Raw genomic sequence first — 64,126 nt, forward strand, 5'->3', positions numbered from 1 at the left:
GAGAATAATGGTTGTTCTATTTATATGAGTAATATCTTTTATGGTCATGCACCCTTGAAGAGTGGTCTATTTGTGTTGAATCTCGATAGTAGTGATACACATATTCATAATGTTGAAGCCAAAAGATGCAGAGTTGATAATGATAGTGCAACTTATTTGTGGCACTGCCGTTTGGGTCATATTGGTGTAAAGCGCATGAAGAAACTCCATACCGATGGACTTCTGGAATCACTTGATTATGAATCACTTGGTACTTGCGAACCATGCCTCATGGGCAAGATGACTAAAATGCCATTCTCCGGAACAATGGAGCGAGCAACAGACTTGTTGGAAATCATACATACTGATGTATGTGGTCCGATGAATGTTGAGGCTCGTGGCGGGTATCGTTATTTTCTCACCTTCATAGATGATTTGAGCAGATATGGGTATATCTACTTAATGAAACATAAGTCTGAAACATTTGAGAAGTTCAAAGAATTTTAGAGTGAAGTAGAAAATCATCATAACAAGAAAATAAAGTTTCTACGATCTGATCATGGAGGAGAATATTTGAGTTACGAGTTTGGTTTACATTTGAAACAATGTGGAATAGTTTCGCAACTCACGCCACCCGGAACACCACAGCGTAATGGTGTGTCCGAACGTCGTAATCGTACTTTACTAGATATGGTGCGATCTATGATGTCTCTTACTGTTTTACCGCTATCGTTTTGGGGTTATGCTTTAGAGACAGCTGCATTCACGTTAAATAGGGCACCATCAAAATCCGTTGAGACGACGCCTTATGAACTGTGGTTTGGCAAGAAACCGAAGTTGTCGTTTCTTAAAGTTTGGGGCTGCGATGCTTATGTGAAAAAGCTTCAACCTGATAAGCTCGAACCCAAATCGGAGAAATGTGTCTTCATAGGATACCCAAAGGAAACTGTTGGGTACACCTTCTATCACTGATCCGAAGGCAAAACATTCGTTGCTAAGAATGGATCCTTTCTAGAGAAGGAGTTTCTCTCGAAAGAAGTGAGTGGGAGGAAAGTAGAACTAGATGAGGTAACTGTACCTGCTCCCTTATTGGAAAGTAGTTCATCACATAAACCGGTTCATGTGACACCTACACCAATTAGTGAGGAAGCTAATGATGATGATCATGAAACTTCAGATCAAGTCACTACCGAATCTCGTAGGTCAACCGGAGCAAGATCCACACCAGAGTGGTACGGCAATCCTGTTCTGGAGGTCATGTTACTTGACCATGATGAACCTATGAACTATGAGGAAGCGATGATGAGCCCAGATTCCACAAAATGGCTTGAGGCCATGAAATCTGAGATGGGATCCATGTATGAGAACAAAGTCTGGACTTTGGTTGACTTGCCCGATGATCGGCAAGCCATCAATAATAAATGGATCTTCAAGAAGAAGACTGACGCTGACGGTAATGTTACTGTCTACAAAGCTTGACTTGTTGCGAAAGGTTTTTGACAAGTTCAAGGAGTTGACTACGATGAGACCTTTTCACCCATAGCGATGCTTAAGTCCGTCCGAATCATGTTAGCAATTCTCGCATTTTATGATTATGAAATTTGGCAAATGGATGTAAAAATGGCATTCCTGAATGGTTTTCTGGAAGAAGAGTTGTATATGATGCAACCTGAAGGTTTTATTGATCCAAAGGGTACTAACAAATTGTGCAAGCTCCAGCGATCCATTTATGGACTGGTGCAAGCTTCTCGGAGTTGGAATAAACGTATTGATAGTGTGATCAAAGCATATGGTTTTATACAGACTTTTGGAGAAGCCTGTATTTACAAGAAAGTGAGTGGGAGCTCTGTAGCATTTCTAATATTATATGTAGATGACATATTGTTGATTGGAAATGATATAGAATTTCTGGATAGCATAAAAGGATACTTGAATAAGAGTTTTTCAATGAAAAACCTCGGTGAAGCTGCTTATATATTAGGCATTAAGATTTATAGAGATAGATCAAGACGCTTAATTGGACTTTCACTAAGCACATACCTTGATAAAGTTTTGAAGAAGTTCAAAATGGATCAAGCTAAGAAAGGGTTCTTGCCTGTGTTACAAGGTGTGAAGTTGAGTAAGACTCAATGCCCGACCACTTCATAAGATAGAGAGAAAATGAAAAGTGTTCCTTATGCTTCAGCCATAGGCTCTATCATGTATGCAATGTTGTGTACCAGACCTGATGTGTGCCTTGCTATTAGTTTAGCAGGGAGGTACCAAAGTAATCCAGGAGTGGATCACTGGACAGCAGTCAAGAACAACCTGAAATACCTGAAAAGGACTATGGATATGTTTCTCGTTTATGGAGGTGACAAATAGCTCGTCGTAAATGGTTACGTCGATGCAAGCTTTGACACTGATCCGGACGATTCTAAATCGCAAACCGGATACGTGTTTATATTGAACGGTGGAGCTGTCAGTTGGAGTAGTTCTAAACAAAGCGTCGTGGCGGGATCTACGTGTGAAGCGGAGTACATAGCTGCTTCGGAAGCAGCAAATGAAGGAGTCTGGATGAAGGAGTTCATATCTGATCTAGGTGTCATACCTAGTGCATCGGGTCCAATGAAAATCTTTTGTGACAATACTGGTGCAATTGCCTTGGCAAAGGAATCCATATTTCACAAGAGAACCAAGCACATCAAGAGACGCTTCAATTCCATCCGGGATCAAGTCCAGGTGGGAGACATAGAGATATGCAAGATACACCCATGTCTGAATGTTGCAGACCCGCTGACTAAGCCTCTTCCACGAGCAAAACATGATCAGCACCAAGACTCCATGGGTGTTAGAATCATTACTGTGTAATCTAGATTATTGACTCTATTGCAAGTGGGAGACAGAAGGAAATATGCCCTAGAGGCAATAATAAAGTTTTTATTTATTTCCTTATTTCATGATAAATGTTTATTATTCATGCTAGAACTATATTAACCGGAAACATAATACATGTGTGAATACATAGACAAACATAGTGTCACTAGTATGCCTCTACTTGACTAGCTCATTGATCAAAGATGGTTAAGTTTCCTAGCCATAGACATGAGTTGTTATTTGATCAACGGTATCACATCATTAAATGGTGTGAATGACTTGACCCATTTCGTTAGCTTAGCACTTGATCGTTTAAGTTTACGGTTATTGCTTTCTTCATGACTTATACATGTTCCTATGACTATGAGATTATGCAACTCCCGAATGCCAGAGGAACACTTTGCGTGCTACCAAACGTCACAACGTAACTGGGTGATTATAAAGGTGCTCTACAGGTGTCTCCGATGGTGTTCGTGGAGTTGGCATATATCAAGAATAGGATTTGTCACTCCGATTGTCAAAGAGGTATCTCTGGGCCCTCTCGGTAATGCACATCATTATAAGCCTTGCAAGCAATGTGACTAATGAGTTAGTTGCGGGATGATGCATTACGGAACGAGTAAAGAGACTTGCCGGTAACGAGATTGAGCTAAGTATTGGGATACCGATGATCGAATCTCGGGCAAGTAACATACCGATGACAAAGGGAACAACGTATATTGTTATGCGGTTTGACCGATAAAGATCTTCATAGAATATGTAGGAACCAATATGAGCATCCAGGTTCCGCTATTGGTTATTGACCGGAGACATGTCTCAGTCATGTCTACATAGTTCTCGAACCCGTAGGGTCCGCACGCTTAAAGTTCTATGACAATCGGTATTATGAGTTTATATGTTTTGATGTACCGAAGGTAGTTCGGAGTCCCGGATATGATCACGGACATGACGAGGAGTCTCTAAATGGTCGAGACATAAAGTTTGATATATTGGAAGCCTACATTTGGACATTGGAAGAGTTCCGGGTGAAATCGGGATTTTACCTGAGTGCTGGAGGGGTTATCGGAACCCCCCGGGGGTTAATGGGCCTTGTTGGGCCCTAGTGGAGAGAGAGAGAGGCCGGCCAGGGCAGGCCGCGTGCCCCCTCCCCCTCTGGTCCGAATTGGACTAGGAGAAGGGGCGGCACCTCCCTTTCCTTCTCCTTCTCCCCCTTCCTTTCCCCCTCCTAGTAGGAGTAGGAAAGAGGGGAATCCTACTCCGACTAGGAGGAGGATTCCTCCTCCTGGCACGCCCTCTAGGGCCGGCCGGCCTCCCCCTTGCTCCTTTATATACGGGGGCAGGGGCACCTCTAGACACACAAGTTGATCATTGGTCTCTCACAGCCGTGTGCGGTGCCCCCCTCCACCATAATCCACCTCGGTCATACTGTAGTGGTGCTTAGGCGAAGCCCTACAACGGTAGCTTCATCAACATCGTCACCACGCCGTCATGCTGACGAAACTCTTCCCCGAGCTCTACTGGATCGTGAGTTCGTGGGACGTCACCGAGCTGAACGGGTGCTGAGCGCGGAGGTGTCGTACGTTCGGTACTGAGGATCGGTCGATCGTGAAGACGTACGACTACATCAACCACGTTGTCATAACGCTTCCGCTTAACGGTCTACGAGGGTACGTGGACGACACTATCCCCTCTCGTTGCTATGCATCACCATGATCTTGCGTGTGCGTAGGATTTTTTTTTTGAAATTACTATGTTCCCAACAGGAGTCGGTCTACTTGTCACGGACGTGATGCCTATATACATGATCATGCCTAGATATTCTCATAATTATTCGCTTTTCTATCAATTGCTCGACAGTAATTTGTTCACCCACCGTAATACTTATGCTATCTTGTGAGAAGCCACTAGTGAAACCTATGGCTCCCGGGTCTATTCTCCATTATATTAATCTCCTGTCAACAAGCTATTTCTATTACCTTTTATTTTGCAATCTTTACTTTTAATCTTTATCATAAAAATACCAAAAATATTATCTTATCATCTCTATCAGATCTCACTCTCGCAAGTGACCGTGAAGGGATTGACAACCCCTTTATTGCGTTGGTTGCGAGGTTCTTATTTGTTTGTGTAGGTACGAGGGACTTGCGTGTGGCCTCCTACTGGATTGATACCATGGTTCTCAAAAACTGAGGGAAATACTTACGCTACTTTGCTGCATCACCCTTTCCTCTTCAAGGGAAAACTAACGTAGTGCTCAAGAGGTAGCATATCTCTGTAGGTGGTTAATCGGTCGTGGTCTACGGAGGGTGATTCCTCCTTCACCATTCCTGATAACGACTCTGTCGTGCAACACATAAAGAGTGAACCATCGAGGGTGATTCCTCTAAGTTAACCTTGGCGACTACATCAAGTGGGATCCATCGAGGGTGATTCCTCGGATTTTCTCTTGGTGTTTTGGACAGACAATTACTCTGACTTTACCCCCGGAACCATGATAAAGACTGGTCGGCCCTGAGGAGTACTCACGAGAGTTACTGTTTCTGTGGGACTGGAGGGACAGGCGGTACCACCCCCGTTGAGGTGGACCTGAGTTTCCGACAATCTCTTGCGAGTCGGGTTGACCTGGAGGGTACCCCCGAGTAGATGTGAAGTCTGGTTGACCTGGAGGGTGCCCGCGAGGTAATTATGTGGCACATCCGGGCATTCCGGGCCCTTGGCGTAAGTCGACGTGACGGGGCGACGGGGTCACGTGATCGCGAGTCACGGCTCGTTACCGCGTGCTCCCAAGACACTAATGGTTTGGATATGTGATCCGAGTAGGCCTCTGGCCTTTTCGCACTCACCACCACACGGGAATAAGTATGGGCACTCTACATCGTATGTATCAGCCAAAAGCTCTTCGGACGTCAGTGACTGAGTGCTGCGTGTTGAGTTGGACTGGTTAAGCCTGTGCTTGTATAAGGGGGCTAGGTCTGCTCACCGGCCGTGTACACAACATGCATGAGTGCAAAGGGCGATGGCCCCAAGACCCATGCACGCTTAGGATGTAGACCGACGTGCTGGCCTCTTTGTTGAGCCTAGGTAGGACTACGACATGTTGATCAGCCAAGGCCGGTCATGACCTGATGGTGTGTCTGCTTGGAGTTGATCGAGCGTGTTGGGTAAGTTTGTGCACACCTGCAGGGAAGTTAATCTATTTGAATAGCCGTGTCCACGGTAACGGATGATACGTCTCCAACGTATCTATAATTTTTGATTGCTCCATGCTATTATATTATCTATTTTGGATGTTAATGGGCTCTATTTTACACTTTTATATCATTTTTGGGACTAACCTACTAATCAGAGGCCCAGCTCAAATTGTTGTTTTTTTTTGCCTATTTTAGGGTTTCGAAGAAAAGGAATATCAAACGGAGTCCAAACGGAATGAAACCTTCAGGAACGTGATTTTCTCAACGAACGTGATCTAGGAGACTTGGAGTGGGCGTCAAGAAACAATGGAGGAAGCCACAAGGTAGGGGGCGCGCCTACCCCCCTAGGCGCGCCCTCCACCCTCGTGGGCCCTCCGTTGCTCCACCGACGTACTTCTTCCTCCTATATATATCCACGTACCCCCCAAACATCCACGAGCACCACGAAAACCTAATTCCACCGCCGCAACCTTCTGTACCCCAGAGATCCCATCTTGGGGCCTTTTCCGGAGCTCCACTGGAGGGGGCATCGATCACGTAGGGCCTCTACATCAACTCCATGGCCTCTCCGGTGATGTGTGAGTAGTTTATTTCAGACCTTCGAGTCCATAGTTATTAGCTAGATGGCTTCTTCTCTCTCTTTGGATCTCAATACAAAGTTCTCCTGGATCTTCTTGGAGATCTATTTGATGTAATCTTCTTTTGCGGTGTGTTTGTCGAGATCCGATGAATTGTGGGTTTATGATCCAGATTGTCTATGAACAATATTTGATTCTCCTCTAAATTCTTTTATGTATGATTGGTTTATCTTTGCAAGTCTCTTCGAATTATCAGTTTGGTTTGGCCTACTAGATTGATCTTTCTTGCAATGGGAGAACTCTTAGCTTTGGGTTCAATCTTGCGGTGCTCGATCCTAGTGACAGAAAGCGAACCGACACATATTGTATTGTTGCCGTCGAGGATAAAAAGATGGGGTTTATATCATATTGCATGAGTTTATCCCTCTACACCATGTCATCTTACTTAAAGCATTACTCTGTTCTTATGAACTTAATACTCTAGATGCATGCTCGATAGCGGTCGATGTGTAGAGTAATAGTAGTAGATGCAGAAGCATTTCAGTCTACTTGTCTCGGACGTGATGCATATATACATGATCATACCTAGATATTCTCATAATTATTCACTTTTCTATCAATTGCTCGACAGTAATTCGCTCACCCACCGTAATACTAATGCTCTTGAGAGAAGCCACTAGTGAACCCTATGGTCCCCGGGTCTATCTTCTATCATATTAATCTTCCAATACTTAGTTATTTCTATTGCCGTTTATTTTACTTTGCATCTTTATTTCTTTTTATCATAAAAATACCAAAAATATTATCTTATCATATCTATCAGATCTCACTCTCGTAAGTGACCGTGAAGGGATTAACAACCCCTTTATCGCGTTGGTTGCGAGGTTCTTATTTGTTTGTGTAGGTGCGTGGGACTTGAGCATGATCTCCTACTGGATTGATACCTTGGTTCTCAAAAACTGAGGGAAATACTTACGCTACTTTACTACATCACCCTTTCCTCTTCAAGGGAAAACCAACGCAGTGCTCAAGAGGTAGCAATGGACACTTGGAGTTGTATCCCGATCGATACAACTAGAGCTGGATGCTGAGGCATGAGATAGATATGATGGCTCTGCGATCGCTTTCTCACAGGGAGTCGAGGAAGTGATCTCTGGGTGTGCATGTTACAACATACTTACTGCTATTATGATATGTTAGTCTTATCTCTTCTGATGCTACAAGATGCTTGAAGATGCTAGTCTTTGATAGGCTAGGCTTTCCCCTCTATTCTGGCATTCTGCAGTTCAGTCCAGAGATATAGCCCCATTCCTTTGAAACTGATGCATACTTAGTATAGTTCTGATGTAAGTCTTGCGAGTACTTTGGATGAGTACTCACAGTTTCTTTGCTACCTATTTTCCCCTATATCTGAATGTTGCGATCAGATGACGGATCCCGGGAGCCAGATGTCATCACCGACGGCTACTACTACCCCGAGGGTGCCTACTACTACATGGAGACCGTCGACGGCCAGGAGTAGTTAGGAGGCTCCCAGGCAGGAGGCATTGCCTCTTCGATCGTTGTTGCTTTTGTGCTAGCCTTCTTAAGGTAGTCTTGTTTAACTTATGTCTGTACTCAGGTATTGTTGCTTCCGCTGACTCTTGTGTATTCGAGCTTATGTATTCGATCCCTCGAGGCCCCTTGGCTTGTAATATAAAGCTTGTATGACTTTAATTTGTGTCTAGAGTTGTGTTGTGATATCTTCTCGTGAGTTCCTGATCTTGATCGTACACATTTGCATGTATGATTAGTATACGATTGAATCAGGGGGCGTCACATGTTGGTTCTCCTTTTTGGAAAAGTATCACTTTGGCTTTGATACATCTCCAACATATCTATAATTTTTTTATTTCTTACTATTATATTATCAATCTTGAATGTTTTGTATGCATTTATATGCTATTTTATATCATTTTCACGACTAAACTATTAACCTAGTGCCTAGTGTCGGTTCCTGTTTTTTTGCTTGTCTTTGGCTTTTCAAAAAATCAATATCAAATGAAGCCCGAACGGAAAAATAATCTTTAGATTAATTTTTTCTGGACCAGAAGGGACCCTAGAAGCTTTGGTGGAGACCAGACGTGATATGAGAGAGCCACAAGCTCGAGGGGCACGCCGTAGGGGGGTAGGCGCGCCCCCTGAGCTTGTGGGCCCCACGCAGATCCGTTTGACCTAATTTCAGGCCTATAAATTCCCAAATATTTCCAAATCAACAAAGAGCCACCCGAAACACTTTTTCCGCCGCCGCAAGCTTCTGTTCTTCCGTGATCCCATCTGGAGGCCTTTTCCGGTACTTTGCTGGAGGGGGAATCGATCACGGAGGGCTTCTACATCATCCTTGCTGCCTTCTGATGATGCGTGAGTAACTAGTGAAGGAAATATGCCCTAGAGGCAATAATAAAGTTGTTATTTTATATTTCCTTACATCATGATAAATGTTTATTATTCATGTTAGAATTGTATTAACCGGAAACTTGATACATGTGTGGATACATAGACAAAACAATGTGTCCCTAGTAAGCCTCTACTAGACTAGCTCATTAATCAAAGATGGTTAAGTTTCCTAACCATAGACATGTGTTGTCATTTAATGAACGGGATCACATTATTAGGAGAATGATGTGATGGACAAGACCCATTTGTTAGCTTAGCATAATGATCGTTAAGTTTTATTGCTATTGCTTTCTTCATGACTTATACATATTCCTTTGACTATGAGATTATGCAACTCTCGAATACTGGAGGAATACCGTGTGTGCTATCAAACGTCACAACGTAACTGGGTGATCATAAAGATGCTCTACAAGTATCTCCGAAGGTGTTTGTTGGGTTGGCATAGATCGAGATTAGGATTTGTCACACCGAGTATCCGAGAGGTATCTTTGGGCCCTCTCGGTAATGCACATCATGATAAGCCTTGCAAGCAATGTGACTAATGAGTTAGTTGCGGGATGATGCATTACGGAACGAGTAAAGAGACTTGCCGGTAACGAGATTGAACTAGGTATGAAGATACCGATGATCGAATCTCGGGAAAGTAACATACCGATGACAAAGGGAATAACATATGTTGTCATTATGGTATGACCGATAAAGATCTTCGTAGAATATGTGGGAACCAATATGAGCATCTAGGTTCTACTATTGGTTATTGACCAGAGAGCTGTCTCAATCATGTCTACATAGTTCTCGAACCCGTAGGGTCCGCACACTTAACGTTCGATGACGATTTTGTATTATATGAGTTATGTGATTTGGTGACCGAATGTTGTTCGGAGTCCCGGATGAGATCACAGACATTACGAGGAGTCTCGAAATGGTCAAAAGGTAAATATTCATATATAGGACGATAGTATTTGGACACCGGAAGTGTTTCGGGGGTACTGGGTACGTATCGGGTCACCGGAAGGGGTTCCGGGCTACCCCCGGCAAACTATATGGGCCTTATGGGCCAAGAGGGGAAACACACCAGCCAAAAAGGGGCTGGTTCGCCCCCCCCCCATATGGGCTGGCCAAATTGGAGAAGGAAGGGGAAGGAGGAAAGGAAAAGGGGAATAGGCTTCCCCCTTCCTACGCCTAATAGGAATAGGAAAGGGGGGGCGAATTGGGAGGTGCCCAAGTACGATTCCTCCTACTTGGGGCGCCCCCTTGGCTGCCTCTCCTCCCCTCCAACCATATATATGAGGGGGGGGCACCGGTAGAATACACAACAAACATTGTTAGCCATGTGCGGCGCCCCCCTCCACGGTTTACGCCTCCGATCATATTCACGTACTGCTTAGGCGAAGCCCTGCGGGGAACACTTCACCATCACCGTCACCACGCCGTCGTGCTAACGGAAATCTCCCTCGACACTTTTCTGGATCAAGAGTTTGAGGGACGTCATCGAGCTAAACGTGTGCAAAACTCGTAGGTGTCGTACATTCAGTGCTTGATCGGTCGGAATGAGAAGAAGTTCGACTACATCAATCGCGTTGTCAAACGCTTCCGCTTTTGGTTTACGAGGGTAGATGGACACACTCTCCCCCTCTCGTTGCTATGCATCTCCAAGATAGATCTTGTGTGAGTGTAGGAAATTTTTGAAATTGCATGCTACGTTTCCCAACAGTGGCATCCGAGCTAGGTCTATGCGTATATCATGTGCACGAGTAGAACACAGAGAATTGTGGCGGTGATAGTCATACTGCTTACCACCAACGTCTTATTTTGATTCAGCGGTATTGTTGGATGAAGTGGCCTGGACCAACCTTACATGACCACGTTCATGAGACCGGTTCCACCGATAGACATGCAACTAGTTTTGCATAAAGGTGGCTGGCGGGTGTTTGTTTCTCCAACTTTAGTTGAATCGAATTTGACTATGGCCGGTCCTTGTTGAAGGTTTTGATGCGTAGGTAAGAACAGTTCTTACTAGAAGCCCGTAGCAGCCACGTAAAACTTGCAACAACAAAGTAGAGGACGTCTAACTTGTTTTTGCAGGGCTTGTTGTGATGTGATATGGTCAAGACATGATGTTATAAACGTTATTGTATGAGATGATCATGTTTTGTAAAAGTTACTGGCAACCGGCAGGAGCCTTATGGTTGTCTCTTTATTGTATGAAATGCAAACGCCATGTAATTTCTTTACTTTATCACTATGCGTTAGCGATAGTTGTAGAAGCAATAGTTGGCGAGATGACCATGACGCTACGCTGGAGATCAAGGTGTCGAGCTGGTGACGATGGAGATCATGACGGTGCTTTGGAGATGGAGATCAAAAGCATGAGATGATGATGGCCATATCATGTCACATATTTTGATTGCATGCGATGTTATCTTTTATGCATCTTATTTTGCTTAGTACGGTGGTAGCATTATAAGATGATCCCTCACTAAAATTTCAAGGGATAAGTGTTCTCCCTGAGTATGCACCATTGCATAGTTCGTCGTGCTGAGACACCACGTGATAATCGGGTGTGATAAGCTCTACGTTCACATACAAGGGGTGCAAGACAATTTTGCACATGTGGAATACTTGGGTTAAACTTGACGAGCCTAGCATGTACAGACATGGCCTCGGAACACTGGAGACCGAAAGGTCGAACGTGAATCATATAGTAGATATGATCAACATAGAGATGTTCACCATTGAAAACTACTCCATCTCACGTGATGATCGGACATGGTTTAGTTGATATGGATCACGTGATCATTTAGATGACTCGAGGGATGTCTATCTAAGTGGGAGTTGTTAAGTAATATGATTAATTGAACTTAATTTATCATGAACTTAGTCCTGATAGTATTTGCATATCTATGTTGTAGATCAATAGCTCGCGTTGTAGCTCCCCTATGTTTTTGATATGTTCCTAGAGAAAACTAAGTTGAAAGATGATAGTAGCAACGATGCGGACTGGGTCCGTGATATGAGGATTATCCTCGTTGCTGCACAGAAGAATTATGTCCTTGATGCACCGCTAGGTGACAGACCTATTGCAAGAGCAGATGCAGACGTTATGAACGTTTGACAAGCTCGGTATGATGAGTACTTGATAGTTTAGTGCACCATGATTTACGGCTTAGAACCGGGACTTAAAAAACGTTTTGAACACCACAGAGCATATAAGATGTTCCAAGAGTTGAAATTGGTATTTCAGACCCATCCCATGTCGAGAGGTATGAGACCTCTGACAATTACTTTGCCTACAAGATGGAGGAGAATGGCTCAGCCAGTGAGTATGTACTCGGAATGTCTGGGTAGTACAATCGCTTGAATCAAGTGGGAGTTAATTTTCCAGATAAGATAGTGATTGACAGAGTTCTCTAGTCACTATCACCAAGCTACTAGAACTTCGTGATAAACTATAATATGCAAGGTATGACGAAAACAATTCCCGAGCTCTTCGCGATACTGAAATAGGCGAAGGTAGAAATCAAGAAAAAGCATCAAGCGTTGATGGTTAACAAGACCACTAGTTTCAAGAAAAGGGGCAAAGGAAAAGAAAGGGAACTTCAAGAAGAATGGCAAGCAAGTTGCCACTCCTGTGAAGAAGCCCAAATCTAGACCTAAGCTTGAAACTGAGTGCTTCTACTACAAAGGTAATGGTCACTGAAAGCGGAACTACCCCAAATACTTGGCGGATAAGAAGGATGGCAAAGTGAACAAAGGTATATTTGATATACATGTTATTGATGTGTATTTTACTAGTGTTCATAGTAACCTCAGGATATTTGATACCGGTTCAGTTGCTAAGATTAGTAACTCGAAACAGGAATTACAGAATGAACAGAGACTAGTTAAGGGCGAGGTGATGATGTGTGTTGGAAGTGATTCCAAGGTTGATAAGATCACCATCGCACACTCCCTCTACCTTCGAGATTAGTGTTGGACCTAAATAAATGTTATTTGGTGTTTGCGTTGAGCATGAATATGATTGGATCATATTTATTGCAATACGGTTATTCATTTAAGTTAGAGAATAATTGTTGTTCTGTTTACATGAATAAAACCTTCTATGGTCATACACCCAATGTAAATGGTTTATTGAATCTCAATCGCAGTGATACACATATTCATAATATTGATGCCAAAAGATGCAAAGTTGATAATGATAGTGCAACATATTTGTGGCACTGACGCTTAGGTCATATTGGTGTAAAGCGCTGAAGAAACTCCATGCAGATGGGATTTTGGAATCACTTGATTATGAGTCATTTGATCCTTGTGAACCATGCCTCATGGGCAATATGACTAAAACTCCATTCTCTAGAACAATGGAGCGAGCCAATGACTTATTCTAAATAATACATACTAATTTATGCGGTCCAATGAGTGTTGAGGCACGCGACGGGTATTGTTATTTTTCTGACCTTCATAGATGATTTGAGCAGATATGGGTATATATACTTGATGAAACAAAAGTCTGAAACATTTGAAAAGTTCAAAGAATTTCAGAGTGAAGTGGAGAATCATCGTAACAAGAAAATAAAGTTTCTACGATCTGATCACGGAGGCAAATATTTGAGTTACGAGTTTGGCCTTCATTTAAAACAATGTGGAATAGTTTCATAACTCATGCCACCTGGAACACCACATCGTAATTGTGTGTATGAATGTCATAACCGTACTTTATTAGATATGGTGTGATCTATGATGTCTCTTACCGATTTACCACTATCATTTTTGGGGTATGCATTAAAGACAGTTGCATTCATGTTAAACAGGGCACCGTCTAATCCGTTGAGATGACACCGTATGAACTATGGTTTGGCAAGAAACCAAAGCTGTCGTTTCTTAAAGTTTGGGGTTGCGATGCTTATGTGAAAAAGTTTCGAACTGATAAGCTCGAACCCAAATCGGAGAAGTGCGTCTTCATAGGATACCCAAAAGAAATTGTTGGGTACACCTTCTATCACAGATCCGAAGGCAATATTTTTGTTGCTAAGAATGGATCCTTTCTAGAGAAGGAGTTTCTCTCGAAAGAAGTGAGTGGGAGGAAAGTAGAACTTGAGGAGGTAATTATACCTCCCCTCGAATTGGAAAGTCGCTCATCACAAAAATCAGTTCCAGTGATGCCTACACCAACTAGAGAGGAAGCTAATGATAATGATCATGAAACTTCAAATCAAGTTACTACCGAACCTCGTAGGTCAACCAGAGCATGTTCCGCACCAGAGTGGTATGGTAATCCTGTTCTAAAAGTCATGTTACTAGACCATGACGAACCTACGAACTATGAGGAAGCGATGATGAGACCAGATTTCGATAAATGGCTTGAGGCAATGAAATCCGAGATAGGATCCATGCATGAGAACAAAGTGTGGACTTTGGTTGACTTTCTCGATGATCGGCGAACCATAGAGAATAAATGGATCTTCAAGAAGAAGACTGACGCTGATGGTAATGTTACTGTCTACAAAGTTCGACTTGTCGCAAAAGGTTTTTGACAAGTTCAAGGTGTTGACTATGATGAGATTTTCTCACTCGTAGCGATGCTTAAGTCTGTCTGAATCATGTTAGCAATTGCCATATTTTATGAAATCTTGCAAATGGATGTCAAAACTTCATTCCTTAATGGATTTCTTAAAGAAGAGTTATATATGATGCAACCAGAAGGCTTTGTCGATCCTAAAGGTGCTAACAAAGTGTGCAAGATCCAGCAATCCATCTATGGACTGGTGCAAGCATCTCGGAGTTGGAATATACGCTTTGATAAGGTGATCAAAGCATATGGTTTTATACAGACTTATGGTGAAGCTTGTATTTACAAGAAAGTGAGTGGGAGCTCTGTAGTATTTCTGATATTATATGTGTATGACATATTGTTGATCAGGAATGATATAGAATTTCTGGATAGCACAAAAGGATACTTGAATAAGATTATTTCAATAAAAGACCTCGGTGAAGCTACTTATGTATTGAGCATCAAGATCTATAGAAATAGATCAAGACGCTTGATAGGACTTTCACAAAGCGCATACCTTGACAAGATTTTGAAGGAGTTCAAAATGGACCAGTCAAAGAAAGGGTTCTTACCTGTGTTACAAGGTGTGAAGTTGAGTAAGACTCAAAACCCGACCATAGCAGAATATAGAGAGAGAATGAAAGTCATTCCCTATGCTTCAGTCATAGGTTCTATAAAGTATGATATGTTGTGTACCAAACCTATTGTGTGTCTTGCCATAGGTCTGGCAGGGAGGTACCAATAGTGATCCAGGAGTAGATGACTATACAGCAGTCAAAATTATCCTTAGAGGACTAAGGAAATATTTCTCGGTTATGGAGGTGATAAAGAGTTTGTCGTAAAGTGTTACGGTGATGCAAGATTTTACACCGATCCAGATGACACTGAGTCTCAATCTGGATACGTATTGAAAGTGGGAGCAATTAGCTAGAGTAGCTCCGTGCAGAGCATTGTAGACATAGAAAAATTGCAAAAATACATACGGATCTGAATGTGGCAGATCCGCTGACTAAACTTCTCTCACAAAGAAAAACATGATCACACCTTCATACTCTTTGGGTGTTAATTGTTGGGGAACGCAGTAATTTCAAAAAAAATCCTACGCACACGCAAGATCATGGTGATACATAGAAACGAGAGGGGAAGAGTGTTGTCCACGTACCCTCGTAGACCGTAAGCGGAAGCGTTATGACAACGCGGTTCATGTAGTCATACGTCTTCACGATCGACCGATCCTAGTACCGAAAGTAGGGCACCTCCGCGATATGCACACATTCGGCTCGGTGACGTCCCACGAACTCACGATCCAGTAGAGTGTCGAGGGAGAGCTTCGTCAACATGACGGCGTGATGACGACGATGATGATGCTACCAGAACAGGGCTTCACCTAAGCACCGCTACGTTATGACCGAGGTGGATTATGGTGGAGGGGGGCACCGCACACGGCTAAGAGATCAATGATAAACTTGTGTGTCTATGGGGTGCCCCCTGGCCACGTATATAAACAATGGAGGGAGGAGGAGGCCGGCCCTCATAGGGCGCGCCCTAAAGTGTGGAGTCCTACTAGGACTGCCAAGTCCTAGTAGGATTCCACCTCCTACATGGAATAGGAAAAAGGGAAGGGAGAAGGAGAAGGAAGGAAGGGGGCGCCCCCTTTCCCTAGTCCAATTCGGACCAGTCCATGGGGAAGGGGTGCGGCCACCCTTGAGTCCTTTCTCTCCTTTCCCGTATGGCCCATTAAGGCCCAATACGAATTCCCGTAACTCTCTGGTACTCCGAAAAATACCCGAATCACTCGGAACCTTTCCGATGCTTGAATATAGCCTTCCAATATATCGATCTTTACGTCTCGACCATTTCAAGACTCCTCGTCATGTCCCCGATCTCATCCGGGACTCCGAACAAACTTCCATCATAAAATCACATAACTCATAATACAAATCGTCACAGAACGTTAAGCGTGCGGACCTACGGGTTCGAGAACTTAGACATGAACAAGACACATCTCCGGTAAATAACCAATAGCGGAACCTGGATGCTCATATTGGCTCCTACATATTCTACGAAGATCTTTATCGGTCAAACCGCATAACAACATACGTTGTTCCCTTTGTCATCGGTATGTTACTTGCCCGAGATTCGATCATCAGTATCTCAATACCTAGTTCAATCTCGTTACCGGCAAGTCTGTTTACTCATTCCGTAATGCAACATCTCGTAACTAACTCATTAGTCACATTGCTTGCAAGGCTTATAGTGATGTCTATTACCGAGAGGGCCCAAACATACCTCTCCGATACATGGAGTGACAAATCCTAATCTCGATCTATGCCAACTCAACAAACACCATCGGAGACACCTGTAGAGCATCTTTATAATCACCCAGTTATGTTGTGACGTTTGATAGCACACAAGGTGTTCCTTCGGTATTCGGGAGTTTCATAATCTCATAGTCAGAGGAACATGTATAAGTTATGAAGAAAGCAGTAGCAATAAAATTGAACGATTATTATGCTAAGCTAACAGATGGGTCTTGTCCATCACATCATTCTCTAATGATGTGATCCCGTTCATCAAATGACAACACATATCCATGGCTAGGAAACTTAACCATCTTTGATTAACGAGCTAGTCAAGTAGAGGCATACTAGGGACACTCTGTTTGTCTATGTATTCACACATGTACTAAGTTTCCGGTTAATACAATCCTAGCATGAATAAGAAACATTTATCATGATATAAGGAAATATAAATAACAACTTTATTATTGCCTCTAGGGCATATTTCCTTCAGTCTCCCACTTGCACTATAGTCAATAATCTAGTTCACATTGTCATGTGATTTAACACCAACAGTTCACATCTTTATGTGATTAGTTCACATCTCCATGTGACTAACACCCAAAGGGTTTACTACAGTCAATAATCTAGTTCACATCGCTATGTGATTAACACCCAAACAGTGATCATGTTTTGCTTGTGAGAGAAATTTAGTCAACGGGTCTGCCACATTCAGAGCTGTATGTATTTTGTAAATTTTCTATGTCTACAATGCTTTGCATGGAGCTACTCTAGCTAATTTCTCCCACTTTCGATATGTATCTAGATCAAGACTTAGAGTCATCCAGATTGGTGTCAAAGCTTGCATCGACGTAACTCTTTATGATGAACTCTTTGTCACCTCCATAACCGATAAACATTTCCTTATTCCACTAAGGATATTTTTGACCGTTGTCCAGTGATCCACTCCTGGATCACTATTGTACCCTCTTACCAAACTTATGGTAAGGTACACAATAGGTCTGGTACACAGCATAGCATACTTTATAAAACCTATGACTGAGGCATATGGAATGACTTTTCATTCTCTTTCTATTTTCTGTCGTGGTCGGGTTTTGAGTCTTTACTCAACTTCACACCTTACAACACAGGCAAGAACTCCTTTGACTTTTCCATTTTGAACTACTTCAAAATCTTGTCAATGTATGTACTCATTGAAAATATATCAAGCGTCTTGATCTATCTCTATAGATCTTGATGCTCAATATGTAAGTAGCTTCATCGAGGTCTTTCTTTGAAAAACTCTTTTCAAACACTCCTTTATGCTTTCCAGAAAATTCTACATTATTTCCGATCAACAATATGTCATTCACATATACTTATCAGAAATGTTGTAGTGCTCCCACTCACTTTCTTGTAAATACAGGCTTCATCGCAAGTCTGTATAAAACCATATGCTTTGATCACTTTATCAAAGTATATATTCCAACTCCGAGATGCTTGCACTAGTCCATAGATGGATCGCTGGAGCTTGCACACTTTGTTAACACCTTTAGGATTGACAAAACCTTCTTGTTGCATCATATACAACTCTTCTTTAAGAAATCCATTAAGGAATGTAGTTTTGACATCCATTTGCCAGATTTCATAAAATGTGGCAATTGCTAACATGATTCGAACAGACTTAAGCATCGCTACGAGTGACAAAATCTCATGGTAGTCAACATCTTGAACTTGTCGAAAACCTTTTGCGATAATTCGAGCTTTGTAGATAGTAACACTACTATTAGTGTCTGTCTTCCTCTTGAAAATTCATTTATTCTTAATGGCTCACCAATCAACGGGCAAGTCAATCAAAGTCCATACTTTGTTCTAATACATGGATCTCATCTCAGATTTCATGGCTTCAAGCCATTTCGTGGAATCTGGGCTCATCATCGCTTCCTCATAGTTCGTAGGTTCGTCATGGTCAAGTAACATGACCTCCAGAACAGTATTACCGTACCACTCTAGTGCAGAACGTATTCTGGTTGACCTACGAGGTTCGGTAGTAACTTGTTCTGAAGTTTCATGATCATCATCATTAACTTCCTCACTAATTAGTGTAGGAATCACTAGAACTGATTTCTGTGATGAACTACTTTCCAATTCGGTAGAAGGTACAATTAACTCATCAAGTTTTACATTCCTTCCAATCACTTCTTTTGAGAGAAACTTCTTCTCTAGAAAGGATCCATTCTTAGCAACGAATATATTGCCTTCGGATCTGTGATAGAAGGTGTACCCAACAGTTTCCTTTGGGTATCCTATGAAGACGCTTTTCTCTGATTTGGGTTCGAGCTTATCAGGTTGAAACTTTTTTACATAAGCATCATAGCCCCAAACTTTAAGAAACGACAGCTTAGGTTTCTTGCTAAACCAGAGTTCATATGGTGTCGTCTCAACGGATTTAGATGGTTCCCTATTTAATGTGAATACAGCTGTCTCGAATGCATAACCCCAAAACAATAGTGATAAATCGGTAAGAGACATCATAGATTGCACCATATCTAATAAAGTACGGTTATGACATTCGGACACGCCATTACGCTGTGGTGTTCCAGGTGGCGTTAGTTGCGAAACTATTCCGCATTGTTTCAAATGAATACCAAACTCGTAACTCAAATATTCTCCTCCATGATCAGATCGCGGAAACTTTATTTTCTTGTTACGATGATTTTCCACTTCACTCTGAAATTCTTTGAACTTTTCAAATGTTTCAGACTTATGTTTCATCAAGTAGATATATCCATATTTGCTCAATCATCTGTGAAGATCAGAAAATAATGATACCCGCTGCGAGCCTCAACACTCATCGGATTGCATACTTTAGTATGTATTATTTCCAATAAGTCAACTGCTTGCTCCATTGTTCCGGAGAACGGAGTTTTAGTAATCTTGCCCACAAGGCATGGTTCGCAAGCATCAAATGATTCATAATCAAGTGATTCCGAAAGCCCATCCGCATGGAGTTTCTTCCTGCGCTTCACACCAATATGACCTAAACGGTAGTACCACATATAAGTTGCACTATCATTATTAACTTTGCATCTTTTGGCTTCAATATTATGAATATGCGTATTACTACGATCGAGATTCAATAAACCATTCACCTTGGGTGTATGACCTCAGAAGGTTTTATCCATGTAAACAGAATAACAATTATCCTTGACTTAAATGAATAATCGTATTGCAATAAACATGATCCAATCATATTATGCTCTACGCAAACACCAAATAACATTTATTTTAGGTTCAACACTAATCCCGAAGATAAAGGGAGTGTGCGATGGTGATCTTATCAACCTTGGAATCACTTCCAACTCACATCATCACCTCACCCTTAACTAGTATCTGTTTATTTTGCAACTCCCGTTTCGAGTTACTACTCTTAGTAACTGAACCAGTATCAAATACTAAGGTGTTGTTAAAAACACTAGTAAAGTACACATCAATAACATGTATATCAAATATATACTTTTGTTCACTTTGCCATCCTTCTTATCCGCCAAGTATCTAGGGCAGTTCCACTTCCAGTGACCATTTCCTTTGCGGTAGAAGCACTCAATTCCAGGCTTGGGTCTAGCTTTGAGCTTCTTCATGGGAGCAGCAACTTGCTTGCTATTCTTCTTTGAAGTTCCTCTTTCTTTCCCTTTGCCCTTTTTCTTGAAACTAGTGGTCTGGTTAACCATCAACACTTGATGCTATTTCTTGATTTCTACCTTCGCCGATTTCAGCATCGTGAAGAGCTTGGGAATTACTTTCGTTATCCCTTGCATATTATAGTTCATCACTAAGTTCTAGTAACTTGGTGATAGTGACTAGAGAACTTTGTCAATTACTATCTTATCTGGAAGATCAACTCCCACTTGATTCAAGCAATTGTAGTACCCAGATAATTGAGCACATGCTCACTAGTTGAGCTATTCTCCTCCATCTTGTAGGCAAAGTACTGTCAGAGGTCTTCTACCTCTTGACACGGGCATGAGTATGAAATACCAATTTCAACTATTATAACATCTTATATGCTCTGTGGCGTTCAAAACATTTTTGAAGTCCCGGTTCTAAGCCGTAAAGCATGGTGCACTAAACTATCAAGTAGTCATCATACCGAGCTTTACCAAATGTTCATAAAGTCTGTATCTGCTCCTGCAATAGGTCCGTCACCTAGCGGTGCATCAAGGACATAATTATTTTGTGCAGCAATGAGGATAATCCTCAGATCACGGACCTAGTCCGCATCATTGCTACTATCATCTTTCAACATAGTTTTTCTCTAGGAACATATCAAAAATAAAAGGGGAACTACATCGCGAGCTATTGATCTACAACATAGTTATGCAAATACAATCATGACTAAGTTCATGATAAATTAAAGTTCAATTAATCATATCACTTAATAACTCCCACTTAGATAGACATCCCTCTAGTCATCCAAAAGATCACGTGATCCAAATCAACTAAACCATGTCCGATCATCACGTGAGATGGAGTAGTTTTCAATGGTGAACATCACTATGTTGATCATATCTACTATATGATTCACGCTCGACCTTTCGGTCTCCAGTGTTTCGAGGCCATATCTACATATGCTAGGCTCGTCAAGTTTAACCTGAGTATTCCGCATGTGCAAAACTGGCTTGCACCCATTGTATGTGAACGTAGAGCTTATCACACCCGATCATCACATGGTGTCTCGGCATGACGAACTGTCACAACGGTGCATGCTCAGGGAGAACACTTATACCTTGAAATTTAGTGAGAGATCATCTTATAATGCTACCGCCGAACTAAGCAAAATAAGATACATAAAGGATAAACATCACATGCAATCAAAATATGTGACATGATATGGCCATCATCATCTTGTGCCTTTGATCTCCATCTCCAATACACCGTCATGATCTCTATCGTCACCGGTATGACACCATGATCTCCATCATCTTGATCTCTATCAATGTGTAGTCACATGGTCGTCTCACCAACTATTGCTATCGCATAGCGATAAAGTAAAGCAATTATATGGCGCTTGCATCTTATGCAATAAAGAGACAACCATAAGGCTCCTGCCGGTTGCCAATAACTTTAACAAAACATGATCATCTCATACAACAATTTATATCTCATCACGTCTTGACCATATCACATCACAACATGCCCTGCAAAAACAAGTTAGACGTCCTCTACTTTGTTGTTGCAAGTTTTACGTGGCTGCTACGGGCTGAGCAAGAACCGTTCTTACCTACGCATCAAAAAACCACAACGCGGTATAGTGATTGCTTTTTGATCTTCAGAAAGAACCCTGTTCATTGAATCCGATTCAACTAAAGTTGGATAAACAGACACCCACTAGCCACCAGTGTACGAAGCACGTCGGTAGAACCAGTCTCGCGTAAGCATACGCGTAATGTCAGTCTGAGCCGCTTCATCCAACAATACCGTTGAATCCAGAATCAACTAGTGATGGCAAGCAATATGTATATACCCACGCCCACAACTCCTTTGTGTTCTACTCATGCATATAACATCTACGCATAGACCTGGCTCGGATGCCACTGTTGGGGAACGCAGTAATTTCAAAAAAATTACTACGCACACGCAAGATCATGGTGATGCATAGTAACGAGAGTGGAAGAGTGTTGTCCACATACCCTCGTAGATCGTAAGCAGAAGCGTTATGACAACATGGTTGATGTAGTCATACGCCTTCACGATCGATCAATCCTAGTACAGAAAGTACAGCACCTCCGCGATCTACACACGTTCGACTCAGTGACGTCCCACGAACTCACGATCCAGTAGAGTGTCGAGGGAGAGATTTGTCAACACGATGGCGTGATGACAACGACGATGATGCTACCGGAACAGGGCTTCGCCTAAGCACCGCTACGATATGACCGAGGTGGATTATGGTGGAGGGGGGCACCGCACACGGCTAAGAGATCAATGATCAACTTGTGTGTCTATGGGGTGCCCCCTGGTCACGTATTTAAAGGATGAAGGGAGTAGGAGGCCAACCCTCATAGGGCGCGCCCTAAAGTGTGGAGTCCTACTAGGACTCCCTAGTCCTAGTAGGATTCCACCTCCTACATGGAATAGGAAAAAGGGAAGGGAGAAGGAGAAGGAAGGAAGGGGGCGCCCCCTTTCCCTAGTCCAATTCGGACCAGTCCATGGGGAAGGGGCGTGGCCACCCTTGAGGCCTTTCTCTCCTTTCCCGTATGGCCCATTAAGGCCCAATACGAATTCTCGTAACTTTCCGGTACTCCAAAAAATACCCGGATCACTCAGAACCTTTCCGATGTCCGAAGATAGCCTTCCAATATATCGATCTTTACGTCTCGACCATTTCGAGACTCCTCGTCATGTCCCCGATCTCATCCGGGACTCCGAACAAACTTCCATCATCAAATCACATAACTCATAATACAAATCGTCACAGAACGTTAAGCATGCGGACCCTGCGGGTTCGAGAACTATGTAGACATGACCGAGACACATCTCCGGTCAATAACCAATAGAGGAACTTGGATGCTCATATTGGCTCCTACATATTCTACGAAGATCTTTATCGGTCAAACCGCATAACAACATACGTTGTTCCCTTTGTCATCGGTATGTTACTTGCCCGAGATTCGATCGTCGGTATCTCAATACCTAGTTCAATCTTGGTACCGACAAGTCTCTTTACTCGTTCCGTAATGCAACATCCCGTAACTAACTCATTAGTCACATTGCTCGCAAGGCTTATAGTGATGTGTATTACCGAGAGGGCCCAGAGATACCTCTCTGATACATGGAGTGACAAATCCTAATCTCGATCTATGCCAACTCAACAAACACCATCGGAGACACCTGTAGAGCATATTTATAATCACCCGGTTACGTTGTGACGTTTGATAGCACACAAGGTGTTCCTCCGGTATTCAGGAGTTGCGTAATCTCATAGTCAAAGGAACATGTATAAGTTATGAAAAAAGCAGTAGCAATAAAACTGAACGATCATTATGCTAAGCTAACGGATGGGTCTTCTCCATCACATCATTCTCTAATGATGTGATCCCGTTCATCAAATGACAACACATGTCCATGTCTAGGAAACTTAACCATCTTTGATTAACGAGCTAGTCAAGTAGAGGCATACTAGGGACACTCTGTCTGTCTATGTATTCACACATGTACTAAGTTTCCGGTTAATACAATCCTAGCATGAATAATAAACATTTATCATGATATAAGGAAATATAAATAACAACTTTATTATTGCCTCTAGGGCATATTTCCTTCATTAATCACATAGCAATGTGAACTAGATTATTGACTCTAGTAAACCCATTGGGTGTTGGTCACATGGCGATGTGAACTATGGGTGTTAATCACATAAAGATGTGAACTATTAGTGTTAAATCACATGGTGATGTGAACTAGATTATTGACTCTAGTGCAAGTGGGAGACTGAAGGAAATATGCCCTAGAGGCAATAATAAAGTTGTTATTTTATATTTCCTTATATCATGATAAATATTTATTACTCATGCTAGAATTGTATTAACCGGAAACTTGATACATGTGTGGATACATACACAAAACACTGTGTCCCTAGTAAGCCTCTACTAGACTAGCTCGTTAATCAAAGATGGTTAAGTTTCCTAACCATAGACATGTGTTGTCCTTTGATGAACAGGATCACATCATTAGGATAATGATGTGATGGACAAGACCCATTCATTAGCTCAGCATAATGATCATTAAATTTTATTGCTCTTGCTTTCTTTATGACTTATACATATTTCTTTGACTATGAGATTATGCAACTCCCGAACATCGGAGGAATACCTTGTGTGCAATCAAATGTCACAACGTAACTGGGTGATCATAAAGATGCTCTACAGGTATCTCCGAAGGTGATTGTTGGGTTGGCATAGATCGAGATTAGGATTTGTCACTCCGAGTATCAGAGATGTATCTCTGGGACCTCTCGGTAATGCACATCATGATAAGCCTTGCAAGCAATGTGACTAATGAGTTAGTTACGGGATGATGCATTATGGAATGAATAAAGAGACTTGCCGGTGATGAGATTGAACTAGGTATGAAGATACCGACAATCGAATCTCGGGCAAGTAACATACCGACGACAAAGGGAATAACGTATGTTGTCATTACAGTGTGACCGATAAAGATCTTCGTAGAATATGTGGGAACCAATATGAGCATCCAGGTTCCGCTATTGGTAATTGACTGCAGAGGTGTCTTAGTCATGTCTACATAGTTCTCGAACCCATAGGGTCCGCACGTTTAACGTTCGATGACGATTTTGTATTATATGAGTTATGTGATTTGGTGATCGAATGTTGTTTGGAGTCCCGGATGAGATCACGGACATGACGAGGAGTCTCTAAATGGTCGATAGGTAAATATTCATATATAGGACAATAGTATTTGGACACCGGAAGTGTTCCGAGGGTACTGGGTACGTATCAGGTCACCGGAAGGGGTTCCGGGCTACCCCCGGCAAACTATATGGGCCTTATGGGCCAAGAGGGGAAACACACCAGCCACAAAGGGGCTGGTGCCCCCCCCCCAAATATGGGCTGGCCAAATTGTAGAAGGAAAGGGGAAGGAGGAAAGGAAAAAAGGGAATAGGATTCCCCTTTCCCCCTCTTCCCTTCCTACTTCGAATAGAAATAGGAAAGGGGGGAGGCCGAATTGGGAGGTGCCCAAGTAGGATTCCTCCTACTTGGGGCCCCTTGGCTCCTCTCCTCCCCTCCAACCTATATATATGAGGGGGGCATCGCTAGAACACACAACAAACATTGTTAGCCGTGTCCGGCGCCCCCCCCCTCCACAGTTTACGCCTCCGGTCATATTCACGTAGTGCTTAGACGAAGCCCTGCGCGAATCACTTCACCATCACCGTCACCGTGCCGTTGTGCTGACGAAACTCTCCCTCGACACTTTGCTGGATCAAGAGTTCGAGGCACGTCATCAAGCTGAATGTGTGCAGAACTCAGAGGTGCCGTACATTCGGTGCTTGATCGGTCAGAACGAGAAGAAGTTCGACTACATCAACCGTGTTCTCAAACTCTTCCGCTTTCGGTCTACGAGGGTACATGGACACACTCTCCCCCTCTCGTTGCTATGCATCTCCTAGATAGATCTTGCGTGAGAATAGGAAATTTTTGAAATTGCATGCTACGTTTCCCAACAGCTAGATGACTACTTCTCTCTCTTTGATCTTCAATACAATGTTCTCATCGGTGTTCTTGGAGTTCTATCCGATGTAATCTTCATTTGCGGTGTGATTGTTGGGATCCGTTGAATTGTGGGTTTTTTATCTGAATATTCATGAGAAGTAATTGAGTATTTTCTGAATTTTTTTATGCATGGTTTTTATAGCTTTGTATTTCTGTCCGATCTATCCGTTTGGTTTGGCCAACTAGATTGATTTATCTTCAGTGGGAGAGGTGCTTTGTAATGGGTTCAATCTTGCGGTGGTATATATCCAAGTGACAGAAAGGGCTAGGTCACGTATTTGTATTGTTGCCATTAAGAATAAAATAATAGGGTTTATTCATATTAGTTGAGTTTACTTTGTCTACATCATGTCATCTTACTTAAGGCGTTACTCTATTTTATGAACTTAATACCATAGATGCATGCTGGATAGCAGTCGATTGGTGGAGTAATAGTAGTAGATGCAAGCAGGAGTCTGTTTACTTGTCTCGGACGTGATGCCTATATACATGATCATTGCCTTGAATATTGTCATAACTATGCGCTTTTCTATCAATTACCCAACAGTAATTTGTTCAATCATCGTATGTTATGTGTTCAAGAGAGAAGCCTCTAGATTCTGTGATTGTTTTCCATTTTTAACAACAAAATTTCTTAATTGCCCAGGTGTGGGATGGTTCTAATCTGATTCTTAATTTTAGAAGATGTGTTGATAATAGACTTTTCCTTTCTGGGGCGGAATTAGTGTATGTTATGCAAGACGTTAGGCTATCTTCTGACAGTGACACTCCTGTGTGTATGCTTGAGACTTCTGACATCTATTCCGTTAAATATTTTTACAACCTGATTAACTTTGGTGGGATTGAGTATAGCCTTGGGGATTCCATAAGGAAAATTGATGCCCCCTAGAATCCATGTGTTACTATGGTTGATTATTAATAACAAGGCCCTCACCCAGGATAATCTAGCTAAACGTTGTATCGAGGAAGATTTAACTTGTGTTTTTTGCAATGAGCTGGAAAGTACTCAACATATGTTCCTTGGTTGTATAGCGGTGTCTCATACTTGGCATCTAATTGCTAGTTCTCTTAACATTCCATATCCTGATTCATTTGATGAATTATCTTCTCATTGGAAGAAATCCGCAGTTGTGATTAATATTGTTACCTTGTGAAGCTTATGGAATGTATGAAATGAATACGCCTTTCAAGGCCATGTCGGGATCCAAGTTGCATTCTGAACAAGCTGAGCACATGTCTTCATCAATGAAAGATTATATGCGATGATGCTCAGTCTGCCCTTCTCGTGCGATGTCTTTTGATTCTCAATCATCACCAGGAGGAGTCGTTCAGGATCTCTTGGACCTAACCCTGCCATTGGATGCCACGGATGATCAACAGAAGTACATTGTTCGCCTCAACACCAACTGGTTTGCGTAAAATCTGCTAGGATGTGATAGTGTTGATCCTTTGTTTGCTATCTAGGTTGCATTCATAGGTTGTGGATGATGTGTTATGTGTGACCGTTGCTATGTTGGCACTTTGCGTTTGTAATTTGTCTGTTGCAGTACTCTAGTTGTAGCCGAGCATTGTGAAACTGTTTGAATGTTTATTGCCTCACCTTTTGATAAAAGTTGAGGCTGGGAGAAACCCCCATCTTTTAAAAAAAATTCTTTTCTTTTCTTCTTAAACAAAATTACATTTAAACTTGAAACTTTACCTGTCAACAACACGAGTACTGCGCTATGCATAAATTGTTTCAGATTTTCTTGGTGCAAAATAAATATACAAAAAGATAGGATTACGAATAAGAGTTATCATTTAAGATATTTCCAAGCACTAAAAAAATTAGAAAACACCTTTTTACAGTGTAGTACAAATCTGGATGCAAAACTAGGACACTCCCAGTGATGCACATGCACGCTCATCCACGAGTTTCGCCAAAGTTATACTACGGACCGTTTCAGTATACATGTCTTTAGCAAATTCTTATGCCAATTCCCTAGTTCCAACCGGGAGACACAACCAGAAAGTACAACCAAATTCGCATTCCCAGTTCAAGCCAAGTGCATGTTTTTATAGCAACTTCCACATATGTACAAATAGGTTACAATCACAAATCCCCCCATCAAATATGTATGTACACACGCCTTCATGCTCAATGGTTCCCATTTCCAGAGTAGCCACACCTAGAAAGAATCAACACCCAGCAGGCCCCCAAGCCAAGAGAAAGGTAAATAAGAAGCTAGCCGGTGAGCTTATGCACCGGCTAATTTCCCTCGACACACTTTTCCCTTGGCCTTTCGTCCAGAGTGCGCACGCCACTAATGCGGAGCTACAGCGACGTCAGCGGCACAGCGGCACCGCCTTGAGGAGCGCGTCGAGGCCGCCGGGCCGCGCGCCGCAGCGCCCGCTCCGCTCGCCGCGCGGCAGCTCGGCGACGAGCACCCGCCGGCAGGACGGGCAGGAGGAGTGCGAGCGCAGCCAGGCGTCGACGCAGGCCGCGTGGAACGCGTGGCTGCACTGCGGCAGCACCCGCATGTGCTGGCCGTCCTCGAACTCGGCGAGGCAGATGGCGCACTCGTCCGCCTCCGACGCCTCGCCGCCGTCGGCGGCGTACCTGACGGTGGGCAGCGCGCGCAGCACCTCCTTCTTGACGCCCCTGTTGGCGCCGGGCGGGGCGGCGTCCGCGGCGCGGGCCCAGCGGCGGGAGCACGCGCACCGCGCCACGAGTCCGAGGCCGAGTACGCAGACCAGCGCGCAGAGCAGGCCGGCGAGGATGAGGACCAGGTCCGAGTTGAGCGAGTCCTGCGGCACGCCGGCCGCCGCCGCCTCCTCGAGGAGCCTTCTCGCCGCCATGTCCGGGCACCGGGAGAGAGCTGAGCTCACGAGCTTCGCCGCTGGGTTGCGCGGAGGAGCAGCTGGCTGGCTAGTCGATGGTCGTCGTCGTAGCTCGGGGGAGGAAGCGTGGAGGAAGTGTGTGATGGGAGGCGCTGGGTCGCTGGCTTATATAGAGATGGCGCGGGGAGGCGATCGTCGGCTTTTGGTCTTGAGGAAAATGCGAAGAATGAGCACGGGCGGGTCGTAGGCAGGTCAGTGGAGCGGTTCGTTTGGAAGTTGGAACTTGAAAGTGGATCCTGCTTTGCCCTTTGGGGTTCCAATACTTCGTCACTCGGTGTTGCCACACGGCTTGATATGGCCACCGTAGTGCTCTCTTTTAGCACATGTCTTAACAAGAGTCACTCATCTAAGTGTGACTTCTTTTTTTAATCTTTCTACTAGGTCAACATGAGCAAGACCTCAAGGAAACTAGGATGTCAGGGTCGTAGAGAAACAAGGTGTATATGTAGTAATCCATGTAGAGGAAATTAGACATAGCATCACGCACTTGAACAAATTATGAAGTATTTTTTAAAATTGTAAACAATCCATGTAAAGAAATTAAAATATATGTCACTAAAAACTCAAAAAATGCCTATTTTTTAAAAAAGGAGGATAACCATCGGCCTATGCATCACCCAACCAAGCCGTCCATATGCCACTCGAGATTCCGAGTTCAATTATGTCATACACCACTTCTACAGTCAATTGACGGACGTATTAGTCGTTGTATCAGTCGTACTTTACATTATAGACAGAGAAAAACAATGTTAAAACCTTGACTTATCCGAGCAACCAAACCCATCTCGTAGCAACGGGGTTAGGGAGGGGACAGGTGGCCTGGTTTGGGGCCGCACGAGCAGCACTCCGGTGTGGTGCACAGACTTTCGGTGTGCCGTTTGCTACCTGTCACTCAGCTACTGCCCGCCTCCACGTCCCCCCTGCGTACTATTGACTTTTGGCGTTAGGTCGCTGGGTGGTCACGTTTCTAGCACAGAGACCTTCACCTCCGTTCTTTTCACGCCCTCGTATCCACTCCATGTGCGCACGATACGAGCTGCGCTGCGCTGCGCGGGTCGAAACGAAGCCGAAAGAGGTACGCGCAGGGCGTGGTAACAAGTGTCAGCATCCTGCGGGACGACGCGAGACAGTTGCCGCAAGTGGCGCCCATGAACCAGAGATGGCGCCGAGGCTTCTGCCGCCGCGGAGAAGGAATTTTTTGCTTCGGACGGCCGGAGACGCCCCGAGACCGGCAGGCGCTCGGGGGAGCTGCCGCTTTCAGTTTTGGAGCTAGCCCGTAGTGGCGAACCGACGCACCCACTCGGTTCGGCACATGGCTACAGTGCCTTTTTCCGCGGCACTTATCACATGGTCGAGACAGCCGCCCGGGCGCAACCAACGGATCGCATGGCTCGGGCGCGACGTGGAGGGGTCACGGGCTGGACACGACGAAAGCGATGTACTTTGGGTGACGGATGTTTGGCTTTCGGGACTGAGGCCGCGCGCACGTTCTGTAGCCTTTGTTGGTGCACTTGTGCTTGCATTTCGGAGCGATCGGGAGCAACAGTGTAGGCACCGCGCCTTTGTTTCTGTTGCGGCACCGAAATATCTTGGGCGCAACCGCGCAAGGATGTACATCTGCATAGAAAAGAGAAGAACAACAACGAATATTGCACACATACATGAACACATGTCTTGCGAAAATGTACGTCCTTTTGAAATTTTCAAAAGCGCCGTTTGAAAAGGGTGCACGCATGCTTATAGGATTTCTCGAAATAGTTTTGCTCCTTGCAAAAAAGCGTGCCTCAAAGGAATTAGGTGCCATCGCATCCCAAAAACCGTTATCAACAACCACTCCAGCTTTTGAAGAAAGGATCGATGAACACCTACCTTGCCTCGAGCAGTGTCATAGTCAGTATCGAAGGGACCGGCCCTCAAAAGACATTAGAGAATGACTAAAGGCTTTGATCTACCATCAGAGTGCATGCATCGCTGCTGCTTTTTCTTCCTGGATAATTGGATTATGATTCCCATGATTAAAGCCACAATATGCATTCGGGTAGCTCTGGCTGGTTTTCAGTAAAGCCGGGCTGAAAAGAAGAAAACATATGCTGCTGCATTGCATGCATGGTATCATATCATATCCACCGAGATTTATTCCAAGGGACCAATCGTCCTGAACTTTGCATGGTGCGCTGGCTTACGGCCATGATAGGCACACCGCACAGGATCTCATACCAGACTCCCCGGAAAAAGAACCTCGCAAGCGCAAACCTGCAGACGTGGTTTCTCTTCAGACACAAGCAATGCCGGCCGGATTAGCACACGGGCTGCAGTTTGGCTCGTCGGATTTTCTCACCGTCGCCGCCCAGGTTCAGCACATAGTATCATGCCGCTGAGGACCTGATGCCGCCACTGCAGCGGTGATCTTTTACCACCCAACAAAGGATGATCAAGTTCAGTGGCATTCAACAGTCTCAGGTAGGTATACGGTTTCATCGTCCTTCGGCCACGGATATGTAGAGCCAAGACATGTGCAAAAGCAACCGTCAGAAAGAAAGTGATCATGAGTGCAACTTTGGACAGAAGGTGTGATTTCGACTGAAAGAAAGCCCAACGAGCTCCGAGCATGTCAGAGCAGAGCATCGCGGATAAGACCCCGGTTTCATGATAAGATAAGGTCTGTCTAACTGAAATGATGTGGTGTGGTGTGGTGATTTCGCTCACTGTTTTCGAAGTGGACACCATCATCTGAGCAAGCGAAAGGAAGATGTGTGCGCCTGATGAGTAGCAGGTTACCTCCATCAACGACGTGCTCCGGAAGATTCATCAGAGTAGGGGATTGTCCTTGTTGTAGGAAAAGCAGAATAGGGTATTGATCGTTAGGCCTCATAGTCATATAGTCATAGCAATAACCAAATCCATTAGTCTACAGAGACAAGATTTGATATGAACACGGACCGTATCCATTTGTCTATGGCGACAAGACTGTACCTGCTTGACATAATAGCGAGATCATGATTGGGGCTGACCGCTTGAGCATTTGTAGAGAAAAACATACATTTTGGACCCTGCATTTCACTTCAGGTGATCCTAGAAAAATCATTCAGAGCTTTATAAAAATTACAGAACTTATATTTCAAAATATAGAATTTTTTACCGGATATTCAATTTGGCTCTAGGGAGCACAAGCTCCTACGTGCTAAAAGTGGATTTTACAAATGTCAAAAGAAAATAGAAGTGTTCATTGTCACATCCAAATGCTATCTGCAAATTTTCAGGGGAAAAACTTAAGCATTTTGACCTGTGTAAAAAAACTAATGGAACGCCAAATGTTACACTTAATTTAGTTTTTTTGTTCACAGACAAAGCACTGTTATCCCGTATCGCATGAAACTTGTCAAGCACACTTGCTACACTAACATGTACATCTACAAAAAATATCAGAATTTTAAAATTTTATTTACTATTTATTTTGAGTTTACTATTCATTAGGGAGCATATGCTTCGCAGAGCCAAAAATCCACGTCCTTTTTTTACAGTAAACTTCATATTATTAGAACACATAAACTTTCATAAAAATTGAACAATTATATGTGCGGAAAAAGCGTGGTACATTCAGAGTTGAGCGCTTGAGCATTTTGTAGGAAAAAAACATGCATTTAGGATCCTACACTACACATGATCCAAGAAAATTATTCAGAGCTTATAAAACTTACTCCCTCCGATCCAAAAAAAAAGTGTAGCAGTTTTGAACTAAGGTAAACTGCGACACTTTTTTTTTGGAATCGGAGAGAGTACTTGATTACATTTAAATATATAGAACCTTCTCATAATAAACTTCAAAGTATTAGAACAAATATAAACTTCGACAAAAAAAGAAGAAAATGTGTGAAAAGAATAGGAAAATAAAAAAAACCCTGGAAATTAGGTTTTTAATGTTTACCTCTATATTTCAGAAAAATCTGAAATTTTCAGGTTTTTAAACATCAATCTGATTCAGCTTGACCTATAATTTGGTAAATTTTTGAGATCTATTTCTCTTAATTCTAGATCTAAAGTTGATCCACAACTATTTTATAGATTTTTTTAGCATGCAATATTTTTTGACTGCTAAATCTAAAGTTGATCCGCAATTATCTTTTAGAATTTGTAATCATGGATTTTTTTTTGCACTTGAGTTGAATTCATAGGATCAAACCAAATGTGAAATCATATTTTAAAAAAAGAATGATATACTATTTAAAAAGTCACAAATACAAATTTACCTCCTGTAGGACATGCGGTTTTACAGTTTCTGTGTTGTTGGTAGTCCTGGTTCTGTTTGCCTAAATGAAATCAAAGTTTACCAATAAGGAAAACTCTCATTCGAACAACTTAAACTTGAACTTTCTCAAATTTGCATGATTCTACCAGCTACAATTTGTATATTTCCTTGCCTCAATGGGTTTGTGTTTAACAATTAATGAGGTCAAAATAGCTAGCAGCCTAAAACACTTCTCTTTTGCATGACATACAATTGGTTTCCATTTTCTAGTGGATAGCAACTAAAATTCCTTCCTCGGTTCTGTTAAAAAAAAAAATCCTTCCTCGGTTCTGTTAAAAAAAAAATCCTTCCTCGGTATTTCGATTTTCTAGTGGATATCAACTGAAGTTCCTTCCTCGGTATTGAACCTCTTGATTCACAGGATTTGGTAATATATGAAATACTCCCTCTGTACACTATTGAACTGCAAAAACGTCTTATAATTAGTGTACAGACTACAGAGGTAGTAGAACACAAGAATATGATAGGAACACATGTACAAACCAGAGCCTAGGAAAGCACATAAGTTTTTTACATGATTCACAAAAAAAACACATGACTCGAATAAGCACAGGGAAATAAAAGTCAAAGCAATGTCAATGGGAAAACAGAATGCCATTTACGTCATTTCTGGAAATCCTTCGTCGTTTCACTTTCTGGAAATTCTGCGTTGTTTCACTTGAATCTGAGATCAGATGATAGTTGTAGTTTCATTTACATTTCTTTACTCCATTCCTTTGAATCAATCAAAAGAATGAATAGTGCCATCAAAGGGAAATTTATATTCTCGTGTTTTTCATTCACTTTACCAAATGAATCAAGTGAGCCTCAATGCATTAGAAACAACAGGAATCCTATAAACACTGAAAATACCATTCCACCCCTCATTCAGTCATTCTGCATGGTCATGGATGATACACTGGGAAGTCATAGCCAGTTCATCTTTTGCTGTGCCGATGCCTTCAACCCTTGAACTTGGAATGTTCCCTATTGATAATGTCACAAGTCACGAATTAAGATTCACCGTCACGTTCTAAAAGTTCATTCTTGAACATTGCGACAATTATGAAGTTGCATCATGCTAGTTTTTAGACTATCAATAAGAGGAGAAAAAGGGCTTCCACTAAAAGGTAAGGAAACTATGTGTCAGGCTTCTGGAAACCATCACTTAAGGTAATTTAAGTAGTATAGTTACTTATCTACCAATCCTGTGTCCAGATCACCTCTATTAGTGTCCCTCAGTTTGATTCTACAACTGTCTCTGTCGCAGTGCTTATCAAACAGATGAACGTATACATAACTGATGCAATTAAAAAAAATGCACATAAGGCTGCAGCTCCACTGTCAAATGGAAACTGGAGAACAGAAACAACTTGCACCTTCGTGTTGGTTATTTTCCAAAGTAGAGGATGCATAACACTGATGAAGGCATCAACTGGCAGAGTCCTCAAGATATAATCTGCTAAGCCGGGTCTTTCTCAAACAAAAGGTGGAGTTCCTCATGCACTGGTTTTTCCTGAAAGACAGTAAAATTGAATCTGAGAATCTTATTCGGTACTCCACTGGACAGTGTCCAATAAGTAATGTAATCAAGTTATTTTGGTTAAAACCATCCAAATTTGAGCCTTAAGTCTTATGTCAAACTTAAACTACCAATTGTGTCTTTCTCTTCTTTTTTAGAATCTACATTAGCAACTGTTGACCACCAGAGGCTAGAGTCAACTAGGGTATCGTCAAACTCATATGTAAATACAAGATCATAATCTGGTCTTGATAAAAACAGAGGATATAATAATGATGTAAACAAACCTTTCAAGTACATTTTTCTTTCCAGCTGCCAACAAAATTCTCAGAAATTGACATGTTTGACTATACCACACCATTTGCATCCAAAAACATGTCTCACTGGTTTAACAATGAAAGACTGCATAAAGGAACCAAACATTATTAGACATTAGACAACAGTACATAATTGATTTTATCTACAAAAATCTCTAACTTAATTCCAAGGTAGCATTATACCTGCAATTTTGTGGTACCCTCCATGAGAATGCCCCAGGTGTTTTTAAGCTTGGTGGCATAGACATATAATCCCTCCAATCTTCCATGATGATTCTTAAATCATGAAGTTTGCTTTGCAATCCAATGCAACAGTTAGCATGCATTGTGCAAACCTCATTTAAATCTTTGCTTGGCTCACAAATACCACCAAAGTATGTAGTACTTAAAAACTTAATGGTTAATCCAATATCCATAATGTAAGGATCATGCTTAATAAAATTAAGTACATCCTGGTCATGATAACCAGGGTATCTCAGTCGTGAAGAATACCAAAACTTGTAAAACTCTATGCTTTGATTGTTCGACTTCACATAGTTGAACCCCCCATTAGCTATGTTTCTCAAGTCAGTTGCATTGCCTACATAGTGATCACATGCAACCTGAAGATCTCCATCCGGGTAAAAGTATGGAAATGGATTGCGAAACCACATTATATCTGCATCCTGAAATGCATATAAGAGAAGCAAATCAGTTTATGCTTATCGATTTGACTTTTTCAAGTTCGCTATTGTTAGGAAAAGGGTACATCTTATTGTGTTGGTATGAAAGTAGAATATTAATGCAATAGAGCAGGAAATAAAGTAAACATGGAAATTTACCGAGAAAATGAAGCTGTAACCTTTTTCAAGAACTAGGCGCAAGAAATCCAGCCTTGTCCACATCATTTCCAGATACCCAGCAGTCAGAAACCTCTTCTCTTGAGAAAAGTCCACATTACCGGTTACAAGAGCATAACAGTAGGTATGGATCTCAGTACATCGCCTATATGCTTTCCTGTCGAAGGCTATTATCACAAGGTGTTTCAGTAGTGAACTAGTTCTAACACCATGCCGGAAGCTATCAATGAAAAGATCTATAACTGAGCCTGGAGAAGACCATGCAGCATTAAGCGTCGTCAATATAATGGTCTTATTGTCCATAGAAGCCGCTTGTAGAACTTGCTCAAGTTTGAGATATTCACTGTCCTACAAGGATGGTTTTACATTAATTGTTACACCGAGTAAACAACTTATAAGTTCTGCCTCAGAAAGCAATTCAATTTGGTAGCATATATCAACCGCGTGCTAAACTGAAACACATTTCATCTGATGACGTGGTGCTAAAAAGGAAAGGCATAAGGCTAATCACTGACATAGCCCAAAGAATAAAATATTTCAATCGAAACAAGACAGGAATGATTAAAATAAGGAGGAGGGTTGACATTTCACCAGGAAATGTACAATCCATTTGAATACCACTATAAAGCACAAGGCTAATCATTTGAGATGTTTAGTTATTTCTCACAGTGGAACAGATCCAACTAATAAATAAGCTTAGAATATTCATGATGCCATACAAATCAGCAGCTATAAGTGTATTCGTTCACTCCTTAAGGGTTTGCAGATTTTAACATCAAAAATCATGTTCATGCCCACCAAATCAAATTGGTTGTTCCCATATATAGGACAGAGCAATTGCTTGATCAGTTGATTCTAAAGGCCGAACGCTAAAATTAGGGGTATTAGCAAAGGAAACAAATGAGGGCCGGATAACAGAATGCTAGCGACCTGAAATATGTAATTTCACTATTCAATTTACAGAACTGAAAAGTAAGGCAGAGGAGAGACTGGCAACATCAACGAGGAGGAGGTGGGGAAGGGGGAGGGGAGACGGAAGCACACCAGATCGTCGGCGGAAATGGGGTCGAGGTCGCGGTCCTCCTCGGGCTCGGGGACCACAACCGGAGCTCGTGGCGGGCCCCACTCCCTCGAGGGCCAGCGATCCCACACGACCTGCACCGGCGGAGGCGCATTCGACACGACGGCTCGGTACAGCACGGCGCAGGGCAGCGCCACGGCCGCGGCGAGGAGGAGCGCCGCCGCGGCTCTCCGGAACGCCGAGGCCGGGGGAGGAGGCGGCTTCGAGTGTCCGTACAGGCGGCGGAGGGAGGTCGCGGACGGCGGGGCCAGGGTTTGGCGTGAGGGCCTCGCCATTGCGGGTTACGTACAAGAGCCGAGGGGGCGTCGGCGGCGCTGTGCGCTGACTGCTGAGTTCGGTCGCCCAGTGTGAAAGTGTTCCAGTGCAGCGCAACGGCCCTGGAAGGCGGAAAGAACGAATGTCCGTAAACGAATCTCGAAAGCGGAAATCACATTTGCAATGAGGAAGGCGCCTACGGCCTACCTACGAACTGCCATGGAGCGCATGCGCATGTGTCGAACGGAGATGGAGCAAGAGCAGCCGGGCAAGCCAATCGCGCCCGCACCGCCACGGCGGAGCGGCGGTGGCACACGTGACGCGATCTGCGTGTTGGCGCGAGATTTGCCAGATGCGCGCGTGCCACCGCATGCGGGGTGTCATATCGCCGCTCTATCTACCACCACGAGCGCACGACGCAGGCCGAGACAAGGCCCCTATGACCGCCAGGGACACCGCGCACCGCCGGCCTCCACGGGACCCACGCGTCAGCCCCGGGAAGGTGCACAGATCGTCTTCTTTTGTGAATGTCGACACGGGGGAGGGAGCGAGGGACCGCAAGCCGTTGCATCTATCTAACCACCGGGAGCCGGGGCCAACGACCTTTGCTTCCCCTTGCCGCATGTTCCCCTCACGTCCTCCTCACCCTCTTCCACTCCTCACCGCTCATCGTCGTCGTCGCGCGCTCGCTCTCCCTCGGAGCTCCCCGCGATTCCTCCCATGGACGGGCTGCCTGGGGAGCTGTGCTTCAAGATCTTCCACCTCCTCGATCACCAGTCCCTCGCCGCCGCTCCCCAAGGTTCGCTCGCTCGCCGCCTTCGATCAGAACTCCTCCGTCACTTCTTATGTCGACATCCTATTATCAGCTACTCCACCAAAAGTCCTCCGTTACTCCTTATATGTTATCATGGCATTTCCTGTTCTTCTATAGCATAATTCAGAGCTTGCGGTGGCCTGAATTGCCCGAGCTGTATAGTCTGCAGGAAGTGGAACGCGTTGACCTGCGACGACGAGCTGTGGCGCAAGCTGTTCGAGGACAGGTGGGGAGCGGACGCCACGGCCTTCTACGCGCCGGAGCCGGAGGGCGCCAAGCCCTGGAAGGACGTCTTCGTCGTGCAGGACCGATGCGACCGATACGGCCTGTAAGTTCGTCAATAAGTACTGTACTTCAGAGTTCAGCAGAGCATACGTGAGTGAGTTTTACAGGTAGTAGTACGTGAGCGACTCTGAAGCTCCCCTCTGTTGTGTTGCCTCCAGGGGCGTCAGGATCATCAGGGAGGGAAACGACTACTACCTGATCTACCAAGGCGAGATCCAGAGCTACCTGGGCACGAGCTGCGACGCCAAGGACGCGCAGCCGCAGGGCGCTGAAGCGGAGAAGAGGCAGATATCTGACCGGATCCTCTTCTTCCTGGGGGACCTGGAGACTGCTTATGCCGACGCCAAGCGTGTCAAGACGTGACCGCGTCGTTCAGAAACAAAACTGTTGAAATGTCTGTAAAATTCTTGTCCTTGTATTGCATAGCTCGTGCATAAGGTTGCATTTAGTCTTCTACGTACAGACATCCCATAGTGTTTCGCCGTCGTATTCTTCATCTGGGAACTACAATTCAGATGTTTTCCTCTTACTAATCTTCTTGCAGTTCGGAAACTGCAGATAATGTACGATACAATTATTCAGTCGCTTATGCTTGTAGCAGTAATGAAAAAATGGTGAAGAGCAACAAATTAACGAGTTTCATCGTCTTTAATCAAATGATATAACTCTACTTGTTCAGCCTCATACGGATACCAATCTCTGCTAATCAGGTGGATGTTTCACGCCACGGAACATACATACTCAAATACCAACTAGTCAATGGTAATAAAATTGGTGCAAGTGCAGCGCCGCATATGAACCTCAATCAGTCGTAACATGGGTAAGACTGTTTTACTGCTTGTTGCTTCGGTTGAATTAGCATTTGAGGGCAGCTCTTGCCATTTCCAGCGCTCCCTCGTAGGTCTTGTTCCCACCAATGAAGCCACTCATATGGATGAACACACAGCCAGGGATGCCGGTTTCCTTGGACAGTTCATCATCTCTCATGCCCCTCCACTTCTCTGGGAGAGCCTTTCGGCTCTCGAATCTGTCAGGTGCAACAGAGACGGCCTGCACTCGCCAGCCTTTGCTCCTCTCATCCTGCAGTTATGCAGAAGAAGCCAACATATGTATGAAATATGGTGAAACAAGAAACATGCCAGGAAGAAACTAGTTCAAACAAAAAACAAAAACATGAGAAGAAAGTTGATCGCAGTGCTGGCTGCAAAACTGCCAGCATTATTACAACTTTAAAGCATTACACCACTTCGTTTCCATATTAGCATTCTTGGTGGTTACTATGCACAATTGTACTCACACTGTCCAAAGAAAACTAGAGGTACTCAACGAAATTCATATTGGATAACCCGGAAGGGGCCACATTTCTTACCTCATACAGCACATACTTGGTCAGAGGATCAGTCTTCAGCTCCTGCTCTAGCTCAAACAGATGAAGTTTCCACTGCCATAATGGAGAAGCGTTCAGGTTACATGCACCGGTAATTTTAGTATTATCACATCGCACTTCAATACACCAGGCAGTTAATAATTAAACAAAGCACTTGCTGAAATAAGTTTAAAGAAGAAGCATAAAACTAGTACTCCCTCCGTCCCATAATATAAGCTAGGGACAGAGAGAGTAATAAATATTGAATAGCTAATGCAATCGGCAAGAAAGTATCAAACATCCGGGCCGGTATTTAGAAGCATCGGCTGAAGTTCTTATTACGCAGCAGTTTTCAACACTTCTACAGCACGATAAAAACATGGTTTTAGGTGGAAAACGCAAAAATATGGAGCACACTGAAGACGGACAAAACCAGATTAGGTATAACATTTAATCATTCATGGCTTCCATGTGCATACAAAAACACAGCTGTGCATAGGACGAACATGGATATAGTCCAAAAACTACCAAGATCTTACCGGGCAGAATCTATCTAAAACCATGATTTCTCCACTTGGATCAACATTTCCTCTTGACAGCAAACACTCCATGACAATAGATCTTGCAGGTAGCCACGATTTAACATGAAAGCGGACACTCTGGCAATGAAAGCGAAAATATAGTCATACAAACAGGACATGTTCTGCTTAGGGACTAATGGAATTCAGGACAGCCCCATTTGGAAAAAAACACAGATATATCACACATAATTAAAGTCCTTAAGCAGTGCATGAATAGAACACATCAACTGACTAAATAGGCATAAGTCATACCTCCATAAACTCACTTCCGGCAAGTGCCATTGCCTTTTGAAATGCGGCATTTTCCTTCTCAGGTGATTGATCTGGATCAGTCCAGTCTGGATTAAGGCGCCCAACACGTGAAGACAAGTGTGTATTGTTCACATACTTGGGGGTTTGCTCTGTGTCATATTGATTGATTCCATTATCGATTGCATCAAGTGCCTGTTACATAAAAGATATTGCTTCTTTGGCACATCATATTGTATTGGGTAATTAATACACACGGTAGACAAACAAACACGCGAATAAAATAAGGAAGGACAACAGGATGTGTCTCAGAAAATTGATACCAGATGCCAATTCGTGTACTGAGGTTCTCTACGCCTTATTAACTTGCGAACCTTTGAGCGGAAGTATACAACTTGTCAACTGATTGATAATGTAGGCCTATATTACCCCTTTTCTGCCTGGAAGAAACATCTCTGAACCACACAGCCAGCTACAAGCAGCCGACTGCAACTTTGTTTAGCCAACATAAAGTGCATCTTCCCAAACCAACACCGATTAAGCCAATCCGCATATATATGTTAAAGCTAACTACACTCTAACACGGGAAACAATTCAGGAATAAGTATATATTCTGGAACTCACACCCTCGGTATCCTATGTTTACGCAACCCTAGGCTCATAAATTACTTTAAAAAAAACTAAGCTCATAAATTTCACAGCTGGTACTGCTAATCCTTAGTTAACAGTCATGCTCCTATCCTTTAATCAAACTTTCCATATTAAAAAGGTACAAATATAAATTTCACAGCAGGTTATGAGTTTACATTCACACCTCAACAAAGCTTTTGTATATGGCAAGATACACACGGTGAACATCTTCATGCTCCTCATTAAGCTGAAGCTCCTTTGCAATTATCTCCTTACCAAAATGCTGCAGTATTAAAAAAATAAATGATAAGCAAACCATCATTTTAACATTTGGAAGACAAAGTTACAGTATAAGTGTATAAGTTGCAACTTATAAACTTCGATGAACTAGCAAATTGTGAAAAGGCTGTGCATACATAAGACAAAAATTGCTATGAAAATTCACAATATCCAGTAACAAATCCCCCAATGAATCCACCTAGTTATGTAGTGCGATTGGTACCCATTTGAAGCAGATGTTGCCAATTTTACAACATAGCTTCTAATGGAAAAGAATTATTGTTTCAAGACCTTCATCGTCTATGGGAAGTACCTTGTAAACAAGCCCAGCACTGCTAAGTTTCGTGTTAAAGCCATGTCCAAAGACCTCGTTGAAGCCCTTCTGGTGATGATCATAGCGATGCCGGCTGGGATCATAGACACCACCAACGTCAAGCACGGCCTCCAGTGAATCAAGGATCTAGAGAAGTTCCACAAGAAAAGGTAACATAGAAATAAGTGCATAACGGAATACAATAGATGACAATGCATATTTTAAAATATTTTTGCTGCATCATATACAAGTGGGATTTCGTAAGCAAATCCAACCAGATGAAGTGCAGCTGCCCACATTAAGACTACTTCATAGTCTCACATGACACTAATTGTAGAACTGACACGAACTGCAAACTAAAAGGGGCCATGAGATGAGAAATCATGCTATTGTAGACACAAGAAAACATCTTAACTACATGGCAATAGTAAGCATGAGATGTGGACAAGATGGAGTTCATGACTCTCTGTACTAGTAGATGATACTAGGAGGCAGCAGCACAAAAAAAATCAAGACATTCAATATTTTTGCCATGTAGGGATTTCGTAAGCAAATCATACATATATACATAAGGATTTCGGAAGCAAATCATCCAACCAGATGAAGTGCGGCTGCAGACATTAAGACAACTTCATAGTATCACACAACACCAATTGTAGAACTGACACAAGAAAACATCTTAACTACATGGCATACTAAGCATGATATGTGAACAAGATGGAGTTCATGACTTTCTGTAGTAGATGATACTAGGAGGTAGGAACACAAAAAAGAAATCAAGACATTCATCATTTTTGGTATGTAGCGATTTCATAAGCAAATCATACATATATACATAGGGATTTCGTAAGCAAATCATCCAACCAGATGAAGTGTGGGCACGCACATTAAGACAACAACATAGTCTCACCCAACAATAATTGTGGCACTGACACGAATTTACAAACTAACAAGGGCCAAGAGATGAGAAATCATGCTATTATAGTCTATATAGACAAGAAAACATCTTAACTACAAGGCATACTTGGCATGAGATGTGGGCAAGATGGAGTCATGACTTTCTGTATTATATATGATAGGATAGGAGGCCGTAGCACAAAGAACACGACATTGCAGGGTTTCAGTTTACAGTTTCACATTCATACTGTCATACAGCACCTATCCAGATGCAAAATTAAGTCCAATAGACCAATAATAATGAGTTAGTAGTATATCCAGGTATAACTGCAAGCTAATACATCCCTAAATTTTAGGAATCCTAGCAAGGAAGCGGTGCTCCCATAGATGTACACCTCGCCGAAACAACCACCATGTAATTCGCTGAAACATTTCTTGCAGGAAATGGCGGGCCAATCGAGCCGGTGACGAAGCGACAGACCTGGGAGTCGCGGGTGCGGACGACGTCGGCGCCTGCGAACTGGGAGGTGAGGCGGATGAGGAAGCAGCCGAGCGCCTCGTCGCAGTGGAAGCTGCCGTTGTGGGTCCCCACGCGCCTGCCGTTCCCCGCGCCGTTGGAGGAGTCGGCGTCGCCGGCGGCCGACGAGTAGACCCTCAGGCGCTTGGGCGAGGTGGCGCCGGCGGCGGCGGCCATGGGGAAAGGGCTTAGGATTTGGGGTCGCACGCGGGGGAGGAACGTGACGGCTCGCTGCGACAGCCTCCAGGCGCAGGCGGCGAGCATTATAGTCGTGCGGGCGATGGGCTGCGGTGGCTTCGGGGTTGTGTGGAGATGTAGGGTTTTGAGGAGGGGATTTTGGGCTTTTGGCAAGTCGGCCAGACGCATTGCCCAACCTTTTCTTTTTTCCTTTCGATGGCATTGGAACCGCTCAAAAAAAAATCGATGGCATTGGCCAACTTTTTTTTCTTTTGCGCGATGTTTTCATGTCATGAGTGAGTTTCTAAAAGGAAGTAGGAGTACTAGATATTTTACTTTTTTATTGCGAGTTCTAGATATTTTACGTTTGCAGGTTTTCGTGTTTCCAAACTAATTCAAACTATGTTTGAACAACGTCGTTACAAGGTTGTATTCATAACTCATAATACGCTGGTTATTAAAACTGACAATGTGCTAAACTTCTTTTCTTCCATAGAGTCAAATTTCTTTCACTAGATAATTCACCATACGTTCTAACAGGTGCGTGGATATCCTAGTAGGTTAGTCCGTCATTTTTTTTTGCGGGGAGTCCGTCATTTATTAGCCTATATTAATTTGATTGTGTAAGAAATAAGACTTTATTTGATAATCACTTAAAGCATTTATTGTTTCACCAAAGAAAACGGTTCGTTTGGCAAGTACAATAAGAGGTAGGGCTGTTGAGGCGATTTTTAGGAAAAACGGTGTAAAAATCAGATATGGGAGGACAAAACATCTAAAAGGGGAGAAAGAGGGAGGGAGGGAGGGGGAGATAAAGTACATGAGGTTGGAGGAAGAATGGGCAGACGAAAGAACCCTATATTTTTTTAAAAAAAATAGGAGAGATACAATGACAACACGGACTAGATTCTTAATGTTCTACATTGTTGTGGTGGAGTATTATTTGCCTTGCCTTGCATTTTAGTTTATGTAAGTTTTTTACTGAATTTTAGCTTCTATAAGTTGGCACGATGACATTGATCAATTGAGTCTGATGTTATCTACAATGGGAAAAATGTCCCATAATGAGTCGATGAAAAGAACCCTAGAACATTTGTGCCCAAGAGGAAGAAAAGGATTAAACTGAAGTCACCATTTTCTACTCATCAAGTCATTAGTCAAAAACAAGGGCCTCAAAAGATCTAGTGTTGCATTGAACATAAAGCAGTGGGATGATACATCTTACATCACTAATAAAAAAATAAAGTATAAAAATAAGTCCCTATATTTTACAGGGAGGACCTGAACTGAGATATAGAAACACAATGGGATCCCTAAGCAACTTCCACATGTATTCCATCTCCCATCGTTGGGACGAACCAGTTGGGGTAACAAGACCTCCATAGCAACATCACCAACATCACCTACACGCCGCCTCCGAACAAAAGCTGAAACTTTCTCATGTCGAGGTGTTTTTCACAACGTACCTAACAAAAGTGTGGGAACTACAGTTTATTTGTATGCAGTGAGACGTAACTTTTAATTTCTAGATGAACACGGGACAAAGATTTTACCCTTGTTCGGGCCCTCGTGCGGTGAGTAAAAACCCTAATTCTACTTGTCTAGAATTATATCACCAAGTGATTACAAATGATCAAGTACAATGTGTGTTCGTCGAGTTCGAGTGAACTCGACAAGTTGAGGGTGCACGGTCTAGACGAGATGTCTTGACTGGATCTATCTTGCTAGGCTAATTCGGTAAATCTTGGGCTTCCGGTGGTCTTGGCGTCGATCGAACATGTCTCTGTTCCGGTTGGATTGCCACATTTTTTGACTATTTACTGCATGGCAAAAGCCCCATGGTCCTTTATTCCCCCAAAGCAACTATTACAGACATAAATTACAAGTATATATATGTATATGTACACACACCTACCAGGACTTACCTACAAGATGTAAGGTTAGGTGAAAATAGTCTAACTAATGTAAAGAAGAAATCTAGCTCATAAGGCCATCTATGTAGTTACATATAGTCCTATGAACTAGGAGAGTTATGTCATGTATAAAATTCCTCCTCCAAGTAGCAAAAGTGGGTCTTTTATTCCTGAAAACCTTATCATTCCTGATGATCTAAATATGGGTGACCACATATTTATTGGGGTCTTGATAGGTTGTCTCTCCCACCCACGCCTTGTTCTCCTAGTTTGTCTCGTCATCGGAGTCATGGTCACCTGGGCTCCCTAGTAAGGAAACCGGGGGTGGCACATTTATAGAAGTCGATTCCCTGGGTGTGGGGCCCTCTTGTTATGCCTTTTTGGGCTTTTATGGCCCAAACATGGGAGGTGCGATAGGGTGAAGTGCAAAAAAGTCCCCAGGGCAACCCCCCCCATCATCACTTGTGATGAAGTCGCAGGGATTGCACGATCGTGTGGACTTTCACTGAAGTTTCTTGGGCGCATAGGTGGATGACAAGGAAAACGTTAGCTCTTCTGTTGGATTTAGTGTCATGTTCATTGGGGGATGAGGAAATGCATTACTTATACAGATTCCTCTTATCAAGCTAGTCTTTCACATGGTAGGGAGAGGCAAGACCTCATGTAAATTGTGGTGCTCCGTGGCCGATACTCTATGAACCAAGACACGCTAGTTTAGTAGGTCGGTGTTACAATGCGATTGGTACATTGTAGGTTTAACCAACCTAAAGTTGTATGATAGTGATTGTAAACAAGGAAACATTGATAATAAAAATAAGAAGATACCCCTATAAAAGCTCATTATGAAGGTAGACGAGGAGGGCCTCCTCAAGCTGACTAAAGAGAAAAATGGTTTCTATAGGCTTCCTATTTATGCCGATGGTGCGTCATTTTTTGCCAACTCAGATGTTGATGAGATGTGTGCTGTTGTTAAAATTCTAAGGTGCTTCCGCGGTGCTAGTTGTATTCTTAACCAACCTGGAAAAAGACAAGAAAAAAACTCAATTTGTTGCCAAGTGGATGGTTTGCAAGATTGCCTCCTTCACTTCCCGAGCTGTTGTTGAAATTCTGAGGTGCTTCTGCGATGCTAGTTGTATTTAAACCCGGGCATGGACAACCCGACCCGACCCCGGCCCGAAAAACCCAGGCCGGGTCGGGCTCGGGCCTGGAAAACAGAGCATGTCTAATTTTCGGGCCGGGCTCGAGCTCCAAAATTAACCCGAACGAAAGCCCGGCCCGACCCGAGCATCTGCTGCAAAGAGGCTGAGAAGCAGCGATCCAGCCCAACAGGCTGGCCTTCTAGACCACAAACCACCTAACCGGCTAACCCTAATGCCTACCCCCGCTCCCGCACCCGCACGCACACCCCGAGTCCCCGACCAGTCCACCCTCCTCCTCGATCCCCCTCGACTGGCGGCGGCGACGCAAGTCCTGGCTCCTGCTATGGCAAGGCCCCGGCGCTGCTGTACCTCGTCGGCCTAACGAGCAGCGGCTGCGGCCGCAGCCCCGACCAGTCCACCGTCCTCGAGTCGAGACCCCGAAGTCCCCAACCCACCCTGTCTCGATCCATCGACCGGCAGCGGTGTTGCAACTCTGGCACTGCAATGGCGCGGCCCCGGCGGTCCTTTCCCTCCTCGATCTGATCCTCCTCTAGGGCCACGCATCAGCGACGCTTCCTCCCCATCAGACGACGGTGCTCCCTCCCCATCCGACTGCGGCGCTCCCTCCCCATCTGACGGCGGCGCGCCCTTCCCTTCCGACGCCGGCGACCGGCAGGTATAACCTTCTGTCCTCCTCTCTCTGTTGGTATGTTTATTGTTCCATTTAGGATGTTTTTTGCTGCACAATAGATTAATATTACTCTGTTTCTCTTGTGTGTTGTATTTTGTGGTAGGCATGGCTAGTTTGTGGAGTCTAAGTGATGAAGTTCATGAAGAGGAAGAGGAGGATTATGATCCCAGTGTTGAACAGGACAATGCTGCCATAAGTGCAAGGTTGGACTAGATCGTTGTGGCTGATCCTGCTCGTCGTCGTGCTGCCCCATCAGCTACTGCTACGGCAGCACCTTGTGTAACATCCCAAATTTTCAATTTGGAATGTTATACATTAGGTCATCACTTCATATCATATTTTATTTGCTTTTGGCCTGATCCGGGAATTCTACGCAACTCAAGGACCCACGAAGAGAGTTGGGGATTTCGTTATCTTCATATTTGAGTTTTTCTCAAATTTTGAAAATAGGATCATTGATTTTATTTATTTTATCTTCAATTATTTCTATAATAAAAATATGAGAGAGGGAATAAAATGACTTTCCCAAAATAAAGAAATATTGAAGGTTTAATAAAAAATCAAGTAAGATTTTATTTCGGATTTTCTCGCTATTTTATTTGAATTTAGGAAAAAATGCACGTTTTCAAAACTGCATTTTAGGGCCAAGAAAATGTTCATCATGTTCTAAATATTTTATTTAGACGGTGAAAATTTGTTTTGGCATTTTTAGATTTTTATTTATTTATTAGGATTTTTCTTAGTTCGACGGGATTATTATTTTTTTTAAAAAACTCCCGCGCGCCCGACTGGGCCGAAGGCCCAGCCGAGCCGGCCCAGCCGCCGCCGCCTCCCGCATCCAGATCGGGACCGGAGTCCCGATCGCCGCCGCCGCCGAGTCCGGGAGGGCCACGCCGCCTCAGCCCCTCCCGCAAACCACCGCCGCCACCCCCCTTTATAAACCGACCCGGCCCCCCTGGAGCCCCACAGCCGGAGCCGTCGCCGCCGCAAGCCACCGCCGCCCCGCTGCCGCAAGCCACCGCCGCCCCGCCGCCTTGCGCCGCCGTCGCCAGGAGCCGCCGCCCTGCCACCCCACGCCGCCCACCGCCACCGGAGCCCCGCCGGAGCCCGAGCCGAGGTAGCCGCCCGCCACCCCGGTTTTCTAAGAAAAATCGATCCGGTTTTTTTAGAAACCCTAGGTTTATTTTTTTAGATCGGTTTTATCAGTTCTTTTGTTTAGCGAGCGTTCGCTCGTTCGTTCGTTCTAACGAACGCGTTCACCGTTTAGTTTCAGATAACGAACGTTCGTTCGTTAATCTATTCGTCAGTTTTTTTTTCTCGGATTTTCTGCGATTATATCTGATCGTGATTTCTGATCCGATTTTTGTTTTAGTTTATCTTTTCGCTCGTTTATCGGAATCAGGCGATTCAAGCGCCTGGAGTTTCGTCTCGAAACCCTCTTTTCGTTTAACCAACTCAAACAAGTTTTTGCATCTGTAAAATTTGACTTAGATCCAGATTAGTAAACGAAGTTTCTTTCTTTCGTTGTTTCGTTCGATTTGATTCTTTTTGCAAACCGGAGTTCTTAAGTTGAACTTTTTGGTTAGATTTCTTATTTGAGTTTTACCCGTGCATTAGATGAGTACTTATTGTATGCTTGTTTGTTTGCGATAGAGTACCCAGAGTGCGCCGCTTGCTACTTCGAATCTCTAGGTTTCGTGGATCATCAACAAGGCAAGTAACACTTTGATCATATCCCTTTCATACCTAGTTTTATTGCATTAGATAAATCCTCAAACAAATGCATGATTAGGATCTAATTAAATTATGGGTTTTGGAAAGTAGATGAGGTAGTACCTATTACCTGTTTTATTATCAAACCCTTGGGAGTTACTTCTACGTTTGCTTCTTATGACATGCTATGCTAGTAGATGTGGATTGGTTGAGTGTATCCATGATAGATGTGAGATTGATAAATTAATGGTTTATCAAAGGTGGCAACTTAAACACACATCTGGGTGGATTGAGGCACCTGGGTATTCCAACGATGCCTGTTTTTCTTTATGGACCGCCACCCAGGCTTAAAGGGATCATGAGATTATTCATACTAGAAACTTCCGTGTGCAGCCACAAGCTACTATGGGCTCTAGCATAGTTGACTAAGTCGTGCGAACTCTTACAGTGGTAGACTGGTAGATGTAGGGGATGTAGGTTGGTACTGTCTACCCGATCGTAAGGTGCTAGCACTTCTTAAAGACTATGTCTCGGTCATCAGTTTCTCAAACATCATGTAGTGCGAGAATTCCAATGGAGGAGATTGAGTCTTGTGGGGAAAAGTACGCAAACCTCTGTAGAGTGTATAAACTAATCATGGTTAGCCGTGTCCCCGGTTACGGACGTCTTGAGTATCTAGTACTTGGATTATCATGTGAATCTCATCATGTTACTTTAATTAATACTGTTGGGTTTTAATGATGATACCTAATTGGGATTGCGAGGATGTCTATCTTCTCAGTGTTTAACAACCACCATGATAGTTAAATAAAATTTATTCCTTTGCAGTAGGGAAAAATTGGCTTTACGCAAAACTGTAACCATAGAGCTTTTCCACCAGCCAAATATGCATGTAGTATAGCCTTATTCCTTCATTATTCTCTATGTGTTACTTTGCCAGCATATTCCATGTGCTGACCCGTTTTCGGGCTGCAAAGTTCATGTTGCAGACTTTTCAGACGACGAGTAAGGTGCCTTTAGGTCGTGGTTCTATACTCAGTGATGCCTTTGGAGTTGATGGACTCACTTATCTTCCAAGTCTTCCGTTGTTATCGTTATTAGATGGCCTTAAGCCATATTTATTGTAATAAGTTCTCTTTTGAGACATTCGATGCAATAAGTGTGTGATTGCTACTCTGTTATAAATCCTTCAAGTATTGTGCGTGTCAGCATTACTGATCCAGGGATGACACTAAAGCACAGAGATCAAACTGTTTGTGGTCTGGTCGCTACAAGATGGTATCAGAGCACACGCTGACTGTAGGACACGATCACTAAGCTAAAAGCCCTAGATCACTACTCACTCTTCTCATTTCCGACTCCTCATCTTTTCTACTCTTTTAGGATGGCGGATGCAAGGAACAAGTTCACGCAACCGGATGAAGATACACCCTTTGGACGTCACTTGAAGGAAGTCACTAGATACCTGAACATCGGAGTACCAAGCTTCACCGGGACCTACAACGCCACTTTACCTGAAGAGGAACGATGGATGATTCAAGTTCAAGTTCCAGGAAGGACGTTCATGCCCGTCATTGAGCCCATAGAGTTTTCCTTTGATGCACCAACCTGGAGTCTAGGAAAGAGCATGGCAGCCCACATCACTATGGGGCGCATTGGAGAAGTCTACCACAAGGATCTCAAGGATACTATCTACCAGATTTGTGGGCGTCGAGATGAGCAATGGGAGATGATCAACACCAGGAAGGATAGAGCAATTGCAGCTTTTATCCAAGAGTTAAACCAACACATTCGACGCCAGGAGAACCAGATGTGCGCAGGCATGATAGACCTGAAGAAGGCCATGACCAAGATCATGGAGCTGGAAGAAGAACTCAAGTCTACACGCGATGGATATGAGGAGGAAATAGCAACACTAGTAGAGAAGAATGATGATCTGAAGAAGCTAAAAGTGTTCATGGGATTTCCCGCAACTGGAGGAGAAGACGAAGATTGCACTTGTCCAAAGAACTACATCATCATCGATGACACCGACTCGGACCCGGACGATAGCGATGATGACTACGTTGATGAAGCTGGAGCTGATATCATGGAGTCTTCATCAGAGCAGTTTTTCTAGTCGACCACCATATCAGTAGTAGTATTCTCCCATGTATCTAGTATAGCCCGAGCACTTTTGTAATGATAGATAGACCGTTGTATGCCCTTGTTTGATTGAATGAAGTGATTTTGTTTGCAATTGCCTCATGTGCATATGGGTAGTGTTTTCCCTCTAGACCTCATTTCTATTCTATATTCCCATCTTTTCTAAACCCCAGATGCCTCCGAGACGTGACAATGGATTTGCTTTTCCACCAGAGCTCACTCAGTTGATCCACCAGCAGAATACGTTGATGCAGTTGCTAGTCCAGAATCAGAATCAGGGGAACAACAACAACAACAACCCACCACCGCCACCACCTGTTGATCACTTAACCCGTTTTCTTAGGCTGAATCCGCTGGCATTCTCTAGTAGCACCGAGCCTATAGTAGCAGATGATTGGCTCCGCAAGATTGGAAGGGAGTTAACCACTACAGGATGTACTGATGCTGAGAAGGTGCGCTTTGCCGCATATCAGTTGGATGGACCAGCAACATCATGGTGGGAGAATTACACTGTCACCTACCCTATAGCCACGGTGACATGGGACCAATTTCAGTAGGCTTTCCGTACTGCCCATGTTTCAGCAGGAGCTATGGCCATGAAGAAGCGTGAGTTTCGCAACTTGCGCCAAGGAGGACGGACAGTTGGCCAGTATGTGGATGACTTTAGTAAGTTAGCACGTTATGCCCCAGATGACGTTGCTACGGATGCAGCTAAGCAGGAGAAGTTTCTGGAAGGACTAAATGACGAGTTGAGCATGTAGTTGATGGTAGCAAGCTTCAACAACTACCAGGAGTTGGTAGATCGCGCTCTTATGATTGAAGGGAAGCAGCAACAGATTGAAAACCGCAAGAGGAAGTATGGACAAGGGAAGTACAATTCTGGAGCTCAGCAGAAGCCACGTTTTACCCGAAACTGGGAGGACATTTTCAGCATACCCATGGAGGAGGTAGCTCGCACAATCATAACGGCCCCAAGAATGGTAATGGGAATGGAGGAAGCAACGGCCAGAACCGTACCAACCCATCAACGCTAGCCAAGAGAGACCTGAGCCAAGTCACTTGCTATAAGTGCCAGAAGACTGGACATTATGCCAATGAATGTCCTGAAGCCCAGAATGGAAATGGCAATGTAAGCTCTGGGAAGAAGCCGAACCCTTTCAATAGGGGACAGGTGAACCACGTTAACGTGGAGGAGGTTGAAGCTCAGCCAGATGCAGCAATAGGTAAGTTTTTGGTTAAGTCATTTACTGCACTCGTCCTTTTTGATACTGGTGCATCGCATTCATACATCTCAAGGGGATTTGTGGATAAGTATAAACTCTCAACCCAAGCCCTTAGGTCACCCATGTTAGTAACCTCGCCTGGAGCAGAGTATATGGCTAGTCTATGGTGTGATCGGTTACCATTAAGGATTGGTAACTATGTATTTCCCTCGGACCTAATAGTATTGGAATCTCAAGGATTGGATGTGATATTAGGCATGGATTGGTTATCAAAGTATGGAGGGAACATTGAATGTGCCAGTAAGTCAATTTTGCTTACGACGCCAGAAGGAAGAAGGATCAAGTATGTATCCCGGCATGTGCCGAAGAGGACTCTAGTAAATTCCTTATCAGGAGTTGTGCAGGAGGAAGTACCAGTGGTGAAGGATTTCCCTGACGTATTTCCAGAGGAGTTGCTAGGCATGCCATAGGATATAGATATCAAGTTTTTGATTGAGCTTTTGCCAGGCACAAGGCCCATATCTAAGAGACCATATAGGATGCCCGCAAAAGATTTGGAGGAGATTAAGAAACAGATTAAAGAATTACTAGATAAAGGATATATTCGCCCAAGTTCTTCGCCTTGGGGATCGCCAGTACTTCTAGTGGAGAAGAAGGATGGATCGTTAAGGATGGTTGTTGATTATCGAGGATTGAATGAAGTAACAATCAAGAACAAGTACCCACTGCCGATGATCAATGATCTGTTTGATCGATTGCAAGGAGCTAAGGTATTTTCCAAGATCGATCTGCGATCAGGATACCATTAGTTGAAAATTCGAGAGCAGGATATACCTAAGACGGCTTTTACCACCAGGTATGGGCTGTACGAGTATACCGTTATGTCATTTGGTCTGACTAACGCACCTGCATATTTCATGAACATGATGAACAAGGTGTTTATGGAGTTTTTGGATAAGTTTGTCGTGGTGTTCATTGATGATATTTTGGTCTACTCAAAGAATGAAGAGGAGCATAAGGAGCATTTGCGTTTGGTACTTGAGAAGCTCAGAGAACATCAGTTTTATGCCAAGTTCAGCAAATGTGAGTTTTGGTTGAAGGAAGTTGGATTCCTCGGACACGTTATATCCAGAGAAGGTATAGCAGTAGATCCCACCAAGGTTGTCACTGTGACAAATTGGGAAGCACCAACAACAGTTGGAGAGATCCGGAGTTTTCTTGGACTTGCAGGATACTACCAGAGATTCATAGAGAATTTCTCAAAAATTGCGAAGCCTATGACGGAGTTGTTGAAGAAGGATACCAAGTTCAAATGGACTGAGGAATGTGAGGCCAGTTTCCAGGAGTTGAAGAAACGTTTGGTTACCTCTCCAGTGTTGATTTTGCCAGATCAGCGCAAGGATTACGAGGTATATTGCGACGCTTCACGTCGAGGACTTGGAGCAGTGCTTATGCAGGAGGGAAGAGTTGTTTCGTATGCTTCACGACAGCTGAAACCTCATGAGTTGAATTATGCCACGCATGATTTGGAATTAGCAGCCGTAGTGCATGCATTGAAGACTTGGAGACATTTTCTCATTGGAAACCATTGTGAAGTATACACGGATCACAAGAGTTTGAAGTATATTTCACGTAGAAGGAGCTAAATCTCAGGCAAAGAAGATGGTTGGAGCTCATCAAGGATTATGATATGAGATTGCATTATCATCCCGGAAAGGCTAACGTAGTAGCCGATGCGCTGAGCCGTAAGAGCCATGTCAACACACTAATGATGGGAGATTTACCGAAGGAGTTAGCCGAAAACCTTCGTGAGCTATGTTTGGAGATAGTTCCGAGAGGCTATGTAGCAGCATTGGAGATTCAATCTACTTTGATGGATAAGCTCAGAGAAGCTCAGAAGACTGACAAGGAGGTTGCCTCTATAAAGGAGAAGATGAGCAAAGGAAGAGTTAAAGGATTTCGTGAGGATGAGCACGATACCCTATGGTTTGAAGACCGTGTTTATGTGCCTGACGACCCGGAGATCAGGAAGTTGATTCTGCAGGAGGCCCATGATTCACCATATTCGATTCACCCAGGAAATACCAAGATGTATTTGGATTTGAAGGATACTTTCTGGTGGACCGGAATGAAGAAGGATATTGCGGAGTATGTAGCAGTTTGTGATGTATGTCAAAGAGTAAAGGCAGAACATCAGAAGCCAGCATGATTGCTACAACCATTGTCGATACCCGAACGGAAGTGGGATAAGCTAGGCATGGATTTTATCACGGGATTACCTAGGACCCGTTCAGGCTATGACTCAATATGGGTTGTAGTTGATCGCTTGACGAAGGTAGCTCATTTCATCCCAGTAAAGACCACTTACACCAGTGCTAAGTTGGCAAAGATATACATGACCAGGATTGTATGTCTGCATGGAGTTCCTAGGAGCATTGTATCCGATAGAGGAACCCAGTTTACCTCAAAGTTCTGGAATCAGTTGCACGAAACTTTGGGTACCGGGCTAGAGTTCAGTACAGCTTTTCATCCGCAGACAGATGGACAGACCGAGAGAGTCAATCAGATTTTGGAGGATATGCCGAGAGCTTGTGCGCTAGATTATGGATCTAGTTGGGACGACAATTTTCCATATGCAGAGTTCTCTTACAACAACAGTTATCAATCCAGTTTGAAGATGGCCCCTTTTGAAGCCTTGTACGGAAGGAGGTGCAGGACCCCATTGTCGTGGGATGAAGTTGGAGACTGCCAGTTGTTTGGACCGGATTTGATTAAGGAGTCTGAACAGAAGGTGAAATTGATTTGCGATAGGCTCAAGGTAGCCCAGTCCAGGCAGAAGAGCTACGCAGATTCTAAACGCAAGGAGACAGTTTACGAAGTCGGAGACCGAGTTTATCTTCGAGTATCTCCACTTCGGGGAGTTAAGCGCTTTGGAGTTAAGGGAAAGTTAGCGCCACGCTTTGTGGGACCCTACAAAGTTTTGGGACGCATGGGAGAAGTTGCCTACAAGTTGGAATTGCCCGAAGGATAGTCAGGAGTTCACGATGTATTCCACGTTTCCCAGTTGAAGAAGTGCCACGCTGAGATGGCTGATATACCGCTAAGAGATACAGTGCCGCTGGAAGCAATTCAGTTGGATAGTGATTTGACCTATGAGGAGAAACCATTCAAGATTCTCGAGTATGCCAGCCGAGTCACCCGCAGCAAGGTTATCAAGTTTTGTAAAGTCCAGTGGAGCCACCACACCGAGGACGAAGCCACCTGGGAGCGAGAGGAAGAACTGCTGAAGGATCACCCTCACCTATTTTCTAGCCAACCCGAATCTCGAGGGCGAGATTCATCTTAAGGGGGTAGGTTTGTAACATCCCCAATTTTCAATTTGGAATGTTATACATTAGGTCATCACTGCATATCATATTTTATTTGCTTTTGGCCTGATCCAGAAATTCTACGCAACTCAAGGACCCACGAAGAGAGTTGGGGATTTCGTTATCTTCATATTTGAGTTTTTCACAAATTTTGAAAATAGGATCATTGATTTTATTTATTTTATCTTCAATTATTTCTATAATAAAAATATGATAGAGGTAATAAAATGACTTTCCCAAAATAAAGAAATATTGAAGGTTTAATAAAAAAATCAAGTAAGATTTTATTTCGGATTTTCTCGCTATTTTATTTGAATTTAGGAAAAATTGCACGTTTTCAAAACTGCATTTTAGGGCCAAGAAAATGTTCATCCTGTTCTAAATATTTTATTTAGACGGTGAAAATTTGTTTTGGAATTTTTAGATTTTTATTTATTTTTCTAGGATTTTTCTTAGTTCGGCGGGATTATTTAAAAAAAACTCCCGCGCGCCTGACTGGGCCGAAGGCCCAGCCGCCGCCGCCTCCCGCATCCGGATCGGTACCGGAGTCCTGATCGCCGCCGCCGCCGAGTCCGGGAGGGCCACGCCGCCTCAGCCCCTCCCGCAAGCCACCGCCTCCACCCCCCTTTATAAACCGACCCGGCCCCCTGGAGCCCCACAACCGGAGCCGCCGCCGCCGCAAGCCACCGCCGCCAGGAGCCGCCGCCCCGCCACCCCATGCTGCCCACCGCCACCGGAGCCCCGCCGGACCTCGCTGGAGCCCGAGCCGAGGTAGCCGCCCGCCAACCTGGTTTTCTAAGAAAAACTGATCTGGTTTTTTTAGAAACCCTAGGTTTATTTTTAGATCGGTTTTATCGATTCTTTTGTTTAGAGAGCGTTCGCTCGTTCGTTCGTTCTAACGAATGCGTTCACCATTTAGTTTCAGATAACGAACATTCGTTCATTAATCTGTTCGTTAGTTTTTCTTTTTCTCGGATTTTCCGCGATTATATCTGATCGCGATTTCTGATCCGATTTTCGTTTTAGTTTATCTTTTCACTCGTTTATCGGAATCAGGCGATTCAAGCGCCTGGAGTTTTGTCCGAAACCCTCTTTCCATTTAACCAACTCAAACAAGTTTTTGCATCTGTAAAATTTGACTTAGATCTAGATTAGTAAGCGAAGTTTCTTTCTTTCGTTGTTTCGTTCGATTTGATTCTTTTTGCAAACCGGAGTTCTTAAGTTGAACTTTCTGGTTAGATTTCTTATTTGAGTTTTACCCGTGCATTAGATGAGTACTTATTGTATGCTTATTTGTTTGCAATAGAGTACCCGGAGTGCGCCGCTTGCTACTTTGAATCTCTAGGTTTCGTGGATCATCAGCAAGCCAAGTAACACTTTGATCATATCCCTTTCATACCTAGTTTTATTGCATTAGATAAATCCTCAAACAAATGCATGATTAGGATCTAATTAAATTGTGGGTTTTGGAAAGTAGATGATGTAGTACCTATTACCTGTTTTATTATCAAATCCTTGGGAGTTACTTCTACGTTTGCTTCTTATGCCATGCTATGCTAGTAGACGTGGATTGGGCGAGTGTATCCATGACATATGTGAGATTGATAAATTAATGGTTTATTTAAGGTGGCAACTTAATCACACATCTGGGTGGATTGAGGCATCTGTGTATTCCAGCGATTGCCTGTTTTTCTTTATGGACCGCCACCCAGGCTCACAGGGATCATGAGATTATTCATACTAGGAACTTCCGTGTGCAGCCACAAGCTACTATGGGCTCCAGCTGTAACACCCTGTATGTACCTTGCCATATTTGTATTCCAACTCTTGCCATTTCCGGCACTAAGTTATGTTATTTCCTCGTTGTCGGGTTTTTGTCTTCGTGTTGCTTTGTCTTTGTCTTGCATCTCATATCATGTCATCATGTGCATCACATTTGCATACGTGTTCGTCTCATGCATCCGAGCATTTTCCCCGTTGTCCGTTTTGCATTCGGCGCTCCTATGTCCTCTGGTGTCCCTTTCTACCTCTTTTCGTGTGCGGGTGTTAAACGTTTTCGGATTGGACCGAGACTTACCAAGAGGCCTTGGTTTACTACCGGTAGACCACCTGTCAAGTTTCGTGCCATTTGGACTTCGTTTGATACTCCAACGGTTAACCGAGGGACCGTAAAGGCCTTGTGTGTGTTGCAGCCCAACACCCCTCCAAAGTGGCCCAAAACCCACCTAAACCCTCTCCATCATCTAGGTCGTTCGACCACGATCGCGCGGCCAAAAACCATGCTCAATTTGGAGCCTCCTAGCTCCTCCTACCTATAAAAAGGGCCCTCTCTCCCGAAATCCGGACGAAACCCTAACCTCTCCATCCCCTCGTGCCGCCGGACGAAATCTCGCCGGACGGACATGTCCGCCCCCGCTGCCGTCCACTCCTGAAGCACCACGTGTCCCCGTGGGCGCCCCACTCCGCCGACGACCGCGCGGGCCCGCCAGGCCCAGCACCGGCCCTCCCCGCCGCCAACCGGGCCGAGCCCCGCGCGCGTCCTCGCCTCTCCTCCGCCGCCGCGTCGCCGCCCGCCGGCGCCGCCCAGCTCGCCGCGCCGCCGCCCCGGTCCGCCCGCGCCGCCTCGTCGCCGGTGGCCGCCGCCCCGCGCCGCCCCGATCTGCCGCCTCATCGCCTCGCCGCGCCGCCACAGAAGCTCGCCGGCGCCGCCCCGGCCCCAGATCCGGCGCCCCGACCTCGCCGGCCCTCTTCTCCGATCCCCGACGAGCACCGATATCAACTCCGGCGAGCTCGAGTTCATCCTCGGAGTGCGTGCCCGATCTGGATCTGGATCTGAGGGTTGACTTTTGCCCTAACCCTAGTTATTTTATGCATTATTCATCATGCCATATCTCATCATCCGTGGCTCCGTTTTGTGCATGTAGCATATCAAATTGTTCATCTCGACGAGTACTTCAGTTCATTCCATTGCACCATGTTCATTTGAGTTCATCTTGATGCCCTAAATGCTGTTGCAAGAGTGCTAGTTTATATTAGTTTCAGATTCTTATGAGCAATTGGACTTTTGTCATTTTTTGCCATGATTGATGTGTGCCTCCTATGAACTTGAGCCCTACATGAGTTTTGAAGTATGCCATGCCATCCTTACAAGGGTGTATGCCATGTATATTTGTGATCTTTGTGGTGACTAGCAAAAGCATGCAAAGTAGCTCTCGTAATGTTGCTAATTTTAGGGACTTAGAAATCTTCTAAGTCTTTGTCCTGTTAATATTTTAATGCCATGTAATCATGTTGCTACAGAGTGATCCATGCCTCTTTTGAGCATGATCAGTAAGGATGTTTTGTAGATATTGTGGTGATTTATCCATCCATGTCTTTGTTTGCAATTATGGAGCACCCTAGCTTGACTCAATCGAGCTCTACTTTTGCTATAAAATGTTCCTGGCAGAAGGTTTACGTGTTAAGCATTTTTGCCGAGGTTGTTGTAGTTGATCCATGCATGCTATGATGTTATTCTTGCCATGTTTAGCTTCTATGCCATGTCTACTTGCTGGGTGTATTCTTAGTTTGTCATGCAATGCCTTGTGGTGAGTGCATCGAGCTCGTAATCATGCCTACTTAATATCTGTTTTGCCATGTTCCAGTTTTCTACTAAGTCTGAATCTGTTAACGATAATTGCTATGTTCACATGGTTGCCATTGTATTTTCTGATCCCTTTTGGCTTATGGACAGTAAGGGACTTTTGTTGTATGCTTTGAGTAGCTTCATGACATGCCTTGCTTTGCCATGATATGTTCCTGTAGCATGTTGTTATCTTACTCTAAACATTGCTTCCTGATGTTAAATTCCTGACATGTTGTTATTTTCACTAAGTCTGTAACCTGATATCTTTTGCACTTTTGCCATGCTTGTTTGAACCTGCTATTGAGTGAATTAGCCATAGCTCAGTGTTCATCTTTTGTCAAGCATCTTGAGTGGATCCCTGCCATGTGTTTTTTTGTTATGTTAGAGCGCAGTAGCTTAATTTTCTTGATGCATTTAGATGGCCTCGTGCTGTTAATCGCAGATCGGTGTCATATTTGTTTTGCTTGCCATTTGCAAACCGTGCATCCGATTCCGGTGATCTTTATATCGATTTCGACCAAAATCAACTCCTCTTTCCAATGGCACTCTTGGTTTTCCAAGTTGAGGCCAGGTTCAATCTTTCCTTTCCGAATCATGCATATGCACCGCATATCACGTCCCGCATATCATGCCATGTTTTGCATCATGTTGCTTGTACATTACACGTGGTTGATTGTGTCTCCCTTTGATTGTGTTCTTGCTTTGGGTAGAGCCAGGAGACGAGTACGTGATCGAGGAGCCTGTTGAGTATGTTTACGAGGATCAAGCTAACATCAACTCAGAGAACTTTGCAGGCAAGATGACCATACCCTCGAAATCACTTCTATCTTTGCTTGCTAGATGCTCGCTCTTTTGCTATGCCTATGCTACAATACCTACCACTTGCTTATCATGCCTCCCATATTGCCATGTCAAACCTCTAACCCACCTTGTCCTAGCAAACCGTTGTTTGGCTATGTTACCACTTTGCTCAGCCCCTATTATAGCGTTGTTAGTTGTAGGTGAAGATTGGAGTTTGTTCCTTGTTGGAACATGTTTATTGTTGGGATATCATTATTATATACTATCTATTTTAATGCACCTATATACTTGTGGAAGGCTCGGCCTTATTCCTGGTGTTTTGTTCCACTCTTGCCGCCCTAGTTTCCGTCATACCGGTGTTATGTTCCTTGATTTTGCGTTCCTTACACGGTTGGGTTATAATGGGAACCTGTTGACAGTTCGCCTTGAATAAAACTCCTCCAGCAATGCCCAACCTTGGTTTTACCATTCGCCACCTAGCCTCTTTTTCCCTTGGGTTCTGCAGACTCAAGGGTCATCTTTATTTTAAACCCCCGGGCCAGTGCTCCTCTGAGTGTTGGTCCAAACTAGAGCCCTTTGCAGCGCCCCCTCGGGGAAACTCGGGGTTTGGTTTTAGTTGTACGGAGCGCTCATCTGAGTGTGCCCTGAGGACGAGATATGTGCAGCTCCTATCGGGATTTGTCGGCACATTCGGGCGGCTTTGCTGGTTTAGTTTTACCATTGTCGAGATGTCTTGTAACCGGGATTCCGAGTCTGATCGGATTGTCTTGGGAGAAGGAATATCCTTCGTTGACCGTGAGAGCTTGTGATGGGCTAAGTTGGGACACCCCTGCAGTGATTTCAACTTTCGAAAGCCGTGCCCGCGGTTATGGGAAGATGGGAATTTGTTAATGTCCGGTTGTAGAAAACCTTAAACTTAACTTAATTAAAATGAATCAACAGAGTGTGTGGCCATGATGGTCTCTTTTCGGCGGAGTCCGGAAAGAGAACACGGTCTTGAGTTATGCTTGACCGTAGGTTGTTCTAGGATCACTTCTTGATCATAGTTTATCGATCGTGCCTTTGCCTTCTCTTCTCGCCCTCATTTGCGTATGTTAGCCACCATATATGCTAGTGCTTGTTGCAGCTCGACCTCATACCTTTTGCCCTTCCTATAAGCTTAAATAGTCTTGATCGCGAGGGTGTGAGATTGCTGAGTCCCCGTGACTCACAGATTACTTCCAAAACCAGATGCAGGGACCGATGATAGCGCTCTACGTGATTCGACTGAGCTCAAGTGGGAGTTCGATGAGGACTCAGGACGATACTACGTTTCCTTTCCAGACGATCAGTAGTGGTGCCCAGTTGGGGCGATCGAGAACATTGTTGCTTTTGTGGTTGTCTTTATTTTGGTTCCGTAGTTGGACCTTGATTGTATCTGGATGAATGTAATGATATTTATGCTATTGTGTGGCGTGGCGAGTGTAAGCCAACTATGTACCTCTTTTCCTTATTTATTACATGGGTTGTGTGAAGATTACCCCACTTGCGACATTGCTTACAATGCGGTTATGCCTCTAAGTCGTGCTTCGACACGTGGGAGATATAGCCGCATCGTGGGCGTTACAAGTTGGTAATCAGAGCCTTCCCCGACTTAGGAGCCCCCCTGCTTGATCAAATCGTTGGCGTTGTTGAGTCTAGAAAAATGTTCTGAGTCATTTAGGATTATATATATATATCGGAGAGTAGGATTATTTTTACTCCTCAGTCCCTTCGTCGCTCTGGTGAGGCATCCTGATGTAGAGTTTTGACTCTTCTCTTCTCAAATTTCACTAATTTTTTTAGGATCACACGGGTATCTTGGAATCGTTCCGATGGTTTTGTGACGAGAACATTGTTCTTGGTGCCTCCTGACATTTAGGGGTTGTGGCAGTGTCCTGGGGAGTTGAGCTCCGAGGTGTTGTCGTCACAATTTTAGCGTTGCAATTCTGGAATACCTGAGTTTCGCTGACATCGAAAATCTCTTTTATGCAGTTGTTGGTGAGATAACCTCGACGCCACCCAGTACTGGGGCGGGAGTTTGGGAGTATTGCCATAACTTGTATAACGGATGCTTTTTGAAGGTTGAGGTAAATGATTTCCGAAGGTTTCTTGGTTATGTGTTGAAGGATGGATACTGCTGGATGTAGGATTTGCTAGCTTTGGGTGAGATATTATGCTTCCCCTGTATCCCCAAAACCTGATTGCATAACCGGAAAGGTTCGGGATTTTCATAGGTGGGAATTCATGTAGCTCTAGTATTTCTTCCGTGGATATTTGGTTTGTGATTGGGTAATCCTCACCAAGTATTTGTTCTTGTCTGTACCTTGTTGATTTATTCATCTACCTCTATCTAAGTGGTTTCTCAATTTATGGAAGTGTGACCATTTCAATTGGAATTCATTCGTTCATTTTGTTTGGATGTTAAGACTATATGTTGCAATTTTCGATCCATTTGATTCAACTTGAATATATGTCTGTCAAGATGCTAACGGATATCACCCTCTTCGGGATGGCTCTTCCAACGCGTCAGAATCCTGAACCGCCGCCACCACCTACACCTCCGGAGGCATGACAAGCTGTGATGGCCGCTACCAATGCCAACACGCAGCTGATCATGCAAATTTTGCAAGAGCGCAACCAAGGGAATCAAGGCCATGGGCACCAACATTCGCTTCAGCATAGCCTTTCATCCTCAAACCAGTGGCCGAGTCGAGCGAGTAAATCAAATTCTTGAAGATATGCTCAGGGCATGTGTCATCTCTTTCGGTATGAAGTGGGAAGATTGTCTTCCATATGCCGAGTTCTCCTACAACAACAGCTTCCAAGCGAGTTCAGGCAAGGCCCCATTCGAGATTCTCTATGGCAGGAAGTGTCGTACTCCTCTTAACTGGTCAGAGACTGGTGAACGCCAACTTCTTGGCAATGACTTGATCACAGAGGCTGAAGAAATGTGCAAAGTCATTCGTGAAAATCTCAAAGCCGCGCAATCGCGCCAGAAGAGTTACTATGATAGCAAACATCGTGATGTGGCTTTCGAGATCGGGGACCATGCCTACCTCCGCGTATCTCCAATGAAAGGTACTCGTCGCTTCGGTATCAAAGGGAAGCTTGCCCCTTGTCGGTGTCAAAACCGGCGTATCTCGGGTAGGGGGTCCCGAACTGTGCGTCTAGGCCGGATGGTAACAGGAGGCAGGGAACACGATGTTTTACCCAGGTTCGGGCCCTCTTGATGGAGGTAAAACCCTACGTCCTGCTTGATTAATATTGATGATATGGGTAGTACAAGAGTAGATCTACCACGAGATCAAGGAGGCTAAACCCTAGAAGCTAGCCTATGGTATGATTGTTGTATATGGAGTTGATTGCCTACGGACTACAACCCTCCGGTTTATATAGACACCGGATAGGGTTAGGGTTACATAGAGTCGGTTACAATGGTAGGAGATCTTGAATATCCGCATCGCCAAGCTTGCCTTCCACGCCAAGGAAAGTCCCATCCGGACACGGGACGAAGTCTTCAATCTTGTATCTTCATAGTCCAGGAGTCCGGCTGAAGGTATAGTCCGGCTACCCGAACACCCCCTAATCCAGGACTCCCTCAGTAGCCCCTGAACCAGGCTTCAATGACGACGAGTCCGGCGCGTAAATTGTCTTCGGCATTGCAAGGCGGGTTCCTCCTCCAAGTCCTTCATAGAAGATTGTAAACACCAAGAGTAGTGTCCGGCTCTGCAAAATAAGCTTCCACATATTGCCATAGAGAGAATGATATAAACACAAATCAAATCTGCTGACGTATTCCGCAGTGCGTCATCACACTATGACCAAGTCCTTCACTCGAATCGTCTTCACTTTTCCACCTCAGTGTGTTTTGCGAGGCGGTTTCCTTGGCACGTCTTGTCAAAGCAGAGATCGTGTACCCCTTTTACGGGATTCTCATCAATACGGATGTGGGTAACCTAACCGCGCCATTTATCACGGCGCTTGGGAGGCAAGCGAGTTTTACTAGGCTGGTGGGGACGCACAACCGCATCCGCCCA

The 64,126-nt window shown here is 43.9% G+C and overlaps 4 protein-coding genes across 10 annotated transcripts; 1 reads left to right on the forward strand and 3 right to left on the reverse strand.

The window, feature by feature from the left end:
- Positions 1-28,198: 28,198 nt before the first annotated feature.
- Positions 28,199-29,318, reverse strand: LOC125512352 (RING-H2 finger protein ATL8). The gene has a single exon (XM_048677442.2). The coding sequence runs from the start codon at positions 28,999-29,001 to the stop codon at positions 28,489-28,491; it is 513 nt and encodes a 170-aa protein (XP_048533399.1). The 5' UTR covers positions 29,002-29,318; the 3' UTR covers positions 28,199-28,488.
- Positions 29,319-30,863: 1,545 nt separating this feature from the next.
- Positions 30,864-37,838, reverse strand: LOC125514163 (uncharacterized protein At4g15970). Of its 7 annotated transcripts, XM_087528365.1 has the most exons (9): positions 37,550-37,838; positions 37,051-37,464; positions 35,989-36,349; positions 35,351-35,832; positions 35,138-35,252; positions 34,708-34,844; positions 34,202-34,315; positions 32,017-33,752; positions 30,864-31,869 (listed from the first exon to the last, which is right to left on the reverse strand). In XM_087528365.1, exons 1-5 carry the CDS (start codon positions 37,576-37,578, stop codon positions 35,231-35,233), a joined length of 1,308 nt encoding a protein of 435 aa, XP_087384491.1. In that variant the 5' UTR covers positions 37,579-37,838; the 3' UTR covers positions 30,864-31,869; positions 32,017-33,752; positions 34,202-34,315; positions 34,708-34,844; positions 35,138-35,230. The 7 variants fall into 7 exon arrangements, with proteins under 7 accessions (XP_087384491.1, XP_087384492.1, XP_087384490.1 ...); XM_087528366.1 differs by lacking the exon at positions 34,202-34,315; XM_087528364.1 differs by lacking the exons at positions 30,864-31,869; positions 32,017-33,752 and having other exon boundaries at positions 33,992-34,315.
- Positions 37,839-37,889: 51 nt separating this feature from the next.
- LOC125514164 (putative E3 ubiquitin ligase complex SCF subunit sconB) lies at positions 37,890-39,083 on the forward strand. The gene is made up of 3 exons (XM_048679439.1): positions 37,890-38,141; positions 38,319-38,484; positions 38,600-39,083. The coding sequence occupies exons 1-3, from the start codon at positions 38,063-38,065 to the stop codon at positions 38,802-38,804; spliced, it is 450 nt and encodes a 149-aa protein (XP_048535396.1). The 5' UTR covers positions 37,890-38,062; the 3' UTR covers positions 38,805-39,083.
- LOC125514161 (Metal-dependent protein hydrolase) lies at positions 39,071-43,654 on the reverse strand. Its single transcript, XM_048679436.2, has 7 exons — positions 43,238-43,654; positions 41,860-42,006; positions 41,452-41,550; positions 40,641-40,832; positions 40,347-40,466; positions 39,811-39,882; positions 39,071-39,521 (listed from the first exon to the last, which is right to left on the reverse strand). Exons 1-7 carry the CDS (start codon positions 43,637-43,639, stop codon positions 39,297-39,299), a joined length of 1,257 nt encoding a protein of 418 aa, XP_048535393.1. The 5' UTR covers positions 43,640-43,654; the 3' UTR covers positions 39,071-39,296.
- Positions 43,655-64,126: the final 20,472 nt, after the last annotated feature.

Source organism: Triticum urartu, chromosome 6A (assembly GCF_056163025.1).
Source record: "Triticum urartu cultivar PI428250 chromosome 6A, HENAU_Tu73, whole genome shotgun sequence".
Taxonomy (NCBI): Eukaryota; Viridiplantae; Streptophyta; class Magnoliopsida; order Poales; family Poaceae; genus Triticum; species Triticum urartu.

Coding starts and splice junctions, on each gene's coding strand:
- LOC125512352 (XM_048677442.2), bottom strand. CDS start 29,001: ATGGCGGCGAGAAGGCTCCTCGAGGAGGCGGCGGCGGCCGGCGTGCCG.
- LOC125514163 (XM_087528366.1), bottom strand. CDS start 37,578: ATGCGCATGCGCTCCATGGCAGTTCGTAG. Junction 35,833..35,988: donor GTTACAGCTTCATTTTCTCG/GTAAATTTCCAT, acceptor TATGCATTTCAG/GATGCAGATATAATGTGGTT. Junction 35,253..35,350: donor AGGGTACCACAAAATTGCAG/GTATAATGCTAC, acceptor TCCTTTATGCAG/TCTTTCATTGTTAAACCAGT.
- LOC125514164 (XM_048679439.1), top strand. CDS start 38,063: ATGGACGGGCTGCCTGGGGAGCTGTGCTTCAAGATCTTCCACCTCCTC. Junction 38,142..38,318: donor CCTCGCCGCCGCTCCCCAAG/GTTCGCTCGCTC, acceptor CGAGCTGTATAG/TCTGCAGGAAGTGGAACGCG. Junction 38,485..38,599: donor CGATGCGACCGATACGGCCT/GTAAGTTCGTCA, acceptor TGTTGCCTCCAG/GGGCGTCAGGATCATCAGGG.
- LOC125514161 (XM_048679436.2), bottom strand. CDS start 43,639: ATGCGTCTGGCCGACTTGCCAAAAGCCCAAAATCCCCTCCTCAAAACC. Junction 39,883..40,346: donor TTTTAGATAGATTCTGCCCG/GTAAGATCTTGG, acceptor CCATTATGGCAG/TGGAAACTTCATCTGTTTGA. Junction 39,522..39,810: donor CCAAGTATGTGCTGTATGAG/GTAAGAAATGTG, acceptor GCATAACTGCAG/GATGAGAGGAGCAAAGGCTG.